General features: G+C 38.2%; 3 protein-coding genes and 1 pseudogene across 6 annotated transcripts; 1 reads left to right on the forward strand and 3 right to left on the reverse strand.

Moving 5' to 3' along the window:
• Positions 1-18142: 18142 nt before the first annotated feature.
• On the reverse strand, positions 18143-27230 carry mtfr2 (mitochondrial fission regulator 2). 3 transcript variants are annotated; one of them, XM_066671909.1, is made up of 8 exons: positions 27178-27230; positions 26620-26840; positions 25431-25535; positions 24819-24940; positions 22119-22315; positions 21041-21344; positions 20447-20630; positions 18143-19795 (listed from the first exon to the last, which is right to left on the reverse strand). In XM_066671909.1, the coding sequence occupies exons 2-8, from the start codon at positions 26689-26691 to the stop codon at positions 19751-19753; spliced, it is 1029 nt and encodes a 342-aa protein (XP_066528006.1). In that variant the 5' UTR covers positions 26692-26840; positions 27178-27230; the 3' UTR covers positions 18143-19750. The 3 variants fall into 3 exon arrangements, with proteins under 3 accessions (XP_066528006.1, XP_066528005.1, XP_066528007.1); XM_066671908.1 differs by having other exon boundaries at positions 27160-27214; XM_066671910.1 differs by lacking the exon at positions 27178-27230 and adding an exon at positions 27071-27131.
• Positions 27231-27707: 477 nt separating this feature from the next.
• armc1l (armadillo repeat containing 1, like) lies at positions 27708-32921 on the forward strand. Of its 2 annotated transcripts, none has more exons than XM_066672496.1 (7): positions 27708-27789; positions 29272-29436; positions 30386-30477; positions 30568-30745; positions 31652-31768; positions 31943-32017; positions 32269-32921. In XM_066672496.1, the coding sequence occupies exons 2-7, from the start codon at positions 29284-29286 to the stop codon at positions 32458-32460; spliced, it is 807 nt and encodes a 268-aa protein (XP_066528593.1). In that variant the 5' UTR covers positions 27708-27789; positions 29272-29283; the 3' UTR covers positions 32461-32921. The 2 variants fall into 2 exon arrangements, with proteins under 2 accessions (XP_066528593.1, XP_066528594.1); XM_066672497.1 differs by lacking the exon at positions 27708-27789 and adding an exon at positions 27796-27885.
• Positions 32922-33392: 471 nt separating this feature from the next.
• LOC136696777 (ribonuclease inhibitor-like) lies at positions 33393-48942 on the reverse strand (annotated as a pseudogene).
• A 2435-nt stretch (positions 48943-51377) lies between these two features.
• Positions 51378-59639, reverse strand: LOC136697335 (NLR family CARD domain-containing protein 3-like). The gene is made up of 12 exons (XM_066672371.1): positions 59635-59639; positions 58403-58495; positions 56531-58321; positions 56159-56329; positions 55711-55884; positions 54609-54782; positions 54281-54454; positions 53121-53294; positions 52480-52653; positions 52226-52399; positions 51781-51954; positions 51378-51705 (listed from the first exon to the last, which is right to left on the reverse strand). Exons 1-12 carry the CDS (start codon positions 59637-59639, stop codon positions 51696-51698), a joined length of 3288 nt encoding a protein of 1095 aa, XP_066528468.1. The 3' UTR covers positions 51378-51695.
• Between the last annotated feature and the right edge of the window lie 1309 nt (positions 59640-60948).

Below are 60948 nucleotides of genomic sequence, written 5' to 3' on the forward strand. Positions count from 1 at the left end.
CCTGTCCACAGGTGTGTGTGTGTGAGTGACAGGGTGAGTGTGTAAACCCGTCCACAGGTGTGTGTGTGTGAGTGACAGGGTGAATGTGTGAAACTGTCCACAGGTGTGTGAGTGTGTGAACCTGTCCACAGGTGTGTGAGTGTGTGAACCTGTCCACAGGTGTGTGTGTGTGAGTGACAGGCTGAGTGCCTGAAACTGTCCAGAAGTGTGTGAGTGACATGGGGAGTGTGTGAAAATGTCCACAGGTGTGTGTGTGTGACAGGGTGAGTGTGTGAAATTGCCCACAGGTGTGTGTGAGAGTGACAGGGTAAATGTGTGAACCTGTCCACGGGTGTGTGTGTGTGTGAGTGACAGGGTGAATGTGTGAAACTGTCTACTGTCACACTGGTGTGTGTGTGTGTGTGTGAAATTGTCCACTGGTGTGTGTGTGTGTGAAATTGTCCACTGGTGTGTGTGTGTGTGTGAGTGACTGAGTGAGTGTGTGAAACTGTCCACAGGTTTGTGTGTGAGTGACAGGGTGAGTGTATGAAACTGCCTACAGGTGTGTGTGAGTGACAGGGTGAGTGTGTAAATATGTCCACTGGTGTGAGTGTGTGTGTGACTGAGTGAGTGTGTGAAATTGTCCACTGGTGTGTGTGAATGACAGGGTGAGTGTGTGAAACTGTCCACATGTGTGTGTGTGAGTGACTGAGTGAGTGTGTGATTTTTTTTCTGGCTATGTTCTATAATAAATGCAAACAGAAATTATGTACATTTTAAGAAATGTAATATGCAGTATTTTCAAATGAGTGTCTGTTTTAATAAAATCCCTGCAAAAATACAGAACACAGCTTGGTCAAGTTTCTTGTCAAAATTCAGGAAAAGAAGACCTTTTTAAGCAAAGACACCTGCTGTGGGCTTTCTAGGGCTGTGCATCCTAGCGATAAAAGTTTGGCCTCAAGGTGGAGAAAAAAATGCTAAGTCCTGTCCTAGCCGGCTCCTGGAGACCCCCTGTCTGAGCCGAGAGGTCAGGAGGAGTGTGTTCTCATGGGAAAGTGCGAGGCCGATACTGCCAGAGCCGGGACATAGAGGAGGAATCCTGTTCGGCCTGTTCCTGCTCTCTCCCGGTGCTCCGAGTCCTCATCCGAACATGTCCACACTCGCCTGTGGGAGACGAGCAGAAGAGCAGGAATATGAGCAGACGACTGACTCTAATCAGGTCATGTTCAAGCTGTGTCCTACACATTATCACATTCAAAGACGACACGTCATTCTGCTCTGCCTTTGTTTATTCAATTAATCTCACACTGGGGCTCCGGGTCTACTTTACACTTAGCTGCTGTAATAATGAAATATAGATAAAAGGCAATAACTGCATTCACTTGTTATAAATATGTTGGATGCCGCATATAAACATTCTTGAGGTTTCAAAACACCAATCCATATAGTCACTGTATACTAAATGTTATAGATAGGGGTTTTTAAATAATTTTTGATTCAGACACAATACGGAGAGCTGCTAATCAGAACAAAACCCATTTGCATTCATGGAACTCTCGGTTTAGTTCCCAAGGTAAAAAAAGAAAAGGTGTTAAAAGGTAATGAATTATACAGGTGTATGGTCCACAAACACACACAAATGTGTAAAACATAATGGACTTTAAGTGTTTTAGAGATCAACATTTTTTTAAAAATCCACAAATAAATCATTTCATTATTTATCAGCAACATAACTTTTATTTTATGACATTTATCCTTATATTGTCTTGACCTCTCAGAACATTAGACCTGCTTGGCAAGATCCTGAGAGTCAGATTGAGCCACCCATCCTTTTATGTCCCTCTCTTCCTCTTTTCTTGCAGGTCTCTTCCTCTCTCCTCTTCTCCTTTCCTCTAAATTCCAGAATGTGACAGGAAAGCGGGGGCAAACAGGATGGACTGGATTTCATACCTGGAGCAGTGCCAGATGACTGCAAGAAGGTTCCTTTATGACAACCCTGGGTTAAAGCCAGGAACCCTCTGGAACACGCTGTTGCGTGAGTTTCACCTTAAAAAAAGAGAGAGAGACGAAAAGAAAAGAAAAAGTAAAATGAAACTAGCTTTTCTCCTGCTGTAAAAGAGTGTATGGTCTAGCATGGTTTGGAACTAGTTTTTTATAAAAGCATGAGATTTGGCCTGTGTGTATGAGACTAAGGTTGCTTCCCATTTCTGTACCACACACTAATACTCTACAGTATACACAGTGTATGAACTTAAAATACTAACATAGTAAACAAGGAACGTCCCTGGACGTTCAAAATAGGTCTAAAAGTAGTCTGTCCGTCAAGGACATATTTTAAACGTCAATGGACGTCCAAAATCCATCTTAATAAGTTAGTTAAGTGGTGACCAATCGATAACGTCAGTGGATGTCCAAAGCACGTCTTATACAAGTAATTTATTTCAGGACCAATTAATAACGTCAATGGACGTCCAAAATACGTCAAATAGTCGTCTTTTCAATGTCTGTGTTTGTGTCTTTTCAACTTTCATTTTCAACTTTAAGAGAATGTTGATTAAACGGCAGTCATTACGTTATTTCAACTTTGAATCAACAGCTAAATGTTTACTGGGAACATAGTACGGTTGCGACAACACGTATCATACCAAGCTGCACCTGCAACCCAGTAAACATTTAGCCGTTGATTCAACGTTGAAATAACGTAATGATTGCCGTCTAATCAACGTTCTCTTAAGGTTGAAAATGAAAGTTGAAAAGACGTCCAAACACAGACATTGAAAAGACGACTATTAGACGTATTTTGGACGTCCACTGACGTTATCGATTGGTCACCACTTAACTAACTTATTAAGATGGATTTTGGACGTCCATTGCCGTTTAAAATATGTCCTTGACGGACAGACTACTTTTAGGCCTATTTTGAACGTCCAGGGACGTTTCTTGTTTACTGGGAACACACTCTGCCATTTTTTCAAAGCCTTAAACTCCAATATCTCCCTCCATACTTTGTAGTGCACAGTTTAGGTCTTAAAATGGTTTCTACTCTAAATTAATATTCCTTTAGTTTCCATATAACTTTCACGTCCCTCTGCTGCTAAACGCTAGTTAGAATTAATATTAATTGTGCAGTGGGGATGCAGCTGTTCCAAATTACAAAATATTTGCCCCAAAACCCTTAACATTCAGCTATTTTAACATGCACCATTTGTAGACTCAGATATTCAGTTGTGCTCAGTTTTTATAATCTCCATAAAAAAAAGCACAAAATGAAATGGGAAAGCCACAGATAAGCCTAAGATCACCACACCCAGCATCAAGCATCTGCTAGGGGGTTATAAACCACTACTGTGACTCTGTTCTCTGCAGTGATGGAGCTTCATCCAATACTTTGAGATGAATTTGAGTTGTGTTTCTGATCCAGAACTAATCATCGTACATCAGTACCTGACATAACTAATGTTTATGTGGCTGGATGCTATTAAATTTTCACAGCAAAGTTACAGCAAGTTTCCCAAAAGTGTAGAGGCTGTTACAAACTCCCTATTTATAAAGTCAGACAACATATTGTATATAAACTATATTCTGCAACCATACAAACAAATTATTGTGCTTACAGTTAACTGAAGTTTTCATCTGAACTGGGAAAACCTTGTTAATACTTTTACAGAAATTGTTTTTACGGTAACAGTTCACACCTGATGCTGTCAGATAATTGGTTTTCTTTTATAGGATGCAACCCCTCCATTTGATTACGTCAATAATCATGCACAGTTTCTATCAAATAATTTGATCAAACCTGAATCGAAAATTAAAAACATGGCTGGTTTTACAGTAGGATGTTTTTTTTATATATAATAACCACCAGGGCCTGAGTCACATAAATTGGTTGGCTTCCAGTTGACTGTAGACTGTGTTTCAAATCGTTTGACTTGTGTTTTTAACTTTGAATCTTGCTTTCCTGGTTCCATCAAACTTGAATGATCACACTGCATATATTTCTCAGTACTATCCCAGCCTTGAGGGGTGATGATATTGGAAGTTCTCCAAAGCAAAACCTACAGTAATTGAGCCTCACAGCAATACTCCCCTAAGGCCCTTTGCTGGAACTACTGCCATGATAAATGAACAACTTTGTTATTAAAATTGAATAATGAAAGCAGTAGTAGTTAATACCTCTTAAATCCCATTGAGGGCTGGGTAGTCAGTAAAAAATCGAATTTCTGCCTTCCCCAGATATTTGTTTTAAACTGCTGCTACAAGGCTAACACCACTAATAAACAGTAACAAAAACAGTCATAAATCACCAAATATTCTCTCAGCTCACTCAAAGCACATGCAGATCCTACAGTAATAAGGGACACACCTCACAGTGCACACTTATGTGATGGTGGTGTGTTAGTGTGTGTTGTGCTGGTGCGAGTGGATCAGACACAGCAGTGCTGCTGGAGTTTTTAAACCCCTCAGTGTCGCTGCTGTACTGAGAATAGCCCACCAACCAAAAATATCCAGTCGACAGTGCCCTGTGTCACTGATGAAGGACTAGAGGACGACGACACACACTGTTCAGCAACCGACGAGCTACTGTCTGTGACTTTACATCTACAAGGTGGAGGGAGAGTGGACAGAGAGCACAACACACACTAACACATCACCACCATGTCTACGTGCAACCCTGAAAATGACCTACCACCAAATCATAAATGCTCTGTGAGTGTCCTGACCACTGAAGAACAAGGTGAAATGAGGATAAGAAAGTATGCAGAGAAACAGATGGACTACAGCCTGTAAATGTAGAACTACAAAGTGCGCCTGTATGGTCAGTGGAGCTGATCAAATGAACAATGAGTGTATATACAAGGCAGGTTTTCCCAACGCAGTGTGAATCATTATTCATTCATTCATTATCTGTAACCCTTATCCAATTCAGGGTCGTGGTGGGTCCAGAGCCTACCTGGAATCATTGGGCGCAAGGCGGGAATACACCCTGGAGGGGGCGCCAGTCCTTCACAGGGCAACACAGACACACACACACATCTGTTGCTGCTCAGTGTGTGTTGTCGTCCTCTAGTCCTTCATCAGTGACACAGGACGCTGTCAACTGGACATTTTTAGTTGGTGGGCTATTCTCAGTCCAGACACTGAGGGGTTTAAAAACTCCAGCAGCACTGCTGTGTCTGATCCACTCGCACCAGCACAACACACACTAACACACCACCATTCACGGACACTTTTGAGTCACCAATCCACCTACCAACATGTGTTTTTGGACTGTGGGAGGAAACTGGAGCACCCGGAGGAAACCCACGCAGACACAGGGAGAACACACCACACTCCTCACAGACAGTCACCCGAGTGGAAACCCACACAGACACAGGGAGAACACACCAAACTCCTCACAGACAGTCACCCGGAGGAAACCCACACAGACACAGGGAGAACACACCAACTCCTCACAGACAGTCACCCGGAGCGGGAATCGAACCCACAACCTCCAGGTCCCTGGAGCTGTGTGACTGCGACACCTACCTGCTGCACCACCGTGCCGCCCTAGTGTGTGAATCATTATGAAAAACAGATATCGCCATTTTTATCTATTTTTAGTTTACTGCACCGTTTGAACTCAGCAGCTGCCCTTCATATTTTGTAAACACTTCATAATGAATGGACTTGGAATTACTTGGAATAAATGTGTCTTTTATAGTATTCAGAAGTTTTGAAAAGATATTGTATATACATAAATATTAGACATTGTATTTAGCAGAAAAGAGAGTCACTTTCCAAAAATTACAGTAAGATCTGAAACAGTAGATTACTTAAAGCAGTAGGTACACTCAATATTGGATGAGAAAGAGAGCTGTGAGGTATTTTTACCTGATATGACATATTCAGCACAGTATAGTCATATGTCAAAGAGGAAAAGCAGCACTGTTATTCACCAAATATCTCAGATAATGTGTCTGCTCACTTTTGTATAATAAACCCAGAAAAATCCCTGTGCTGTGTTTGAGCTGACCTCATCTCAGAACTTAGTACTTACAATGCAACTTGCTCAGGTTGTGCTAGGTTAATAATAACAGAGGTGACCAGTGAAGAGTTTAGGTAGACGGTACAGTGCAGCACTAAGTGATACAGACCATGTTGTGGGCCTGAAGGCCAAATTGGTGAGGGCTATTAATACCACTGGTAGATCATGTTTGCCAGGGAAGCTGAAGCTCTGGTGTCTGTAGTTTAGCTTACTGCTTTGTATTAGATGGCTGTGAATGTGATTTTCCAATCACAGAGTCATGAACAAGGCCATAAGGAAGTGGCTAGGGGTGCCGCGGTGTTTAAGTAGTGTGGCATGGTATGGGACAGAGGTGCTGGAGCTACCACTCATCAAGTTTAATGGAGGAAATTAACTATGCAAAGAGTCGTGAGATGATTTTGCGGCAGAAATCACAAAATCAAGAATTTAAGTGGAATCTGCAGGTGGCAGTGTGGGTAGCCAGGAGCTCAGGGATTAGAGCTAAGGGGATGTGAGCATGTGATATTTTGGTATTTGGGAACAGGGATTTTATTTTACTTTTCCCAGGTAAAACCACACACATAAAATAAAAACGCACAAAAAATAAAATAAAATTTAAAAAAAACACGTCAGATAAGCAGGTCCTGGCCTTGGGTTAGAGTTTGTGACTGAGATCACAAAATGCACCACAAAACACGAAAGAAAAATCTAGTCCAAGATCAGAACTCTCACTTTCAGAAACCTAAAGAAGTGTAACCTGAAAAAATCCAACTGCTTCAAAACAGGACTGAAATATTGCAGATATACAGATGCTGAAGGTTTGCACTTTGATCTGACTTTGCTAAATGCATACATTATACGTGATCATGAATCATTGTACATGTCGTGTCACTTCTCTTATTACTATCATTTACTTACTTCTGTTATTAGTTTGGTTTTTTTTATTATTATTTGTTTTATTGGCTTTGTTCTGTGTTTTTTGTTCTAATTTTTGTTATTCTCATTTTTTAGGAAATACAGGTTGCTTTTTGGAGATGTTCCAGACTTATTTGTAGACCGAACTGTGAAGACAAACATAGTGATGATAAGTCAATGGCACAAATTCAAATGCAAGAAATTCGCAAGCAAAGTTCATATTCCACATGACTAAAACTGAAATTAATTTTACCTCTCTCTCTTTCTTTGTTTAACCTCCCTTCTTCTCTCTCTTTGTTTTCAGATATTCTCTCTCTCTCTCTGTCTCTTTCACTCGCTCTCTCTCTCTCTCTCTCTCTCTCTCTTTCTATCTCTCTATCTCTCTCTCTCTCTTTCTCTCTCATTCACTCACTCATTTTCAGAGTGTAATTAGTGAGTGCATGATTTCTGAGACCTCTGCTATGCAAAGTTATGCAAATACATACATTTTTCAGAGTCATGTTCTTTTTTTTTCTTTTTTGTGAGTGCTTCTCAGCGTTTTCTGCAAGTGAGACAGAATTAGCCTTGACCTTTTGCTTAATAGTAAATGTTCAGGAAGAAATAAAATAAGGAAAATGAGCTACTGAGCAGCCAGTAGATTCAGTCCTCTGTTTGGACCGGGATTGGTTCCAATTCTAAAGACACTGTTCTGTTGAAAATTAAAATATGGACTTTTCCCCCTTTATCCTTATGATACCGTTACTGATTAATGTAGAGTCCTTTAAATGTTTAACAGAACAAGTTACAGAACATTAAGCAAATCCTCTTTAAGATTAAAGAGTTCATACCACGGCCTGTAATCTTCAAGGATGTTGATAGAAAGCCCGTTTCTCTCTCTCTCTCTCTCTCTCTCTCTCTCTCTCTCTCTCTCTCTCTCTCTCTCTCTCTCTCTCTTCTCTCTCTCAAACATACACACACATATCTGATACTCTTGCCTTTCTCTCCCTGACAAACACTCTTAGATCACTTATTTGCATAAAAATTTGCAAGTCAAAATAGGCTCTTACTATGTTGTTGTGGAGTAGTCCACTCTACAGGTCCCAACACAGCCTCATTCTCACTCTGACAGCAGGAACTTTACACAAAAACCCCAAAGCCTACTGTAACAATGCTCAATAAGACCCACACACACACTGAAAGCTAAACCATGACTCACCAAAAATAAGTAAATAGACATAAAACACACAATCATTTCCAACACTAATTGAACGTGAAATACCCTCAAATTCCACGGCTTGTATCATTACTGCCTGAGGCAAAGGTGAGGCTGGTCTTTACTCTGCTTGAAATGTTTTACAATAACTACACCATTCAGAATGACATGGGAAACTATTTTTCATTCCATCTCTAAAAAATGCTATGCCGTATGTAAGTTACAGTTGTGGTTATTTATGAAAATGATGCACTGTTTTTAAGCTAAATGTCCACGTATGGTCTTTATGGGCTGTGGAGGGAATGGTGCATTTTGAAATTGATTTTATCACTATTTCAAGAGTAATTCTACCTCTGGATGGATATTAAGAATGCATTCACTAATCTTTGTTTCCAAGTCATAGGAATATAAAGTTGAACAACAAAAACAAGTGAGATGGACTTTGAAGCTGGAGCCCATCCACTGGAGCAGCAGTAGCTCAGTCCCAAATGGTGTCCTAAACCCTGCAGTCCTCCTCAAAGGCTAAAGTATTTTGACATTAACAACAGAACAAAAGACCTGACAAACACATTTGAGACTTACATAATATGCAGGTTCTACAGGTACCTGGGTGTACTTGTGTTTTAAAATGAGCTCATTTGGGAATCTACCGTAGCACTTTTCTGATTACGAATATAAAGCATATCAGGAACAAGTTTCATTAATAAACAAATGCATTCATATTCTCATTTTAATACCTTTCTCTCTGCCACGTTGGTCAAAGAGTCATAAAAAATGGGCATTTTGATTGGTCCTTATATGTATGTCAAAGATTTGTCAGGTAATAGGCCACTGTTGAGCCCGTACCTTGCGTGTGCTGTTGTGGGCTGCTGGACTGTGAATCCACCATTTGGAACATGATTAACCTTCTGGGATTGAAACAGGTAATGGGAATATATTTAATTGAAATGTGTCCTAAGCTGTACTTAGTGTACAAAAAAAGCAAATGTTCAATTCTGTATTGAGGTAAATTATTGGTTACATTACTAGCATCTCTGCTTCTGTAGTTTCAAAATTTGGCTTCAAAAATGCTGCTGTTAGCTACAGTTGTAGTAATGCTAAACACATTTTTATAGAAAACAATATGCAGACATGAACCAGCTAATCTAAATTACTTGTGATCTCTAAACAGTGTTATACAGTTTAATTCATATATGTGATGTTTTAAGAGTGTGGTGTGCATTATGGGATATTAGCTTCCACTATTGTTAGCAATATTAGCCACATAGCTCCAGTGCCTGAAGCAACTGGAGAAGCTAAACATACAGACCTTTAAAATATATTTTGAAGAGCACAAGTTTAATTTGCTGTACTCAAATTATTCTTGAATAATGAGAAAATTATACTAGTGCTATCCTATCATTTTTTCCAGTTGTAATCTTTTTTTTTTTTTTTTTTTGGATATAGCACTGGAACATGTTCATATTCACTAGAAGAGCTGTCGGTTTATCTATTCCATGTAATTATGTGCAGTCACAAAACTATCCAGACTATCCCCTCCATGTGGCAAAGAATGGAATGAGGAAAAACAGCCCTATTCTCTGAGTGACAAGCTCCTGTGTTTTTTTTTTTTATCATGGCACGTTATGTGTGGAGGGGACTGAAGCAAACATGACTAAACATGTAAGAAGTGCCTTTTAATTCCAGAACACACACACACACACACACACACTTGCTTATCCTTTCACTTTTGTACACCTGGCTGGCACACGACCACCTTCTGACATGCCTTTTCCCAGAGCGCTTTGCATAAAAATTTGCAAGTCAAATGAGATGCCAAGACAGCAGAGGGGTCGCGAATTGCAAGATCACTCCACACCCCCTGCTCAGCTCTGTAACTAACACATAAACAGACACACACTATGTACCCAAAAGTTTTTAAACACCTCTTCTAATAAGAGAATTATTTTGGGTGCAAACATTGCCAACAACCTTTATGCAAAAGCATTGCCAATTGAATGAGCTGCTCTGAAGCAGCTGAGTATGAACTTGAGGTCACTGACTCAATGCCAAGTGTTGAACAGAATCATCCATCTGTATTCTGCCAGAGCCTTTAGCAACCTACATCTAGCCTTTTTCAGAAGACCTTGTATATGGAACTGTGACACCCAACTTGAGAACTTGTAACAGTCAGAACTCCTTCAAAAGACTAGCTAGAGTCCATTTTTTGTCACACCCAACTGTTTTTATTAATTATTGTTTTTCTAATCAGCACTACACCAACCATATCTTTGGTATTCCCTCTCATTCAATCCTTCTACTCTTTTTTTCTGTATATCTTTTTCTGCTTGTTCTCTACCTAAACACATTCAGTTTAGACTAAAGTGGAAAGTGCTTAGTACATGCCCTTTTTGGATTTCTGTACTTTCCCTGCACTATTTGGTTCATTATTTCACGTTTTCTTTCATTTTTTCATAATCCAATGTTCTGATCTATTGTGCAGAGTAAAAGAGGAAATACAAAAAACAGAGGGATATGGTTAAGATAACCCAATGCTGGATTAGTGAGCCGTAAACCTGCACCCACCGCAGTAATGGGCTGCCGTCCAATACTTTTAGTACAAGTAAAAACATTGTTTGTGTATCACCCATCACCACCTCTCTTTACATGACCTCATTAATGTTGGCTGAATAAAGTCATCCTCAAGCCATGTTCCAACATCTAGTCTGAAGCCACCCAGAAAGCCAGTGGAGACTAGTACATCTGAAAAAGGAGCAAACTACTTCAAATATATTAATACCAATGATTTCAGAAGAAACATTGTGGGCAAGCAGATGACCACAAACAAAATTATACTATGTAGTATATAACAGCACGAGTTAATGTCATACCCCTTTAAATAAAGGTGTTCTGTGTCTTGAATCTCCAGTTTAGACTAAAGTAGATACAGCTGAGAAGTGGCTAGACTTGCAGAACTGATCCTACAGGATACACCATAAAACCTTCAGCATAATACATCACACACACACACAATGCCATGTTTATTAACTATGTTTAATGTATAATTAATCACTATATCATTATATGTCTTCATCTGCCTATTAATATTAAGCAAACAGGCTCCCTCTGTGTGTATATGACAACTGTCCAAACATTTGTGGACACCCCTTATAATTAGTGAATTCATCAACTATAAGGTGCACCTATTGTTCACACTGACGTTCAGTTGCACACATATAAGAAGCTTGAATCAAAATGCATTACTCTAGAGCAGCTGCAAATGGGCCTAAGGTCTCAACGGTCAATGCAAAGACTTAAGATTAGAAATTCCGAATCATTGGGCTGTGTGGCAGTGGAACTCTATAATCCTGTGATCCAATAATCACATTGCGGCATTAATACATATGGCTGAGTCAGTTTAAATCCACACCGCACTGTTCCTGCATCTAGTCTTACACCCTCCCCGTAGAGCAGAATCTGCAACTGCAGCAAAGAAGGGACACAACCTATTAATACCATTGATTTCTGAGAAATGCTGGGCAGGTGTCTACATATTTGGGGCAAGTAAAATGGTGTATATAACCAACACGAGAAGAGAGAAAAACCAAAAAGACAAGACAGGAGGCGCGCACGGTGGAAGTGAGAGATTAACCCTTGCTTTCCCAGAATCAGATACTTACTCATTTATGAAGTATTGTGACTCGAAGTGGGAAAGTCCCCTCTGAGCCAAAAATGAAGGGTTAAAAAAAACACACACACATACACATGCATGCAAACACACACACACACACACAAAGTAGCTGAAGTGAGTGAAAAAGACAAAACATTTGCAGATAAAGAGCCATTTATTACAATTTATCTATGAGAACTCTACAGTTGTATGTTGTATGTGTGCAGCGTATAATGATTAGAGGACATATTAAAGTTCTATTACTGTAATGAAGCATGAATAAATGGTGAGGGAGAGGTGTATGACTCATGGCAGATGTGGTGATATCAGTGTACACTTTCTCATCCTGTCACACACACACACAGCTCATGTTAGGAGAGCTCTGTGTTAGGTGTAAATATTTGGAGTGTAACATAGACACATAAAGGTAGATTAAATCATTTCAAAGCATTAAAACCTGTATGTGGTAGGAGAGATCAGATCTGCTCTAATGCATTACTGAGGAAACGTCTTGAAGCAAATCAGATGCATACAAGTGGTGGTACTACATTAGTGACTCTACGTTGTTACAGGCACGATTTTAATCAGAAAACACTTTTTATAAAAATCCAAGGATGTTTCCTCACCATTTGCTGCTCTCCAGTTGGTTTGCATGTTCCAAAACAGTCAAATGTGTTTATAAATCTACAGTATAGGGCTCGATCCAGTATGTCAGGCCCTCTCTCTTTTCCCACTGCAGAAAAATTGCATTTTGGAGGATTTAGAACAAAAAAGAGACTCCCAAATGTTGAAAAGCATGAACCGACATGAGGATATTGCTCTATTCCTGGTCCAGACATTAGAGTGTTAGTGAGGTCTGGTGCAAGGGTTAGACGAGAGGTACTGACACACCAACTGATCCCAAAGGTTCTGGATGGTGCTCAATCACTCCAAAACATGCAGAGCCACTGCTTCATATTCGAATATTAGGTAGCTTTTTTACTCATTTGGTCAAAGCTTGCAACTGAGAATGGTGAATTTCAGCTCCTCTGCTGCAACTCATTTCATTCCATGCGTTCCTGTGGATAATGGTATGATAGTTACACTTGTATAGTGCTTTTCTAAAAATCCAGTGAGCTTTACATTGGTGGAACATTACAGAGTCACCTCAGCTATGACTAGATAATGCGATTCATGTAATTCACATTAGTACGCTCACCACACATCAGCTATTAAGTACAAAGGATGCTAGATTGAGCCAACTGTTTGAAGATGGAGATGATAAGGAGGCCAAATTTGACCACAGTGAAAGATAAAGCAGGACATGGCAGGACTTTTATGACCTCACAGAGTCAGGACTTGTTTTATATCTCATTTAAAGGACAGCATCCTTGTGACTGCACTTGGGCTACCATGTGTCCACACTGGTTATATTTTAATGTAGTGGAAATCAGATTATAAGTGGTATCTGCAAACTTTTGGACACATTGTGTACTAATGTTTTAAACATCCACTCAAATATCAAAACTCCAAATGCAAAATTAAACTCTTTTAAGTCAAGGCCACATTAATCATCATATTACATTTAAGGCCAGAAGATGATGGAGGCAGAATGATTCATAACACTGGAGTAGGATAAACAATAGCCAGTCTTATATTAGTCTCTTTCTGTATGCCACCTAGTGGCCATTTTGTTACCGCAGTGGAAATCAATTTGGATATTTAATATATAATATATATATATATTTATTAATCTAATCAAATAAAATATTTACCAGTGACTGTTAAAACTCATTAGGACACCATTGACTCTGTGTGTGAAATGTTGTGTAATCTGTGTTGAGCTGCTAGTGAGCAATGAAGGTAAAAGGGGAAGGGTGAAAAAGCTTTGCACACTGCCATGCTGAGGTGGCAATATACAGCACAAAAGTGCTTTATTTGATAGAAAAATGAAAACCTTTAGCATTTTTGCTAATTTGTTAGGTTAATTAAGGAAACTGACTAAAAAATGACTGAAATTATTCTTTTTGTCAAAGTATTCTGTTAAATATTGGATTTTTACATGAATATATGCAATCCGAATTCTTATATAAGAAAACAATTTCTGATTCAATTTACAGTAACTTTAGTGCGGTCTGGTTGTTCTGGGAGTTCTTCTTCACACACTCTAACATCAGTCTGACGTACTGCTCCATGGGACTTTCCCTGAATCATCATTCAGTGAAACATTTTAGGAGATAACCTAGAGACTGAAATGGTTAAAGTGTCTAAATATTTTAAAGCCTCTGGAAAAACTGGATTATTCACATATATACTCATCAGAAGTAGAAATGTATTGTTGACTTCTGTTTACTATTTACTCTGAAAATGCTAAATTTATTAAAAAGCATTTTTAAACCTTAATGTGGTAAAGTTATACAAGTGGATATGAGCTGAGTGTGTTACGCAGCTCCACACTGATCAGGAACAAAAGATTGCATGAACAAACAAACTAACTAATAAACAAACAAACGAATGAATGAACTGTGTACGAATTAAGTTTTTAATGCTTCTGTTAATCCTTTGATGTTGTCATAAAAGTGTGTACTTCAAAAAGTGCATTAGGGCTAAAGACAAAATTTGAGACAGGGCCTTAGACACTGAATGTTGACCTTTGGCCTCATTTTGTATAGCTTTATGCATTTTTTTTTTTTTGGGCTGGTCACAGAAAGCTAATGGTAAGCACACACACACACACACACACACAGTGGCAGTGTGACATGTAGTAACCCCCTGCAGGGAATTCTAATTCAAAGTAAATGTTCACTTGAACAAAGACGGTGTCATGTGACTTTGTGATTACCCAATCAGGTCGCCGAACACTCCAAATCTCTATGTTTCATTTGCATTGCAAATATGTGCATATAGTTATGCAAATGCAGTCACGACTAACTCTGGCACACTGAAGCTTCCCGGTTCATGGGAATGTGTGTGTCCCCTTAAATTTCCCTAAAAGTACACGTCCCCCACTGCTCAGGTTGAATCATTACTGCAGGGCCTTGGCGCCACCTGCTGGTCACAGATTGCCAGATCTCAGAGTGGTCTCCATAAAGCAGCCCCCTAACTGACAGGATGAAGCTTGCTTTAGATTTTTTTTATCTGTCAGAAGCTACACAGGTCCAGAGAAGCCATGGCTTTATTATATTTTACAGAAATGTGTGTTTGCTGTATTTATCTTGAGATCAGGACATTGTATTTTTTCATGATCTCAAGATAAATACAGCAAACACATATTTCTTGAGAATATAACTTATTTACCTTGGGATCTCACAATACCAACATGTTCTTCTGGAGGGAACAAACATTATTTGCTCAGTATAACAAAACCAAGGAACCAAAAACCAAACAACCATTCTATTAAGACCAAGAGAAAAGCTTATGATCTCAAGAACAGAGTACAGGACAATTTCCTTAAAGGCACACTAGGTAAGAATTAGCATTTATGCTCCTTTGCCCCCCTACATTTGCATAGTTTAATTCAGTTTATTTCAATTGAAATCTACTCAAATCAGTTTTACAACACTCACCTAAATCCAAGATGGAGGGGGGGGGGCTGTTTCCTACCCTCCCCCAAAAGATACATAGCGCAATTTCTGCAGTGCTGAGCCTAGATTAGCAATGACAGAAGCGCTAATCTCCCTATTACAGGTCAATGAAGTATCACAAAGATTTTTAAGCTATAATTTTAAGGTAAGTATACTACCTATTGTTCCTTTAATTTAAGGCCTCCCTCTGGAATTTCATATAAGGGGTTCACAATAACATGAAAAACACATAATTGTGTCAGATTTCAGCAACAGATATGTTTATGGCATTTGGCAGATGCTCCAGAACAACATGAAATTATGTAACATGTGTGGGTGATTGCAGTTTGAGGACTCTTGCTCAAGGACTCTTTGGTAAAACATGGTGTTCCTCCCACTAACCTGCCTTAAGGGGCTCAGCACTTCTACTCACTATACCAGCAGTGCTGTATACGTTAGCACGTTTTGTAGTGACTGCTATTCATGGTTACATTATACATACTGAATTTAGCAAATGAGAGATAGATAAGACAAAGGGACAGAGACGAATGTATTGTCACCGTCCAATGACAAACATGTAGTTCCCCCAAAATAGTCATTTTAAAGGAGAAGAAAAAAAAAAACTATGTAAAACGATTCAATTCCAAGTCATTTTTGGAGCAGAGAGACAGACAGACAGCATTGGGTGCACAGGTGCATCACTATAATTAACCCAAGCCTCTAATCAGGCAAACAGAAATGCATGGTGTGGAATAAAAGGCAAAGGTCTGATGGGAAAGTTCCATCTCACAGTCGACTGAACCGATCACTCAGAGACGGAATTGAGGATTAATCAGATTTCAGCGTGTAACCATTTCCTGCCTCGGTAGACCAGTACATCCTCCTCATGCTAACCTTTCGTGATTGAAAGGATGTGGTTTACAGAAACAAACAACAGATGCCACACAATACATTTATTCCATTACACCCCAACCACACAAACACACACATACACGCACACACAAACAAACAAACAGTGTCTTGCATAGCACAAACACTGTGTGCTGAAGTTGATCTGCTCAGGGTAGCACTGCTATGTGCATATGCGGCAAATGTGACTCAACAAATGTCGTTCCTGGCCATTTTGGTTACATTTAGGACAAGGAAAAATGATTTTCCAAATAGTGATTGATCAAATACATCATACAGCTTTCAGTCTTTCCCTAGAAGTGCTACAACATCATTTAAAAGAAGTGGCAAAATATCACCTTCAGTCTCATTAACAGCTGAGAGGTTAGTACCACATCGAAGTAAGATATTATTCAGTTACGGCTGCTAAACATGAACATGTCTTAGAGGTTCTAAAGTTTGCTAACACTGAGTATCCCAAGAAATTATTAACAGCTTAGTGGTGCTCTTCATTACTTAGGGTTCAGGAAAACACCAGACTTGAATGTAATCTTTATTTGAATATTGAGCTTTAATTGAAACTATCCACGTAAGATCCTGTCTGAGGTCTGATGTCAGAAATCTTCAAATGTATTTGACGGTTCCTTTTATCTCTATAAACCACTTTATATTGCCATTGTGTATGAGAGGTGCTCTATAAATAAACTAGGCCCTGCTTTACGTTCAGAGTCTCAGGGTCACGGGGTCAACCTTCACTACTGTTTGTGAGGAGTTCAGTGTGTTCTTCCCGTGTCTGTGTCCACTTTCCTTCCACAATCCAAAAACCCGTTGGTAGCTGGATTGGTTGTGTGAAACTGTCCTCAGGTGTGTGTGAGTGTGAAACTGTTCTCAGGTGTCTCTGTGGGTGACTGGATGAATGTAACTCCATTTACCCCCCTCTGTCATATCTGCAGAACTTTCCTAGGAGTGGGTAGCAATGTGCGTTATGAAATCTAGAGCAATCTGAAATAGACATCGGTTCAATTACAGGACCTGACCTTCTGTGTAATTCTGTTGCAATGCTTACTCATGCTTAAGCATGTTGCCAGCAGGGCACACTTGTAAAACCATCGTCCCAACACCGATTTCTTCTGAACCAATCAAACCTAAAAACTCATCTCTGTTCCTCGGAATTTTAGAGGTTATTTCCAGAAAAAAAATCCCCTAATGCCTTTAAACTGTCTTAGACATAACAGTATACCTTTGCCTTTATGCAGTATGTGCCTACATCCACAGCTATGACTATGCAATTAATGTGCAACTTTATTTCCACCAACAGCTCCAGCTTGAAAGCCCCACCGCAAACGCAGACAGGATTGGTTCCTTACATTTATGACATACGAAACCCTGGCTGTCTAAATTCACCTGAAACATAAGTCCAAAGATCTGAGATCGAGGAACACTCTGCTGTGCTTCCTGCCTTTGCCATCTTTTAATAAAAAAAATGTCATTTAAAAATACACACACCATTTCCAGGACACTTTCTTAAAACACATCTCAGATGACTTTACTGTTTAACAATTCTCATAAACCTTTGCTACAAAAATGTGCTAATTTATGCTACAAAGACTGAACCTTTGGCGAATGCTACTTTTTTATCTTTTAGTTTCACTTAGTGTAATGCTTCAAAACACTGACATGAACTTTCTATGAACTTTTCACCCTTTTTTGAGTACTTTCCCAAATTCTTTGAATTCTAAATTTGTTTACATTTATAAAAAAATATATACAATCAAATTGGTGACTGAAAATATTTTAAATATTTTCATTTTCTACATTCACTCATTAAATAAAAGTTAAATCGGATTCAACTTTTCTGGAAAAATGGGTTTATACATGGGTTTCTTCACTCTAATTTTTATAAAAATAATGCTTGAAAATCACTCATAGAATGGTTAACTCATAAATGTTAAAAACAATTTTATTCATTGTCTTGCGGGTGTGGTCATTCAGTTGCATGTAACATTGTTAATTACAGTGTAGGTCATCATTCAAAAGACACAAGCTAGTTACTTTGAAATGAACCCCCAGTATTTTCAGCGCTCTAGAAAAAAGAATTTAATTAAAGGATTAAATCAGTCTGGATTTTTTGATGTGAAATGTACATTTATAGAGAAGCTTACCGAGTTCCTGTTGTTCTCAGTGGTGGTGATAAAACTAGGCTAAAGTCTCCGAAGGCTAAACCACACAAAATTTATAAGAGAAATATTTGCAATCACTTTGAGGGAAGGCTACAGTCCAAAATTTAATTAAAAATGCTGTCCATGTGAGGTGAATAAGTTCCCATTAAATATAAAACTTCAGAAGGCATGGGTAGGTTTAGTTTTAGTTTGTAATTAATTTGGCTACGCTTACATTTTAGACTTTACAAACTCTAGCTTCTATAACCACCACTGTTTAAAAAAAAAACTTTAAAAAGTACATTTCCCTGCAATAAGCAATTTAAGACATGCAGAGAAAGAGCTGGACGCCAGCTTTAACCTACTCCCATTTTAAAAATATCACAAAGCTACAGCAGAGCACCAGAAAAGGCAGATGGACAGAAGTGATTAATGGAGCAGAACGTTTCCCTGATTGGTTTGAAACATACTTTCAAAACCTTACCTCCACATTTACATATAAACACACACATACATGCATCAAATTAAGATCACAAAGCTTATGAACAAAACTATACATTAAAGCAAATGTTCAGGCCAAAAACCATATTTACAAAACTGCCCCTTTATCCAAATGTATGGTGCTTTACAGGTCTTTATCAACCAATAAAGCCTGGATTGTGTCTGAGAGGCTAATGTAGCTAAGGCTAATGCAGCTAAGAGGCTAATGTAGCTAAGAAGAAATAGAGGCTTATTTATAGCATGGTGCACACTGCATGCCAAAATCCTAACTCATTTGTGTTAATACAAAGCTGCATGATTAATTAATTGTTAGCTACGTTAGCCTTGTAGCTCCAGTGCAAAAAACAAAAATGCAAACTTCAGACAACAAATAGGTTGATCTACTGAACTTGGAGTAGAGGAGAAATTGTGTAAGCTTGAGTTTTCGTGACACAATTGCTCATAATGTGCTTGTGAAACACCTTACCTGACAGACACACTTACAAATAATTTATATAACCCACACCAGTCCTGTACCAAGTGGAGGTTTTCAATGACTGGCTTTACAGGTTTCATTAAAAGGGGCAGGCTGAGCAGTGCAAATGCATTTATACACAAATAACAATAACAAAAAAAAAAAAAAAGGCAAAAGGGCCCAAGCCAGAGGTCCATTTGAATGTATTGCTTTACCTTAGACTTAGCATTTGTTCATAAACCTGGTCATTTACATTGAACATTCTCTCATGGGAGACCCCAGTAAAAATCCCAGTGTAAGAACTGCATTACTGCACAAAACCGTCCAGAGCTCAAAAGAACAGATTCTTTTTGTTCTTCCACAGCAGAGGAGTACTGCAAGTCAGAGGATGCTGAAAGAAAGTGAGAAAACCTTTAAAGCCATACTGAAGACAATTCTCCAGCATACTTCCTGTTAGACCTCTGGAGTCACAGGTGAATTCTCCCCTGAACTCGTCTCAGTGGATGTGAAACCTGCAAATAAACACAGCATTGAGGAAAGGTTAAAAAAACCAGATTATAAATACAATAAGTCTGCTTCAGCAAATAACTGTAAAACAGCACCCCCAATGGGACAACACTGAAAAATAATTCACTGAAACAATGTCTAACTGATGTCCAGCGGTGTACACAAACGTTCACAGAAAAGCAGGAATTGAATGGGATGCTCTGGAGCAGCTGCAGATGAAGCTCAAAGGCAGTGTCTAAGATTTAGGGGAACTGCTGTTTCCCCTGGTTTGTTTACATTCAGAAGCTACGCATCCTTTAAAGGTGGAATGGTATGTTTGAAGAGAAAAACATCTATTGTACGTGGCTGTGGGAATTTTCACAGAAACTTATTTGTAACTCGAATTAAATTGTGTTTCACTTTTGGTCTGCGTTTACTTTCATGCAGTTAGCTGTCTCCCAAATTTAAAGTGGGTCCCTACAGGAATGATCTGAAACAACAACATTTAAGTCAATAAACAGTTATTTAAAGTAAACTGACGTAAAAATATTTTTCATTTTTAGATTTAAAACAATGTTTCTGTACTGTGGGAATTGTCTCTAAAGGGCATACATTGGTAAAACGCAACTTCCAAAAATATGAATATAAAATGTGACTGAAAGTGACGGACAACTCACTCTGGGTGTGTCTGGGCTGCTGAAAGGAGAAAACTCTGCTGAACAGTTCTCTTTATCAAACGAGTCATCTTTCTTCTTGCTCGCAAACTTCCTCTTCAGAGCTTCAGCAATGAGTGCCGCAGGGTCTGATACACACGCTGCCCCCTTACTCCTCCTCTTCCTCACAGGGGTCCCACCTGGAGACCTGAAAACACACGTAGCACACATCAGAGGATGATTCAGGTGAGTACACCGGGTGTTTTTGCTGATTGATTGTACATATAGAAACAACAGACAGCCAGCACACATGACTGATATTCACTACTTATGGCAGATGGTATTGTAGTTTACCAACATTTCAAAATGCACCGTTATCCCCAAGAAAAAAGACCGGGACTTGCACTTGCATTATTTATTGAACAAGAACGTTTTCATGTATCAGTGTGCTCCTCTGTGAGCAGTAGCTTCACATAAAACCAGCATTTAGTTGTACATTTATTTTTTGTCATTTATTGTGCATATTCTCTGCCTGTGATCAGTGAAATAATAATTCATTAACCTTTGTCGATATGCAAATATCATAATTCCTTGGATCGCATATCCCTAAAGCCATACCTCTCCACAGCACGGAGTTTAACTTGGTTCATATCCTTCAGGACATCCAGCATGGAGGGGACAGAGGTTGGTGTGGTGCACTCCGAAGGTCCAGTCTTGTCTTTCCTGGCCGCCTGCCTCTGCCTGATCACCTGAGTCACTGAGACCTGAGAAGAGTTTGCTACAGCAGGAGGAGGAGGTGGAAGAGGTGGAGGAGGAGGTGGTGGCGGAGGTGGAGGTGCACACAGAGGAGTGGAAGTAAGAACAGGAGCAGGTAAGAAAGCAGCACGTGGTGTAGCAGGAGCACCCAGGAGGGGACTGTCGGCTGGAAAACAAAAGAAATGAACTGTCAGTACACAAAAGTATCTGTAGATAACACTCTCATAAACAGGAAGTTAGTTAGTTTGTCTTGTGGCTGCAAACCATTCAAACCCATAGCAATGTTCCGATATCTACTGTAAAGCCTTTGCATAAGTGTAGAAGCAGTTACTGCACAAATTCTTCATTCCATATAACAATATTAAATGAACAGGCATCCACAAACCTGAAAAATAATGGCTAATGGCATCTGCCAAAAACGATCACATCAATGCTTCCCTACTTCCTGCTTTACATCTAGGGTTTTAGGTCCTTTTATTCCGCTTTTCAGCCTCTTATTGGTTTGATTTGGTTGGATTGATTTGCTTTTCTCATCAGTGACTTTATGTTCCCCTTCAAACAAATATTAACATTCATACAAACAACTGCCCAAACACACCTCAGCTGCCTTGCACATTTCTTATATAGATCTAAAATGCCTGAAGAAAACATTTGTGCGGCACTTCTGACTAAATAACAGGAGTTTCCACAGACAAAGTAACTCAAACCCCATTTGGATTGGATTTGTTTTTCTGGGGGATGTCTGTAATAAAAATATTATGACACAGTGGTTTATGTCTCTTCTTCTGGATAAAACTCCATCATGGAGTGATGAAAAACTAGATAAGGAGTGAGTTTCTTGTTCGGGAATTCCATCATGATGTCACATGACACGAGTGAGGTTCTAATTCTTAAATTATATTCACTGAATATAAATATGGTGCACGAAAAATGCTATTACCTTTTGGAGCTGTGACTATCATAGCAATCTGAGCTCGTAGTTTCATCAGCTCAGCTTCCAGAGCAGAGATCTTTTGCAGAGCTTCAGGCTGTGTGCTCTGGCTCAGAGCTCTGTGTCCATTCTGGGCAGAAGGAGCCACAGGCGCTGGCCTTTCCACCCTCAGAGGCCATTCACATTTACTCAGTGGGACAGCACTCCTATGACATAAAAAACAATAAGCTGTTAGGTCTTTTTTTGCTTGTTTGTTTTAATATGTTAAATTTTGTATTATTATTTTAAAATCTATGTTATTATTAAATGTTCTCAAACATAAAACCAACTATGAAAGTGATAATCCAAAGAATCAAAGGTATGGCTTGTGTTATTTCACAACAAGCAATAGCTCAATGTTTTGACATGGGAGAATAAGGCATTTCTTATGATATTTTTCCAATATTATTATCATTATCTGTTACTCTCTGAACCAGCTCAGCAATTTGTGAGCACAACTTTGATGCTGCAAAACAGAGGTGAGTGGTTTCAAATGCTGAAGCATGAAAAACACAGCTCAGAAACTTGGATGCAAATGAAGAAACTAGGGTTCCATTTTGGGCCAATTTTATTTTCACTGTATAAGATTCCTTTACACAGCTCCAGGGACCTGGAGGTTGTGGGTTCGATTCCCACTCCGGGTGACTGTCTGTGAGGAGTGTGGTTTGTTCTCCCTGTGTCTGTGTGGGTTTCCTCCGGGTGACCGTCTGTGAGGAGTGTGGTGTGTTCTCCCTTTGTCTGTGTGGGTTTCCTCTGGGTGACTGTCTGTGAGGAGTGTGGTGTGTTCTCCCTTTGTCTGTGTGGGTTTCCTCTGGGTGACTGTCTGTGAGGAGTGTGGTGTGTTCTCCCTGTGTCTGTGTGGGTTTCCTCCAGGTGACTGTCTGTGAGGAGTGTGGTTTGTTCTCCCTGTGTCTGCATGGGTTTCCTCCAGGTGACTGTCTGTGAGGAGTGTGGTTTGTTCTCCCTGTGTCTGTGTGGGTTTCCTCCGGGTGACCGTCTGTGAGGAGTGTGGTGTGTTCTCCCTTTGTCTGTGTGGGTTTCCTCTGGGTGACTGTCTGTGAGGAGTGTGGTGTGTTCTCCCTGTGTCTGTGTGGGTTTCCTCTGGGTGACTGTCTGTGAGGAGTGTGGTGTGTTCTCCCTTTGTCTGTGTGGGTTTCCTCTGGGTGACTGTCTGTGAGGAGTGTGGTGTGTTCTCCCTGTGTCTGTGTGGGTTTCCTCTGGGTGACTGTCTGTGAGGAGTGTGGTGTGTTCTCCCTGTGTCTGTGTGGGTTTCCTCCGGGTAACTGTCTGTGAGGAGAGTGGTGTGTTCTTCCTGTGTCTGCGTGGGTTTCCTCTGGGTGACTGTCTGTGAGGAGTGTGGTGTGTTCTCCCTGTGTCTGTGTGGGTTTCCTCCGGGTGACTGTCTGTGAGGAGTGTGGTGTGTTCTTCCTGTGTCTGCGTGGGTTTCCTCCGGGTGCTCCGGTTTGCTCCCACAGTCCAAAAACATACGTTGTTAGGTGGATTGGCGACTCAAAAGTGTCCGTAGGTGTGTGTGTAAGTGAATGTGTGTGTGTGTCTGTCTGTCTTGCCCTGTGAAGGACTGGCGCCTTTCATTAGGATCCTTTCTTAGGAAATATGATATTTCCCTTCATTGACATGCAAACAATACCTACATTTATTTACCTGCCCTTGAAGCTGAGATACAATCTCTAGCCAGACTCTATTGGGACAATCTTGAGGACATCAAAACCTGGATGGCATGAAAATTTAACCTGCAACAAAGTTCTGATTTTTCGATGCAGAAATGTCTCTAGTGCCCCTCATAGGGACTTATGTTTTCATGAACCCAAGAGCTTCTGTTTAAATCTAGTTGTGATAATGAACAGTTTTTCTCAGTCATAAATTTAGCTTTTTTTTCCCAATCAAGGCTCTCATCAAACATCAAGCCCGTTTTTATCTTTTAATAATTTAAATTAAATAATTTAATTTAATTCAAAGGGATTAAACATGATTTTATTTCATCCAGACGTGACTATTATAATACACTTTATGCTGGTGCTGATCAGGCCTCCATTTCACAGTTGGTTACAGTTGGTACAAAATGCTGCAGCTCATCTCTTAACAAGAATACCCAAGCAAGAACATATTTCTCCCCTAAATGAGTCCCTTCACTGGCTTTCTGTATGTTTCAGGACTGATTTAAAAATGTTAAAGTTTGTTTATAAATCACTGAATAGGTCTCTCCCACTGAACTTTCACAACCATATGTTCAATCAGTCACTCAAATCTGCTGATCAGACCTGATCAGCGGTGATTATGCTTTTGCAGTTACAGCCCCCACACTATGCTGATCATGTTAGGCTTGCCCCCACATTGTTGACTTTTAAATCCCACCCTTAATCTTATTTTTATTCTTTGGCTGTTAATTCTGTGTGAGATTTTCTTATATTTCTGGTTTTGTTTGGCCTTTTTTTCATGTTATTAATACTAGGATTTTCTGTTTTGTGTTTCTGATTTTGTTGTATTATTTGGACATCCGCTTGGACAACATTTGTTGTTTTTAAAGTGCTTTATAATTACATTGACATAACGTAGCACTTAACAAAACATCCTAAAAATAAGTGTTCACAGTGTCACAGAACCCTTTCTTTGAAGACAATCAAATTCTGATTCTTTTTTTCCACTCAATACCTCAACTTAGTGCAGCCGTCTCCCTCGTCCTCAGCGAGGTACAACACATCAGCCAGTGAAGGTATCCCAGACTCCACTGCAACATCAATATGACCATGTCTCCTCAATGTCTGCAGAGGAATCTGCACACAAAGAAAACCACTTAAATAGGCACCAAATCAATACAATATAAAAAGAAGTAATACTAATCTCTTATTAATATTTCATTCTTAACCACTATTATGTAATTTAATATGTATAATATCACTGCTTTGAATTTCCAAATGTTTCTATTACTTTTATATATATATTTTTAATAAAACTAAATTAATCTGCCAACAAAACTGCAAATGAAAGGAGGGGGGGGGGTTTCTGTACTAATTTCTGTAAAGAACACACTGGGTTAGACACCATTTTAAAGATGTATGCACCATCAGTATGGTAGTACGACCTTTTTCCCACTTTAAATTTTTATATAAATGTGGATGATATGTTTCGATTTATGCACAGAACTTTGTTTTTATAAGTCAATTTCTAAACACTTATTTTCAGAAAAGTTTTAAAAATCAGGTCATTTTACAAATGCTAAATAGAATACACAGATATACTTCCCATATTAGTGTTTCCCATTACCTGAAAATGAACTCGAGGGCGTGGTGCGAGAGGTAGGTTTGTGCCGATCATGCGGACAATGCTGCGATACTGTCCACACAGTGTTGTCTCCCAGACTGGAACCAGCTGCAGCAGCAAAAATGGGGCATTTATTTCAGGACGAAGTTTTAGACTCACGTTACAGAACACCACATTAAAACAAACCTAACTTAGAAGCTAAAGAAGGGTGGGAAACGATGCTTTAAATAAAATATGTTTTTTTACAAGCATCCTTTGAAAAACAAAAAAAATATCAAGTCATTACTGTTCTGAGCTTTCTATGAGACTGCAGTGGAACTTCTTTGTACATCCAGCGCCTGTCAGCAGAGTGACTGAAGTTTTCTCATGAGAATAACTTTGGTCTAAGATACAACACTAAAACAAGACGGCTGCAGCGGTCCCTGGGCTCAGCCGACATAACACAGTTAACACAAAAAGCTTGATATAAAGTAGGATACAGCACTGATACAGGAATACTGTGCTGGAGCTGATGTCCAATATTTTGAAATGCATATTTTAATGAGCATACATTATATGTCCACATGAAACAATAACGAAGTCAGGTGCTGATCATAAACTCAGTCTCATTCTAAAGGTATTGGATACAGCGCAATCAATCTAGAGAACCCAGTACTGGGATGGAGAGTTTTAAACCCCTGTAATTGCTGCTTGATATTGGGAATGATATGCACCTTCTTAAGCAAGTATATTTTATGCATTTCTATGAAGATCAAACAAACCTTAATTGTGCTTAACTTAATGTCTGATGTTGATGCATTTTTGATTAGTATTAAAGAGGAACGTAATATTTACTTCTAAGGAATTCAGATGCAGGAAAAGTAAAGTAAAATGTATATGTTTAAGCACTGTACCTCACAATCACCTAAACGTTTGAAATAAAATACAATAAAATATAGAAATACATTGCTATTTTTTACTTTATAGTGACGTATATGCCAGCACTGATATGACTGACAGTATCGTGCCGGAAATAAATAATAATAATACATGAAAAAGAGGAAAAAGAGTTATTCCCTCAGAAGTAAGCTTGTGTAAAAACTTGAAAATGCAATATCTTGACAGGTAAACGTTCTGTCTAGAGCTGGGGTGTAAAATGTACGAATTAATAAGGATGACAAACACTGAACAACAAAACAACATTGTTATTTACCATGTCAGTGGGCACTCCAAAATATTCAAAGACATATCTCAGCAAATCCACAATGTCTTCCAGCAGGGACATGAGAACGTTGCCTTTTAATCCTCCAGCAAAGAGAACTGAGATGTCAGCAGGATTTCTGTAGCATTCACCGCTGAAAGGGATCCAGCTCCAGCAAAGGCACACTGCAGTAAACACGTGATGTGCTCAAATAACCCGCATTGCCTTCAACTCTGCAAAGGAACAAAAATTACAACGTTGTCTTGATGAGAGATTAGCGGCAACAAAGGTAAAACACATATTCAGTGTTTATAGTACGCACAATTTCGCATTTCCAACTTCGATTTTGAATGTCCCGTACCACCTTAAATAGTGCGATAGTTAAACTGCTGCAAGATTTAAGATGGACCGGAACAACAGAAAGAAAAGCTGGCGAATAGTGAACCAACTTTTTTGGTATTACCCTGCGCATATGTTATACACATGTCTGTTCCGTTTACAGCATTGAAATACAAAAAATATTGTAAACAAAAAAAATACAACAAGACATACCAAAAATAAATAACTCACATCAGCTTCCACTTCTCTCGCTCACTGTGGAAATCAAATAACGCTGTCCGAGCCCATCGCTTCTGATTGGACGAAACGAAAGTCACAGTTACGATGTAGCCAATCATATTTAAGTATTTGGTGTCGTCACCGCGTTTCTGGACCAATGGTGAGCTTCTTGAAAACGAGTGCGAAATTCGTATTTGTATTCGTATCTTTTCTGCAGTGAGCCTTTTTTAGCGAGTCGGTGCAGATGAGCCGACTCCTTTGGCTACCAAAGAACTCGTCATTTTAACCATTGTCGTTTTATTTGAGTTATTTCCAAAATTGGCGGCTTTATATAATGCATTGGTAATATCAACAATGCAAGATTTCACATTAAAAATGTAAAATGATTGGGTTATTCATTTACAAACTGTCAAAATAGAGGTGTGTTAAACAAACAAACAAAATCATGTAATAATGTTCTGTAGTTTTTCAGTTTTACAGTCATACTTAGTTTTCATTTTAAAATAATATAAAGAAGATGGTCAGGTAATCAACGCGAGACGGCTCCTAATGAGCCGAATCGAGCATTCGACTCATTTGCAAATGATACATCACTAGAAACCGGTGAATCTTGGCTGAGAGGCGGTAAGAGGAAATAACGCTTAAAATATTGGTTAAAAAGTAAAAATGAGGCAAAATAGAACCATATATTAATTCAGATGAGGCGTAACATTATTAAAGGTGCATTCAAAGCGTTAAAGATCAAATTTAAAAAGCGTCCGTTATTCAGACATTGTCATCTCTATCGTATTTTCATGTGTCTCGTGCTTAAGCTAAGCTAACTCCGTTTCTTTATTACTGACGAGTTTAGAAAGGCTCATCTGAATAGTCGCCAAACGGACATTATGACTTATCTTTTATACTTGTTTGTGTCTGTTACTCTGTAGGGCTTTAACATAACATGAATTTAAAAAATGTTACCAGTTAGCTAGCTAGGTTTGAGCAGTGTGTATCACAGTTCATCCCTGCCCACCCATAATGACGTTAGCTGACATAGCAATTCAGAGGGTCACAAAGCACACTTCTGCGTTATTTAAGAGTTTATTGTGTAAATATTGTCTTTTAGATCAGATTTCTATAAAATAGTTTATTGTAGAACACTGACTGTCTAATTATTCAAAAACAAGTTGCTAAATAGATATTGTTGACAGTTGTGGTGATAAGAACCAGACGTCTGATCAGTGCAATGCCCCTAAAGACTCACATATAATAGGCCATCACAGGAAATAACCTAGATGATGTGTCTGCTAATCAATGTTATACTGCAATAGTTTTTAGTAAAATTTTGTTCTATTGGCTGCGGCTGGACAATAGATGGCGCCGGTGCACCGCATTCCCTTGAAGAGTTTAAATATATATATATATATATATATATATATATATATATATATTAATTATTTCATTCACATAGGCAGCTCATAAAATTACACTGTGGTCTTTTGAAGAGGTTCAAACACTCCTTGTTTGGCGTGCAAGAACCAAATAAAAACTCTACTACTCTGTGAGAAATGGGATGCAGAGCCATGTTCAGTCAAAAAAACAAAACAAAAACATCACACAAAAACACAAGTAAACAGCGTCTAAATTTATCACTGCCGTTGTTGTGGATTTCACAGTCTGCAGTTCCCATAAGAGATAGGTTTTTGTGAAATCATCTGCTACATTTTGTGGGGGAGCTGTGGTGGTGGAAAAGCAACCAGGGAAAAACTGGCTTTACTTTGTCCCACTCCCTTCACTCATCACACCAGTTGTGCCATGCAGCACAGGTGTCTTTAAGCTGATGTATTGGATTTTGGCAGTCTTCGCTGTGCTCTGGCACAATGGACTGTCCAGTGATGTTAAAATGGCAGCCATACCACAAGAGGTGGTGGTTGACAGTACTTGATTGAATTAATGTTATTGGTATTGTGTGTGTGATCGGGGAATTCAGCTAATAGCTCACAGAGTGAAACTGGGGATGACTAGCAATTGAGTAGAAAAACGTGTGGTATTTATGTCTCTTTAATTTTATTTCAAACAGTTTAAGTATACTTTTTCTAATTCCCTGACCTTTGTTCCAACCACCAGATTAGCAGAAAGATGATGGATGCACTGTCAGTAGTGTCTCAGCTCCGGGACCTGGCGTCTGAGCCTCAGAATCGTGAAGCTATAGTCCAGGACCAGGGCTGCTTACCAGGTCTTGTACTGTTCTTAGACCACAAAGACCCTCAAGTAGTTTTTGCTACTCTGCAGGTATAGTGTCACGTTATTTCACCATATTTTTCACTTTCATGTTTTATGCTGAGTTTCAGTCCTAAATTGTTATAATATCAGTAGCTAAGATCATGTGACCTTCTTACACCGAGATGTGTTTTGTAGCCTGGAAAGTATGAGGATTGGTGCAGTGTCTAAAATACTGTGACACTGTCCCAAAAATGTTTCATTTTCCACAACTTGACAGATAGTAAAAATTACTCAATAAGGGAAATGAGTTGAATCAATAATGAAAGTGGAAAGCCATTATGTTCTTCACCTCTGAATTATAAGGTTCTGTCTGACATTTTTATTAAAATGTACTTATTTATGGGTGGAGTAGCAGACTAAGCATTGGCACTATCATCTAGATGCTGCAGGTTAGAATCCAGGTGATGCCTAAGCTGTCCCAGCCAAGGATAATTTGCCTTGCTCTCTGGCTGGATAGGAAGGTGCTGGCTAACACAGGCAACTGTCAGCTGGTGGCTCTCAGTGGAGATTCACTGAAAGGTTAGAATTGTAGTTAAGTGTTGATTGGGCAGAAAATTCCACATAAAACTGATGATAAACACAATGTTTGGAAACAAAGATTGAATTATTTACATATTCTTATAAAGTGAAAGTTTATTTTGTGATCATTTGTGAGGTGTTTTTTAAAAATAGTTTTGAACACTTTAGAAAAGTAAATTTTGAATCCCCAAAGTCAATTTTTAACAGGTTTTTGAAGCTAAATATTTAAAAATAGGTCAAAACACCTGTAGAAACATAAATCTCCAATAAAAAGGTTTGTTTAAAAAACAAGAATACCAGTAAACTCCCTAAGTTTAAACTACAGTCAAATCTTCCTTACTTCATTAGCACGTTTACTTGATTGTACAAGTGTGTTCCAGTTAGAAATGAGGGCCTGGATTTTTTTCTTGTCGCTTTAATGGTGAATATCCACATTTAGACCTTGAGGTACTTGGCAGAGTCGTCTCAAAACACGGACACCATGAAGAATGAGCTTGGCATGATGGTGACCCTTGAGTCACTCATGGAAAAGTGAGTCACACAGTGCAGATGCTTTTATTTGACAGACATTTCATTCAGTAATGCACTGATTGATAATTCCCTCTCTTTTGTTTCACGCAGTAATGCAATGAGTGGTGACATAACAGATCTTGCCAAAGAAGTGCACGAGGTATTGAGTGGTCCGAAAACTTTCAAAACTCCAGAGCCGCAGAGGAGAAATAAACATCAATTCTTTATTAACAGCTCCAATAAAAAAGCCAAATCAGTCACTCTACACATACAGGGTCTTGATGGGATGGTAAGGATGTGTGTATTAATACTGATGCAAAATACAGTGAAACCTTTACCTACGAACTTGATTCCCCCCCCCCCCATATAGTAAAAATATAAATGTAGCATTACTAAAAATAAAAGAGAAATACAGTGGTAACAGTAATAAAAAAGAAATAAAATTTATAAGTGGTTACATATTGCTACCTTGAAGACGTGACAACTGGCTGGAGGAGTAACACAGGCACTGGCTGTATGACGGGGGGTGGAATAATGGAGAGTAGGCGGGTGAATGTGGGGAGTAGAGGTGGGCGATAAAGGGAGTTTTGGTATCGATCCGATACCATGTAAATACAGGTCCAGTATTGCCGATATTGATTCGGATACCGATACCACACAGACTTTAGCGGCAGAGCGGTGGGAGAGAATAAAGGCTTGAGTATCGATCATATTCCATGAGTATTGATCAATACCAGTGTTGGTATCGATATTTGGATCGATACGCCCACCTCTAGTGGGGGAGATGAAGTGTAGATATGGCTTAACTTAACACGAATTTTGATGTCTGCTATTTACACTAATGCGAAATTGCTAACGCTACAATTTGCTAATCTTAAAAGCTCACTCCAGTCTGGGCGCGCTGGGAGACTCGTCTATTGGGGTCAGTGGCTATTTCCAGCCGCCGGCTCGGTGGAGGCTTGGGTTCATTTCTAGAGTCATGGTTCGTTGGTGGAGGCAAAAAAATATTCAAATGCCCAGTTTGTATCTTGGAAAGTTTGTTAGTAGAGGTTCCACTGTACAGCCTTTTCATGTGTGTATGGTGTGTATATAATTTGCACATTTTCAATATTTAATCATAGATTTGTGTCAATATGAGTTAGTTCAACAGTTCCAGAAACTTGTATTCCATTTTTATTATGTATGATTTTTTCAGCACCAGCGAGGAGTGTGTGAAGAGGCTCTTTTGAAAGTTAAAGGAGTGATTAGCTTCACGTTTCAGATGGCTATGAAACGATGCACAGTGCGTGTGCGTGCAGATCTGCCCACTGAGGTATAGCATATGTTCAGCTTGTCTCTTGACTTAATTGTAGCATTCGATACTTTTTTCTGATTGTATTTACTGTTAGATCACTTATTAGCTATTGAGTGAAAAGATTTATGTTTTGTTATTAGTTTGTTGTACAATCTGAGGTATGTTTAATAATCTAATGTATTTGTTTTTCAGAGTCTGGCCTCTGCCATTGCAGCCACTAAAGTTCTTTCAGCTCAGCAGGTGGTGAAAAATGACAGTGGTGAAGAGGTATGTGGAAGCAGATCTGCTTTTTGTGTTTTGTTAGTTTCTAAGTATCTAGTCCTTGTCGCAGGTAAACGTTGGGTTATACATTATAATATAACACAAAATTTCTGCTTGTAATCTGAACGGGGCAGAGCAGTTTTCTGTTCTGTGGGCTCAGTGTTTGTTAATGAGTTTAATTTAATTAATTAATGAGTAGTATAATTAGTAAAGAGTATATATCTGAACATTTATTAACCTATTTCTCATGGCTACAGGTTCTCATCCCTCTGAGCACTGCAGGCTTGAAGGTAGAGGAGAACTCTCACCTGCCGGATTATCTGCCCGAAGATGAGAGTCCTGAAAAGGAGACAGATCGTGCCATCTCCCGTACTACTGCTAAACAAGAATCTAGCGGAAGCTGGCTAAACACAGCTGCCAGCTTTCTCACTAAAACCTTCTACTGGTGAAGGCTGAGGTGCCACTGTATGTAAATATCTGAACAGCAAGAAAGGTGTAAATATGTTTAAGTCAGGCATATGGCTTAATGCCAAGTCAATCCTGTCCTATAGGAGGTGAGCTGAATAGCGATCCTATGGGAAATGGAAATACAAGTATGGGATGACCTGTAAAGTTTCATGAGCAAACAAGAAACCAGACAGCTCCAGTGTAACACAGATCTACTCCATTCAAATGAAATTTAACCAACTACATATTAAATGTGAACTGGCATTGTAATATCTGCTGTCAAAATACTTTGTTCATATTGATGGCACGGGAAATCTTTTTGCTGTCCATTTTTTCCTGTCTGTTGTGCTTCAATTTGTCTTTGTATGTGTGACTGTTTTCTGTTACTTTGATCAGCTGTATATATTGATTTAAGTGTCTGTTCTGTCTCAGGAAACACACTATTCCTAATAAAATACCTGAAAAATCCATAGTTGTTTGTCACTTGGAACTGTTTTACAGCATCGGTGCTGGGAGAACACACCACTAAATATTTGCCAATACAATTAGTTAACTCAGTGACAGATAAACATATTTAATTATATAGTCACTAAACATAAGACAAACCACTAATATAAGTGTATCAGTACATTACATCGGTATCCCTACATTGAACTTTTCCATTTCTTAATGTTTGATGTTGAATGAAGCTGTATAATAGAATGTTTTTGATACACTGTAAGAGAACAAGGTCATTAAGCAACATATCGATCTCAATATTTGTGTGCTCAAGAGTCGTAATCTAATAGAAACACAATACACAAAAGTACATTTTTTCTTCACTTATATGATACTAATATTTAATATATTTTTTAAATGCACTAAAGCATGGTCATATCTTTAACATTTTGCTGAATAAAAAAAACCCTCACACTCGAGTTCATCTACAACATGATTTATTTATTGACACCTGTGCCAGAGCACATATTAATAATTAATATATATGATATACGTACTGTTCCAGCTACTTATCTACTTCAGTTAATATCACTGTCTTCCAACCACAGTAAGATCTGTATGATTACAGTAATTCTGTAATGCTAATACATCATAGTTACTATGAAAATGGCTCTACATTTAAATAAATAATATTAAATTAATAAATAAATAAATAATAAAATGAAGAGAATGGTTGACTTTTTCTTTTTTTACCAAATCCTTGGTTTCCATTGCTGGTTTCGTAGGGCAGGGGATGTTTTTACAAGACCCAGTTTTTAATGATCGTTCAGTATAAGCTGGGAAAAGAAACAATCCATGAATATTACATAATTACCCATAGCAACTGTTACCCATTAACACTTGTAAACTTACTTGATCATCTCTAGTTTGTGGTCTGGATTTTCCATTAATGTTGATAGTTGCCTTATGTCTGTGTCTTTAAGGTTGTTTTCTCTAAGGTCCAGTTCTCTCAGGACTGTGTGTTGGCCACTTAGAGCTGATGCTAACATTCCACAGCATTCCTCTGTGATGCCACAGTTGAATAGTCTGAACGTAAAAATAGCTTAATAAATGTATGTTGGAATTAAACAATTTAGCCATGGGTTTCCCCACAAAGTCTCTGCTGAATCCACAGTGTATGGTCAGTTACTTAGAAAACAAGGTAAAGACTTGAATCATATTAAATAGAAGCTTCTAATATTTTCTAGTTTCAAGCAAAGCACTTGATTCAAAGGTTAATAAAAGAAATGCCTGAATTTAGCCAATGTCTCCAAAAGATAATCCATAATACTACCACAAAATGTTTTACCTTATATTCTCCAGTTTGCAGTTTGAATTTTCTAATCCAGCGCATAGTGCTTTCACTCCTGAATCCTGCAGATTATTTCCCCCCAGGTTTAGTTCCCGCAGGCATGAAGTGTTTTTACAGAGAGCTGTGGCCAGTGCATCACAGCATTCCTTAGTTAAGTGACACTGGTTCAGCCTGGTGGGAAGAAATGTGTTATAATACATTTGCAGTAATTTTGCTGTAAAATTAAATGAAAAGGTGTTATGAGACTCACTCCAGTTTTACAATTCCATTTTTTTCATCCTTGAGCACAGCAGAAAGTGGTGTGATTCCAGCATCATTTAGATTATTGTTACCCATATTCAGCTCCCTCAAATGGGTGGGATTTGATTTCAGAGCAGATGCAAGAGCTGCACATCCTTTATCTGTAATTCCACAGTCTCTAAGCCTGTAGAGAAAGAACATTTTTAGGGACTTTTCACTTGCACATTTTGTTGAAATAAATATTTTTATTAAATGACAATTTTATTACAAACAACTACCTTTTGCAGATGTAGACAGAAAATGTAGCCTTTTAATATACAATGTTATTGACCACAGAATTGCTGCTGACTGGGTGCTTTTCATTGACTACCATTCCTACTATTGTGTCCAAGACACTGCTGAGAATAGTCCACTAGCCATAAGTGGTCTAATTGGTAGTAGTCCAATGGTAGCCTTATTCCCTCATGGGTAAAATAGAAGGAGGGCTCATAAACTGCAGCCTTAGATGGGCTACTCAGTAATTATAAACCTACAAAGTTCACTTATAGGAAGTGTTTCTGATCAAATGGCCAGGAAATTAGAGAAAGATAAAACAAAAAGGTGTACACAGAGAACAGTTGTACGGATACTCTGGAACCCACCTTAATATCTGCAGTCTGCAGTTCAAATACTCCACCACCTGTGAGAGCGCTTTCAGTCCTGAGTCTCCAATGGGATTCTGACTCAGATCCAGCTCTTTCAGAGCTGTAGGGTTCGCAGTGAGTGCAGAAGCCAAAGCAGTAGCCCCCTTCTCTGTGAGTTCGCAAAATGCCAATCTGCAGAAATAAATATTTGTCTGTTTCTATCACTATTACATTTAATGGAATATGTCAGAGAATAATTACGTTTGCATAATATTTCCCCAGATTCTCAAGGGTTAGGACACCGTATGACATACTATCAACTATAAAAATATACAAAACACTTCACTGTTTAGCTGAATGAAGCAGGCAGCAAACTTTGGACCATTTAGGTGTGGAACTAAAATCAAATTCCCATTCATGGGTATGCACTTCATGCAGAACAATCATGCAATAAACTGTGTGTTATCGAATCTTCCTGTTAATGGCACATTAGTATATGGGAGGGGGGAAACTTTTCAAGATGGGTGGTGACCATTTTGAAGTCATTTTGGATCCAACATTTGTTTTTTTTTTTTCAATGGGAAAAAATGACAGGGTCATATGACACCTCAAACTTAGTGGGAATTTCACAAGAAAAACAAGGGGGTGCTTGGTTTTACCGTAACTTTATTCTTTCATGAGTTATTTACAAGTTTCTGACCACTTATAAAATATGTTCAAAGTGCTGCCCATTGTGTTGGATTGTCAATGCAACCCTCATCTCCCATTCTTCACACACTGATAGCAACACCGCAGGAGAAATGCTAGCACAGGCTTCCAGTATCCGTAGTTTCAGGTGCTGTACATCTTGATGGTATGGTGTGGTATATGGGGTACAAAGATAGTGGAGCCATTCTTCATCACTGGAAACCCCAAGGCCACTGGATATGCGAAATTGCTACATCATGATGTGTTTTCCTATTTATGCACTGAAGCTGGCACATTCCTTGAGATTTTTCCAGCAAGATGGTGCAACACCACATTATGGGTGTCAGGTCTGAGCATTCCTAGATGAACAGTTTCATGGAAAGTGGATTGGTCATCGTTGGCCAGTTGAATGGCCCTGAAGGTCTCCCGATCTGACCCCCTTAGACTTTTACCTTTGGGGTCATCTGAAGGCAATTGTCTATGCTGTGAAGATGTGCACCTGAAACTACAAATACCGGAAGCCTGTGCTAGCATTTCACCTGCGGTTTTGCTTTCAGTGTGTGAAGAGTGGGAGAAGAAGGTTACATTGACAATCCTACACAATGAGCAGCACTTTGAGCACATTTTTAAGTGGTCAGAAACTTGTAAATAACTCATTACTTGTGAAATTCCCAAAAAGTTTGATGTGTCACATGACCCTCTTCCCATTGAAAAAACAAACTTTGGATCCAAAATGGCTGACTTCAAAATGGCCACCATGGTCACCACCCATCTTGAAAATACTAATATACTAATGTGCAACAAACAGGAAGTTAATATCACCAACCATTCCCATTTTATTAAGGTGTATCAATATAAATGGCCCACCCTGTATAAGGCTGATTCTTATAGCTAGCTAGGAGAAATGCCTAATGTTCATTTCAAGCTTTGAAGTAACTCTGACCTCATTATTTCCAGTTTGCAGTGTGAACTTGTGAGTCCCCCTGAAAGCAGCTCCACTCCTGTGTCTCGTATAGAGTTCCCACTCAGATCCACTGCTTTCAGAGCAGCAGAGCAGCACCTGAAAGCTGAAGCCAACACCTCACAGCACTTTTCAGTAAGCAGACCATAACTTAGCCTATAAGTAGTAAAAGAAAGAGGCCAATCAGTATCGAGTCTGAACATCAACATATCACTAGTAACCTTTTTTTCAAAGTAAGGTATTTTTCTCCTTCTGATGCCAGTGTTGTATGTTAAACTATTCTAAGAGATTATTTAAGATGAAGTCTCACCATAATACATCAAGCTTACAGACTGGATTCTCCATAACCTCCACAAGCTGCTTAACCCCTTCATCTCCAGGGTTATTCCAGTGTAGATCCAGCTCTCTCAGGTGTGAGGGGTTCAACCTCAGAGCTGAGGCCAGGGCAAAACTTCCGTTAGGTGTTACTCGGCAGTCCTTCAGTCTGGGCTCCCACCGATGAGGTTCGTCAGCAGAATATCTAGAGATGCTTGCTCTGTTGGGTCTAACTTTCTCTGGTTGTTTTGAAAGTCCAAAGGAAAGCGGCATTCGTCCAGTCCATCAAAGATGAAGAGAACTTTTCGATTCTGAATGCTTCTTCCTTGAGGTGCCTGCATTTTGAAATAGTGAAGAATCTCAACTAAGCTGAGCTGCTTCTCCTTCATAAGGTTGAGTTCACGAAATGCAAGTGGATAAACAAAGTTTATGTGTTGATTTGTGATCCCTTCAGCCCAATCCAAGACAAATTTCTGGACAGATACTGTTTTTCCAATACCAGCAACACCCTTGGTCAGCACAGTTCGAATGGGTTTGCTTTGTCCATGAACGAAACTGAAGATGTCATTGCATTTTATCGGTATTTCTTCTGTTGTTTGTGTCCTGGACATTATTTCAATCTGTCTTACTTCATGCTCTTTGTTGATATTGCCACTGTCACTCTCAGTGATGTAGAGGTCTGTGTAAATATCATTGAGGATCATTGGGCTTCCTTGTCCAGACACATCACTGTAAATGCATTGAAACTTTTCTTTTAACCTACGTTTATGAACATGTTGCAGCTCTACTTCCATGTTCAAAGATGAGACTGAAGTAGTGAAGACATTAGAAGGATTCCTGAATGGAAGTTAAGACATTTGTTGTTTTATATGCATTGTCTATTTGTATATTGTGTAGATAATAACATACACTTTCAAAAGCTTAAGCTTAACAGTGAAGTCACAGATAAAGACATTGACAATACATTTTTTATATGATGAAAGCATTTTAATTCAAGCTCTTGCTTACCATTTCTATTCATGGGTATCTTTATTCAACAGAGTTTTAAAAATCAGCTTTGTTTCCAGTTTCAGTAGAAATACCTCAGTATGCTCACCTTTGGAAATCAGAAATTGGTGCCTGTTCAAACTTAGGTGACTCCAACATTGAACTGGAACTTTTCATAGAGACAGAACTGGGTCCACCCAAATGGTTCAAGCATCAAAAACATATTTTGTAAATTAGGATTTTTCTTTGAAAAAACATATGCAATATTGCACAATTTTATCGTCAGAAAAAAAAATATGGAACCCTGTTAAAAATAATAAATTTGTCAATATTACACACTCACATTATGTGACAGAATTATGTTAGCTAAGTGTTTGAGTAGCGTTTGGTAGTCTTCTCTGAGAAGCACATCCTTTTGTAGTGAAGAGATACAATTACAATGAACTGATTTAGGTAAGAAATACAAGTCCATATTTAAGGTTTCAGTATCTTTGTATTGTGGTCATCTGTAGTGCAAACCCATGCACAGTTCTCACCTCATCGTCTCAGAGTTAGGAGCTTGTTTACGACAGTTATTCATTGTTGACAGAACATCGGATTTTCTTTTGGATGTCTTGAATTTTTATCACCTGAATAACAAACATTAGTAAAAAAAAAAAAAAAAAAAAGTAAAGCATTGAATGGTACAACGGTGTCAGATTTGGAATTAGAACCTATTCTATTTTCTACATTTGATGGATGCGTTAGAAATTCAGGCCGATCAAGCAGAGTGCCGTTGTCATGTTTACAGATCAAACAAATGACGCAGGGGTGTCAAACCAGATCCACGGAGGGCCGGTGTGGGTGCAGGTTTTCTTTCCAACCCAGCAGAAGCCACACCTCATTCCACCTGTTTTTAATTAATGGATCTAATCAATAGATCTTAACTTGCAGTACTATGGGGCTTCTGCTGAGTTGAAAAGAAAACCTCTGTGAATTTGATTTGACCAATTCGACTTGTTCATAACAGAACACAAAAGTTTAAAATATAGCTAACCTGCTGAGAATTAAAATGTGGCGGTTAAAGGAAATATAATATAAATCCGTTATATATAAAATATAAAATGTCCGTTTTAATGAAGGGAGCAACACGTCAGTATATGTCGTTCTTGTTTTTACAGTATGGAATGGATTTGTGCCAAAAAAAATAAATAAAAATAATCTCAAACGTAAAACATGTAACTTGCAAGCAAAATATCCAGCTCTGATGTTTGTGCTCCATGACTTTTGTGCATGAACTCTGAGTTCTGCGCGTGCTTTCTCAGTTTTGTGCTCTAGCTGCAGTATTTTGTGCGTCTGATCCCTGAGTTTTGTAAGCAGTTTTGGCGCAAACTTCTCGTGGGTGCGTGTTTTCTCCGGGTTGCATTCCCATTGACTAATAAGTTTTTGAGTGACATCTCAGTTGTAGCTCAGCAGCAGAGACACAGGAGAGATTTTAACCTTAAAACATTAAATATTTTACCATGAAAACAAACCTGTTTGTCTCTCGTTTCCAGATACTAATCTGAGGCAAATACACAGTGGTGTCTGTGTTTTGCACAGGATGAAATAATAAAATTGTGTTTATTTCTGTTTATTTGTAAAATAATATTAATGACTGCTTGAGCTCAGGTTCAGAAACATGTACTAACGTCACAATCGCTGTTTAATGATTTGAATTCCCAAATTTTATTTTGAAGATCAGAGTTAATCTGTTTTTAACAATTGCCATATGTGCATTTTGTTACAGGAGAAAAGGTCAGAGAAAAGAGAAACATCACAGAAAAGAGTGTTCCTGCTCCTTTGATGAATACAAATTTAATAAAGTTGTATCAAACTTTTGCAAAGTCCACTGTCATTTTTGCATTTTGTGATGAAAAATCATTATCGTAATTAACAATCATTAATGATTATTACTATTGTTATTATTATTAATAAACAAGAATAGGTGAAGTAACAAAAGTCAAAATGTTCTAACAGTATACATTTCAAGCAAAAATAACTGTTTAAATATAGCCGCAAGCGGCAAAAAATGGTGTTCTCGCATAATGCTCAGTTTTGCAGGCCATAGGCCTAAGCCTTTAAACAATCATTAAATACATCCCAAAGAGTTAATGTACCCAGAACAAAGTTTACATTAGGAAAATGTGTCGATGAGGTTAAGTTAAGCAGCGCCCCCTATATGAAATGTCATGCCATCTCTGACGTGCTACTTTTAAAAGCATGTCTCTGAGTAGAATCTGAAATTTGAACCCATTTGAGTAAAGTATGTAGGAGTTACAGGCATTCAAGTGAAATATGTCATAAGCCAAAGAGGTTCATTTGCATATTGACAGCCATCTTGAATCAAAAACACAACATTATTTTGATAATTGCTGAGAGTCTGATTCATGTCAACGTTTTGGCACCAATCTCAAATGAATTGGATGGAAATTCACGGACTAGTTGACAAAAGTAGGTTTTAAAAATTGTGCAAATTAGCTCAAAATCTAAGTGGGTGGAGCTAAATGATCAAAATGGCAAATGAGTTTGGCTTATGCCAAGGAATCAGAGAAAAAAAAAAGATTTCGTCTCTAGGCCTCAGTGTAGGAGATATACACCTCAACGCATTTTACTTTGCTATAGTGCCAACATTAGGCCAAGGAGTGTCATTTTCCTTGGCTGAGTCATTTCACACCTGCTGTACCTTGCTGCCAAGTGTGGTGTTTCTGAGCCTTAGTCTTTGCTCCACATTGCATTTTGTATAATACCTCAGATCCAATGTAGTTAAACAGAACAATGTGTAGTCTTAGACTGCCATCTGCTAGGGAGAAATAACTACTTTCCCATATTTTTGCTCTGCATTGAATGATAGGAATGCATATACAAAAATTTTTGAGCGCATAGTGATATGTGGATATTTACCTAACATGGACATATGTGGTATCAGCCAAATCCTAAAGACCTGAACTATAAAAATTTCCAATAAAATGTTGAACATTCATTACTATGTGGCTTCCAGGCCCCTCTCAATAATAGAGATCCAACATTCATTCATTCATTCATTATCTGTAACCGCTTATCCAATTCAGGTTCGCAGTGGGTCCAGAGCCTACCTGGAATCATTGGGCGCAACGCAGAGATCCAACATGAATTCTACAAATCACAAATGCACCTACAACTCAAGAATGCTTTCCCCAAAAGTTTCAAAACTTCACATGCTTGATCAGTATGAGGATCATATGAAATTATTAAACTGTGGTGCCACTGCAATCCTACATGGCACTATAACACAAAAAAGTGTTAGATTTTGATCATATTGTTCATGCTGCCAAGCATGTCTGTCAAGTTTGGTCTTGATTGGGCTTAATTTGTTTAAGTTATAGCTAAAAGAATTTATAAAGCTCTGCACACTTCAGTTAATTGATATATTGTGGCAACAGCTGAACTTTTGTTGACAATTATTTACTTACAGCTTCGGCAGATACCAACAAGGTCAATTGTTTGGGCATAAAGTGAAATTCCAGGGACTAGTTCATAAAGCTTCAATTTCAAACAACTGGCCATTGAGAAAATATGATGCATTTTTTGACAACACTTGCAAAACAAAGTTGTGAGGCCCTCTGCAGAGTATACAGAGAAGCAAACTGCATGTCAATATGCTTAATTTTCGCTGAGATATATCTTTACAAAAAATTTTATGCACTTAGGAAGTGCCACCAGGGACATACCATTCAAATCCCATGATGATTGTACCTTGTTAAGGTTGTCAAACAGCTGTTGACAGCTGATTGGCTGATGACACTCACAATTTTGCCCGAATCGAGTTTTCCTTAATTTTCCACTTATAGCCTTGCCCACAGAAGCAGCATGCCAAACGGCTGTCCGATCCGCCTTGCAGATGCTGAGATATAAACTTGTAGTGTTTACAGTGTCCCCTATAGGAATATTGGCTCCTCCTTTGACATGTTACGTCAGAATCGTATCTGGAAGTGCATTATTAAATTTGAACACATTTAAGTAAAGTATGAAATTGTTATAGATATTTTAGTAAAACATAAAATAAGCCAAAGAAGTTAATTTGCATATGGTGGCCATCTTGAATTGAAATTTCAACTTTTTAAAATCATTTTTAAACTTCAGACTCCTGCTAACAATTTGACACAAAGCTCAAGAACTCCACGGAGGAGTACGCAAAAGTAGGTTTTTCAAATTATGCAAAATAGCAAAAAATGTGGGTGGAGCTTAGTGGTTGTATCAACCTTTTTCATTCTGCAGGACCCAAGGAATCAGGAAAAAAAAATCATTTCTACAGCACACGGGGTGGAAAATCTTTTAATGAAAGCGAAATCCTTCGCTGTAGCGCACCCCTTGAGGCCAATTGGGCTGATATTTTGCACCTGAGTATCAGGACTGACTACTACCTCTTGACCAAGTCTCTATGCCTTATGGTTTTGGCTGTGCGATTTCAATTTAAGGCAGAAAAAGAAAAAGAATAATAAATATAGCCGCAAGCAGCGATTTACAGGTTTCTTGCTGTCTATGCAAAGTATTTGCTTAATTTTGGTAATTTGAGGTCATATACAACACTGGGTCATTGGGTTTCTTTGCAAATGCCGCATTTCTGAGTTTGATTTGTCTGTGGGCCTCTCCAAATTATCAAACACTCACAGACCAGGAGAAATTAGAGATAATCCTGGGTGATGGGCTCACAGCCCCCTTCGCTGCACAGTGTGCATCAGTCTGTCACAGCCTGAGAGACAGTGGGCACCCACCTCAGCATAACCCATGCATCACTACTTATAACATATACACAATAAGTATGTATATGTACATGCTACAAAGCTTGTATATATATATATATATATATATATATATATATATATATATATATATATATATATATATATATATATATTCTTCAGTAATGGCTTTGAATGCATTGCTGAGAATAACTCACATATGTTTGACCGCGAACTAGTCTGTGATTAATGACTTAATATGGACATATGTGGTATCAGCAGAATCACAAGAACCTGCTGAACTTTAATAATTATTTAAAAAATGTCATTACTGCGTGGCATCCAGGCTCTACTTAACACTGGTGTGAAACTTGCATTCTAAACATCACACAAACAGCTGTAAGTCAAAAATGCTTTTGCCAAATGTTATGAAAAAACACAAGCTTCTTTCATATGTGTTTCAGAATAGATCAGTACATTTTGTTGGTACTGCATCCTTAGGTGATGCTATAACAAATTAAAAACCTATTTTAAGACCGTGAATGTGCATTTTTATCATATTTGACACACTTTTTTTTTTTTTTAAATAGTTGCAATTGCAATATCGTTAGACACTAGGGAGAGTATACTAGGAAGCTAATATCATGTTGATATGTTAAATTTTCACTGAGATATTCTATATTCCAAGTTTAAAAAATAAATTTCGCCCCCTATATCGACACAATATTTTTTCTGCACTTACAAAGCGTTTCCATGAACATACCATTCAAATGTCATGATGATTGGGCAATGTTAAGCCTGTCAAAAAATCTATGAAAAAAAAAAAAAGAACTTTGATTGGCCGTTGACATTGTTAAATGTGCCGGTATCGAGTCGTATTTAATTTCCCATATGTAGGCTTGCTCACAAAACCAGCATGCCAATTGTCAACTTAATTGGCCATGTAGATGCTGAGATATTGGCAAAAAGACATTATTAGCTATAATAGCGCCCTCTATAATATTTCATGCAACAGCAATTGCACGCTACCTCAGAATCATGTCTTGAAGCAATGTATGAAAGGTCGTCTGAGTTAATCAGGAAGAAGTTACAGAGTAAAACTTGCCATTCACGGTACAGGTTCATTTGCATATGTCGACCATCTTGTTTCCAAATGTCAGGATGTTTTCAATAATTATTGACCGGCTCACTCCTGCGAACGTTTTGACACCAAGATCATGGGGATCAGATGAAGATCCAGGGACTAGTTCTCGAAAATAGGTTTATATATAATATGTTATTTTTACTTACCAAAAAAAGGCCTTTATCTGAACATGAAGCACACTACAGTTAACATGCCAGTCAAATAAACATAAGAATTTCATGTAAAAATAAATACTGTATGATAAAATTAGCATATTCCAGCAAACACACAACGTTGCTTGTCACAACTTTGTCTACTTTCTTACAACGTTGCTACAGCGTTGTCAAAAGGTGGAACTGATTACATTGTCTGAACAAAATTGTCACAACGCTGTCACAAGGTTATTATTAAATAACGTTGCCGTATGGTAAAATGATGACCTATTGGAAACTTTGAAAAAATCCAGAGTACCATACCGACATAATTTTATTATTTATTATTTAACTATTACTATTAGGGTGGGACTTGATTAAAAAAATTAATTGAATTAATTTGAAGCTTTGTAATTAATTATTCGAAATTAATCACATTTTAATCACATTTCAATATTTAGCATGAGAAATATTGATTTAATTTTGGTTGATGAATGAATCAACGAACATAAGCTTAAATTCAAAATCTTGTTTATTTTCCCACCAGTCCACTACCAGTGAATTGGTCGATGTGTCTGACATGGATGTGAACCCAGACATGTGGTCGAGTGTTGACTGGCGACACCGTTTGCATTACCGTAATCCCTCTCTACTTCGCCTTTTTTCCCAAGGGGGCTTTTTTATTTACATGTTTTAGACTAGGCCTGTAGGTGACAAAATATATCGTTTACAAGTGTTTCTTACGTACAGTACATGTATTGTTCATGTCCACATCCGAGAGAAATTTACTTACGATAAATCACAGCTTAGGAATTAATCTATTAAAGAAACTGGTAGGATATCATATGTAGTTCCAGCTGAAAAACATTATAGAATGACTGTTTAATGCAAAGGGTGGGTTGTTAACAGTAACAGGGAGGGTTTTAAAAATCCAAATACTCGTTAAATACATAAAAATATCTTTCCTCTACTTCGCGGAAATTCGTTTTTCGCGGGTGGTCTTGGAACGCATCCCCCCCGAAAAATGAGGGATCACCGTACTGTTAACATTACTGACCTGGGCTAGCCCCAACACGTTTTGCGCTGAGTTGGTAACGAACGGTGGATGTGCTCCTGTGATAAGTAAACTCCTTCCTGCATAAAGTGCAAATAACAACATTTTTGTTTGTACTTCGATCTGGAAGTTTCAGGTATTTAAATTTCCCATCCACCAGCGTAGTCTCTTCTGCCATCTCCATGATGTTCATCACATTGTGCGTCGTTATAATTTCTATGCCTGGAACTCATGCACTGAGAAACTTTCCATGGTGCAAAGTGCGATTAAAATGCGTTAAATTTTTTATTTTGTTAATTTCCCCGTAATTAATTAATCGAAATTGACGCGTTAAAGCCCCACCCCTTATTATTACTATTATTTCAGACAGAAGTTGACTTGGGTTGAAATAAAATTTAGATGCGGCGTATATAATTGCTGGGTGCACTTGCACATGCGTTTGGTTAAACCCGTGCTCGTCAGGGCGTTGTGGTTTGACGCGTTTTGTAATGGATTCTTCAGCGGAGCCGTAGATCTATACACGGACCCTCGCAAAATCTGTAAGTACAAAAATAATTTCTTTCAAAAAACATTTGACCTTGAATACAATTAATTTAATGTATTTAATTAATACTTTGATTATTAAATGTGAGTTTTAATCATGGTTAAGCCTAGTTGCTCTTTCAGTAACATGCTAGAAAATTAGTGTTAGCTAACCAGTAAATTTACTTCAGAATTTAAATGTCGTCCATATCCCATGAAAAGTGATGTTTATTGTACTATGATCATTTGTTTATTGCCAGTATTACAAAATATACAAAAATGCAAACCATGAAGACTGATATGACCAAAAATAATTTAGTAATGTTATTTATTACGTTGGATATTACATAAACAAACTATATTTTGTGACTTTTCTACCACAAGCAACCACTCTTTTCTCAGTCACAAAACTTAACTTATGCTATGTGCTCTTTATTTCAGATTGCTATATTTTTTACCTGTTTGCATATTAACACAGTAAGGTAGGTTTTGATGAAACTTTATTACATGAGCATACAGCTCTTTTTTATTGGTTATTCTATATAGTATATAATATTATATATTATTTTTATATTTTTTATCTTATTTTATTTCACTGATTCTGTAAATGTGTTCTTTTTGTCTCTATCTTGCTCTCTCTCTCTCTCTGTCTTTTCTCTAACCCCTCTTCAGGTTTTAGCTGAGTTCCAAAAGGATACCCTGTATGAACCTCAAAACTTCCTTTACAACACCTCATGATACACATACAGCCACACTAATCGAAATGTACAGTGTAAAGACCAGAGACAAGATGAGAAGATGAGATTGTAAATGTATTTATCATATATGGTCCATAACAGGGATATTTATTTCCTGTCCTAGAGGGCTGGTGTCCAGCACAGTTTGATGATTTTCATGTTCTATTTCTCTATTAATTGCTGGCTTTAAAAGGGTCTTCCTAAGTGGGGAAATTATCCAACAATGCTGGACACAGGCTCTTCAGGATCTGAGGTGAACATCCCTGGTTTACAGTAAACTGAGTTGTACTGTTATTCTGTAATTCTGCACTTTAGATGTGATTCTCTTCCATCTTGTAAACAACAGACACAGAAGGATTACATCTCTAGAGATACTGCCACAGGGAGTGTGAACCAGTATTAAAGACCTGTCTGGTGAGTTTTCAGACATTTGATAGTTCTTTTTAGACATACTGAACAAAAATATAAACACAACACTTTTGTTTTTGCTCTCATTTTTCATGAGCTGACCTCAAATATCTAAGACTTTTTATGCACACAACAGGCCTTTTGCTCTCAAATATTGTTCACAAATTTGTCTAAATCTGTGTTAGTGAGCACTTCTCCTTTGCCGAGATAACCCATCCACCTCACAGGTGTGGCATATCAAGATGCTGATTAGACAGCATGATTATTGCACAGGTTTTGGAGCACAGCAAGTTTTCCAAATTAATAATAATAAAAGGTTGTCTCTGATTTTTAAAAGATTTGCTTGAATTTTTCTGTAAATACATTTGATATCAAAATCAAATGTAAATGAGCCAGAAAATTTTGTTTCTGAAAATATATTTATTTTTATTGTAAAAGGTTTCAGGAAGCGTGTAATTAAAATTGAGTGAGCATGCAAGGACACTATAATTTTGCATATATTTTTTGTTTTTATTTAGGATACCCATCCTTAGGAGTCTTAGAATGAGGACTTAGGAAGTGGAGAATAAAACAATTGTTGAAGTGATGGAGTATGATGACCTTGCTCAGGAAATACCACAGACACTTGTGAACATGGCCATTGTCATTGAGGGAGCAGTGGTGATGTAATGTTTTTTCATTTGACCACATTCTTCATTATGCTTTTTGGACTGTTTTATGCACTGAAATTGAAATATCCAGACGGACTAAAACAAAAAGTTGAGGCAAAGCATTTTTTGTTGGACTATGAAACAGATGCACCAACAGAATTCAGTCCCCATAGAGCAAACTCATCAAGCCCTAGATGGTATGTCACATGTTTGAAAGTGTTCCTGTTAAGGTTTTGGCCATTTTACACAGATTTATGACTATAACTTCCCTCTTCAAGAATTCAGTCTCTATTTTAGAGAACTGGCATTTTGCTGGTTTGATAGTTTCACAAATTTGGAATCTTGCTTAAATTCAGCACTTTCAAAAACAACGCAGATATTGTCTGCTTTGGTTGCCTGCACCACTCTAAAGCATGGAATTGGTGGTAAATTTCAACTGATTGAAATATGTTCAGATGTGGACTAAATTCTGCAAAATCCACCAGTTTGGAATTAGAAAATTCAGCAATTTAAAATGTAAGTAAATTGTCTGGTTTTGTTTACAGTGGTGCAGCCAAAAAAATCTGATTTGTATTGGCTGTAAATTCAAAAATAATTTATTATTTGTTCATTTTCTTTTCAAGCTGTTGGATGTTGGTTATAACAAGTTTTCAGATGTGGACTAAACTTACAGTAAACATATATAATATTTTGTATTTATGTTCTACTAGTCTAAATTAAACACAGTCACACTAATAATTTGCAGTCTCCTCTTGATAGTGGAATTAAAGGATTGTTGACAGAAAGAGGTTTTGGCAGGGTTTATCTTAAAATTATACCATTTTTATTTATTTATTTTGTGAGGGGGTTTTTGCATTTGCTAAGGCTGTGAGATTAATAAAACCAAGCTTCTTCCTTCAAAACCAATGTCTCTTATTTCTTTATACTTAACACCAGTTGTACAGCAAACACGATTATGTTTTGACAACGTTGAAATGTAATTCCTCAGAAGGTTGTGACAACGTTGGCACAAACTTCTGAGGAATTTGATTTCAACGTTGTGACAAAGAAAAAGACAACGTTGTGGCCACCAAAAAAATACGCTGTCACAATGTAACTGTGTTTGTTGGGGTATTGAATTAAGTCATGCTTACCAACTCTGTCCTCTGATAAAATTCTCCGAGACAAGCTTTGGGTTATTTTAACACACCCAATAAATGTAGCCCATTTTTCTTTAGTATAAATTTCCTCTTGGCTTCAAGTGCCGAAATTAATGCCCTTTAAAATGAAAAAAATAATTAACCTAAAAAAAACACTGACTGCTTTGCTCACTGAGAAAACCAAAGAAAATAGTCAATACCTGGATTAGTCGATCTCACTCCTCTCAAACTGAAAGTTAAGTTAGACACTTAACCACAAATGCCTAGTTGAAGCCCGGAGAAGACTTCAGTCCATGAAGTCCACTGCTGCACCTCCGCCCAGAACACTCGACGGTCCTTGTGTCCTGCTTCGTAATACTCTTCTTTACACTGTAGAGTTAAAAGTTCAGCTGAGCGAAATATCCACTTAGTTAGAGGGTGAAGCGACGGTCCGAATTTAACATCAGGAGCTATAGCTGATATGTTACTTGGAGGGCCCTTTTCTCACGTCACACCGGAAGTATGTAACAGCGGTTCGTGTACAGGTGTTCACACAAGCAGCACAGTGGCACCTACCACGTAGGAATTCTCTCGAGCTTCAGGGAAGAAAACCCAACCTAGCGAGCGTGTAATGCCTGGCTAACACTAAATAATTTAAAAGCATTTTAACACTTGCTGAACCGATGTTGAAAACGCGCGACACCCCACACAAAGCCACTTCACAGTGCTTTATCGTTTTATGTCCTCAAAGTCCCCACACTACACACTTTCCCATCACACACCGACAGATAGCTCCCCTGCTCAAAACCTCGCGGGGGACGTTTCACTTAACTAAAAGAGAAGAGTACGGGATTTACTGTAGTGACTGAGGATTTGTTGCAGAAAAGTTCTACTGTTTCCATGACAATGGCAGTAACACAGCAAACAAGCGGAAAGCCACAATTCTGCGCGAGCGCAGATATTTTGAGCGAACATGAAGGTTCCTTGAATGCACACAAGGTACACAACAAGAAGAAAAAATTCTGAGAAATTGTGATATGGAATCAGATTTGTGCCAAAAAGAATCGCACAAAAAATAATCTAAAACGTAAAACTTATAATTTGCAGAGTTTTGTGCGTTTTGTTTCTCAGGGTTGCGTTCCCATTGGCTAATGAGATTTTGAGTGGGATCTTAGTGCATCGCAGGCATTTTGGACTGCGCATGCGTGCACCTTGCTGCAGCTCAGAAGCAGAGAGTCAGGACAGGACGTTAAAAAGTGAGTAACTTTACACAAACACGAATTCTCGCTGTACTTTACTGTTTTAAAACGTTGAAATACCTAGATATATAGTCCGACAATCAATGTAGATATTGAGGTAATGTTCGGTCTAAAACAAAACATTAAATGTTTTACTGTGTAATGAAGGTTGCTTGCTGAATGCGCTGATACGTTAAGATTTTAGCAGCAAACACTCCTGTGTGTCGGTCAAGACATCAAAGACACAGAGACATAGGTTATATTCTGGATTGATGTAGTGGATTGGGTTGACATTGAAGTTGAGTCATGGAATATTGAGCAGTATAACTGAAGGACAGGGTTACAACCAGGATGGATGATGAATAGTATTTGAGTCAGGAATAAACAATAGACATGTTCAGTATTAACTAGTATGTGTACTATGTTGTCGCTACGTTGTCAAAACCTTACCTTACCGGATGATGGATAATGTTGACAGATTTAATTATTTCATAGTGCAAGGCTGCAGGGCGCATTAAGTAAATATATAAATAGTTCAACAATTTAAAAAATTATTTAAATAATACAATTAATAAAATGTTTAATCATGATTAAATAAACAACAAAGAAGTTAAGGTTTTATTTCAAAATGTAATAATTACGTTTAACAACATTTAATTAATTAGGTCACATTTTAATTAATTATTTATTTATTCTTTTAATTATATAATGTTGTCACAATAACCCTCTATAGATAATTCCATGTTTTTGTTTCATGCAGTAAGGCAATGAATGGCGATCAAATCTCGCCAAAGAAGTGCACGAGGTATGGGATGACAAGTATGGGATGACCTGTAAAGTTTCATGAGCAAACAAGAAACCAGACAGCTCCAGTGTAACATAGATCTACTCCATTCAAATGAAATTTAACCAACTACATATTAAATGTGAACTGGCATTGTAATATCTGCTGCCAAAATATTTTGTTCATATTGATGGCACAGGAAATATTTTTGCTGTCCATTTTTTCCTGTCTGTTGTGCTTCAATTTGTCTTTGTATGTGTGACTGTTTTCTGTTACTTTGATCAGCTGTGTATATTGATTTAAGTGTCACACTATTCCTAATAAAATACCTGAAAAATCCATAGTTGTTTGTCACTTGGAACTGTTTTACAGCGTCGGTGCTGAGAGAGGACACCACTAAATGTTTGCCAATACAATTAATTTACTCAGTGACAAAGATATTTAATTACATAGTAAATATAAGTGTATCAGTACATTACATCGGTATCCCTACATTGAACATTTCCATTTCTTAATGTTTGATGTTGAATGAAGCTGTGTAATAGAATGTTTTTGATACACTGTAAGAGAACAAGGTCATTAAGTAACATATCGATCTCAATATTTGTGTGCTCAAGAGTCGTAATCTAAAAGAAACACAATACACAAAAGTACATTTTTTCTTCACTTATATGATACTAATATTTAATATATTTTTTAAATGCACTAAAGCATGGTCATATCTTTAACATTTTGCTGAATAAAAAAAACCCTCACACTCGAGTTCATCTACAACATGATTTATTTATTGACACCTGTGCCAGAGCACATATTAATAATTAATATATATGATATACGTACTGTTCCAGCTACTTATCTACTTCAGTTAATATCACTGTCTTCCAACCACAGTAAGATCTGTATGATTACAGTAATTCTGTAATGCTAATACATCATAGTTACTATGAAAATGGCTCTACATTTAAATAAATAATATTAAATTAATAAATAAATAAATAATAAAATGAAGAGAATGGTTGACTTTTTCTTTTTTTTACCAAATCCTTGGTTTCCATTGCTGGTTTCGTAGGGCAGGGGATGTTTTTACAAGACCCAGTTTTTAATGATCGTTCAGTATAAGCTGGGAAAAGAAACAACCATGAATATTACATAATTACCCATAGCAACTGTTACCCATTAACACTTGTAAACTTACTTGATCATCTCTAGTTTGTGGTCTGGATTTTCCATTAAAGTTGATAGTTGCCTTATGTCTGTGTCTTTAAGGTTGTTTTCTCTAAGGTCCAGTTCTCTCAGGACTGTGTGTTGGCCACTTAGAGCTGATGCTAACATTCCACAGCATTCCTCTGTGATGCCGCAGTTGAATAGTCTGAACGTAAAAATAGCTTAATAAATGTATGTTGGAATTAAAGAATTAAAGTCTCTGGTGAATCCACAGTGTATGGTCAATTACTGCATGCAATAACTGGAACTGCATGTACTTAGAAAACAAGGTAAAGACTTGAATCATATTAAATAGAAGCTTCTAATATTTTCTAGTTTCAAGCAAAGCACTTGATTCAAAAGTTAATAAAAGAAATGCCTGAATTTAGCCAATGTCTCCAAAAGATAATCCATAATACTACCACAAAATGTTTTACCTTATATTCTCCAGTTTGCAGTTTGAATTTTCTAATCCAGTGCATAGTGCTTTCACTCCTGAATCCTGCAGATTATTTCCCCCCAGGTTTAGTTCCCGCAGGCATGAAGTGTTTTTACAGAGAGCTGTGGCCAGTGCATCACAGCATTCCTTAGTTAAGTGACACTGGTTCAGCCTGGTGGGAAGAAATTTGTTATATTACTAATGCAGTTCAGTTTGCTGTAAAATTAAATGAAAAGATGTTATGAGACTCACTCCAGTTTTACAATTCCATTCTTTTCATCCTTGAGCACAGCAGAAAGTGGTGTGATTCCAGCATCATTTAGATTATTGTTACCCATATTCAGCTCCCTCAAATGGGTGGGATTTGATTTCAGAGCAGATGCAAGAGCTGCACATCCTTTATCTGTAATTCCACAGTCTCTAAGCCTGTAGATTAAGAACATTTTTAGGGACTTTCCACTTGCACTTTTTGTTGAAATAAATATTTTTATTAAATGACAATTTTATTACAAACAACTACCTTTTGCAGGTGTAGACAGAAAATGTAGCCTTTTAATATATAATGTTATTGACCACAGAATTGCTGCTAACTTGGTGCTTTTCATTGGCAGAATACCATTCCTACTATTGTGTCCAAGACACTGCTGAGAATAGTGCACTAGCCATAAGTGGTCTAATTAGCAGTAGTCCAATGGTAGCCTTATTCCCTCATGGGTATATTAGAGGGAGGGCTCCTGAACTGTGCAGCATTAGATGGGCTACTCTCAGTAATCATAAACCCACAAAATTCACTTACAGGAAATGTTTCTGATCAAATGGCCAGTAAATGTAGATTTAAAAAAAGGTGTACACAATTATCTGGAGAACAGTTGTATGGATACTCTGGAACCCACCTTAATATCTGCAGTCTGCAGTTCAAATACTCCACCACCTGTGAGAGCGCTTTCAGTCCTGAGTCTCCAATGGGATTCTGACTCAGGTCCAGCTCTTTCAGAGCTGTAGGGTTCGCAGTGAGTGCAGAAGCCAAAGCAGTAGCCCCCTTCTCTGTGAGTTCGCAAAATGCCAATCTGCAGAAATAAATATTTGTCTGTTTCTATCACTTTTACATTTAATGGAATATGTCAGAGAATAATTACATTTGCACAATATTTTCCCAGATTCCCAAGGGTACGGACACTGTATGACATACTATCAACTATAAAAATATACAAAACACTTCACTGTTTAGCTGAATGCAGCAGGCAGCAAACTTTGGACCATTTAGGTGTGGAACCAAAATCAGATTGCTATTCATGGGTATGCTTTTCATGCAGAACAATCATGCAATAAACTGTGTGTTATCGAATGTTTCTTTATATAACTGTTAATGATGTTAATTTTTGAATTTATGATACAATTTTGTAGAAACAAGATCAATTAAAATAGAAATACAGGGTGGGCCATTTATATGGATACACCTTAAAAAAATGGGAATGGTTGGTGATATTAACTTCCTGTTTTTGGCACATTAGTATATGGGAGGGGGGAAACATTTCAAGATGGGTGGTGACCATGGCGGTCATTTTGAAGTCGGCCATTTTGAATCCAACGTTTGTTTTTTCAATGGGAAGAGGGTCATGTGACACATCAAACTTATTGGGAATTTGACAAGAAAAGCAATGGTGTAACTTTATTCTTTCATGAGTTATTTACAAGTTTCTGACCACTTATGAAAAGTGTTCAAAGTGCTGCCCATTGTGTTGGATTGTAAATGCAACCTTCTTCTCCCACACTTCACACACTGATAGCAACACCGCAGGAGAAATGCTAGCACAGGCTTCCAGTATCCGTAGTTTCCGACTTAAAAAAGGCCACCATGGTCACCACCCATCTTGAAAAGTTTCCCACCTCCCATATACTAATGTGCCACAAACAGGAAGTTAATATCACCAACCATTCCCATTTTATTAAGGTGTATTCATATAAATGGCCCACGCTGTGTAATAAGGCTGATTCTTATAGCTAGCTAGGAGAAATGCCTAATGTTAATTTCAAGCTTTGAAGTAACTCTGACCTCATTATTTCCAGTTTGCAGTGTGAACTTGTGAGTCCCTCTGAGAGCAGCTCCACTCCTGTGTCTCGTATAGAGTTCCCACTCAGATCCACTGCTTTCAGAGCAGCAGAGCAGCACCTGAAAGCTGAAGCCAGCACCTCACAGCATTTCTCAGTAAGCATACCATAACTTAGCCTATAAGTAGTCAAAGAAAGAGGCCAATCAGTATTGAGTCTGAACATCAACATATCACTAGTAACCTTTTTTTCAAAGTAAGGTATCTTTCTCTTTCTGATGCCAGTGTTGTATGTCAAACTATTCTACGTGATTATTTAAAAAGAAGTCTCACCATAATACATCAAGCTTACAGACTGGATTCTCCATAACCTTCACAAGCTGCTTTACCCCTTCATCTCCAGGGTTATTCCAGTGTAGATCCAGCTCTCTCAGGTGTGAGGGGTTCAACCTTAGAGCTGAGGCCAGGGCAAAACTTCCATTAGGTGTTACTCGGCAGTCCTTCAGTCTGTCAACAGGTGAGGAACGTATACTTACTTTGTGTTAACACTGGAGAATTGTGTAGTCATAGATTATTAGTAGGCAATTCAATTAGCTTTTGATGAAACACTTAACCTCAGGTGTTGACACCACAAAAAAACCCACAAAACCACAAATCAGAGCAGTTCAAAATTCAGTAGTAGTTCAAAGCTAAAAAAAATGCAGCTTCTCTATCTCAAGGCTGTGTGTTGCCATGATAATGTATAACTTTGTTCACCAGTGATAGAGGGCATTGTTTCCCTGGTTTGTGACACAGAGACACCCAGCCATACACATGTTTTCAAAGAAATGTGATTCATCAGACTAGGCCGCATTATTCCATTCCACATCAACAATCCCTGCCTCGAGTCCTTATGCTCACACCCTGGCGGTGGACAGGGGCCTGCATGGGCACAATGAGTAACTTGTGGCTACACAGACCCATATGCAACAAATTCTGATGCACTGTGGTGCACTGAAACTTTTCTAGCAGCCAGCATTTCATTTTTCAGCTAGTTTGGCTACAGTAGCTTTTCTGTGCAATGGGAAAAATGTGCTTGCCTTCACTCTCCATATGCATCAGTGAACCTTGGACACCTATGATTCTGTTACTTATTCAATAGTTGTCCTTCCTTGGGCTATTTTTGGAAGATGTTAACCATTGCACACATGTAGTCCAGTTTCAAGGACTTTGTTCTTGTTGTTTTTAACATATCCCACCCCTTGACAGGTAACACAAGGGGTAACAAGATAATCAGTTTTATTTACTTCAGACGTCAGTGGTTTTAGTGTTTTGGTTGATTGGTGTATATTCACTTCCAACTATGGCACAGTTCTATAGAGTATAGCTGTAATTTAGATTCAGAAACAGACCTGACTGATTTTCCATTTACAAAGATACCAGTAGATGTAGTCACCTTAGTATCTCTAGTTTGCACTGTGGGTTCCTCAGCTGGGAAGCTAGTAACTGAATTCCTGCCTCTCTGAGGCTGTTCTCACTCAGGTCCAGTTCCTTTAAGTGTAGAAGTTTTGGAATAAGCTCTGAGGCCAGAATGGAGCAACCCTGTGGTGTGATTCTACAGTAGGAAAGCCTGCAGATACAAAAGAGAGAAAAAAACTAAAATTATATTTATAAACACTCAAAGTATATTTATCCATCTTCATTTTCTCTTCCTGGCATAGGTTTAAATGCCACAACTAAATATTTCAAGTAGAGATATACCAGCCTTGCCCTTTAGCCCCTAACTCTAGGTTTATTATAATACATTATATGTTCTGTTATATTAGGGGAAGGAAGGGAATTGAGGCTTCCTTGTCATCATCTGTAATTAATCCAGTAATCTGCTGGAAAGACAGAAGCCCTACCTGAGTTTCTCTAATTTATTTGAATTTCCCAGTCCATCTGTAAAACGCCTCAGTCCTGTGTCTCCTATGGAGTTACCACTCAGGACCAGCTCTCGCAGCCTTGAGGATGTGGAGCTGATTGCTGAACCCAGTGCTTTACAGCATCTCTCAGTGAGGCCACAGTTATCTAGCCTGAAGAAAATTTAAAAAAGCATCATTTGGCAAAAACAAAAAGGAAGTTCAACTAAAAAAACATAAAATCAAAGCATGTTCTGCTGTAGGTGCAGGAATTAATTGGAGTTTAATATTAATGAGGCAACACTTGAAAAACAAAATGCAATAATTTAACTTATAAACAACTCTCACTGCATCAACTGTATAAGGCCTACTTACAGAGCGATTTCAGAAGCTTTGACCACCAACATCAGTCTCAGGACGCCTTCATCTGATTTGCTGTACTTCTTAAGATCAAATACATCCAGTTTCTCCTGTGATGTCAAGAGCATGAACACCAGAGCTGACCACTGAGTCAGACAGAGTTTGGAGTAACGTTCTGAGCTCAGGTAATGTTGGATATTCTTTACTAATGAGAGCTCATTCAGTTCATTCAGACAGTAGAACAGATTGATGGATTTCTCCGTTGATGAGTTCTCCTCTATCTTCTTCTTGATGTAATTCACTGTCGCTGCAGTGCTTTGAAAGTTGCATTTGAAGTTGCATTCTAGCAAGCTTTGGAGCAGGGTCTGATTGGATTCTAGAGAAAGGCCCAAAAGGAAACGGAGGAAGAGGTCCAGATGGCCATTTTCACTCTGTAAGGCCCTATCTGTTGCATTCTTGTGCAAGTCATAAAGTGGATCAGATCCACTGCAGCTTTTCTCATCAAGAACATTCCAGTTCTGGATTTTGCACATGATAAACACGTATACGGCTGCAAGAAACTCTTGGATGCTCAGGTGTACAAAGCAGTAAACTTTACTCTGTGTCAGTGCACATTCCTCCTTGAAGATTTGAGAACATACTCCGGAATAGATCACTGCCTCTTTAATGTCAATGCCGCAAGCTCTTAGATCTTCCTCATAGAATATCAGATTGCCCTTTTGCAGCTGCTGGAAAGCTAGTTTACCCAATTTCAGAATCATGTCTTCACCGTCAGCCCCGTGATTCCTAGAGTATCTGACATTTTTAGCTTTGGTTTGGCTCAACAGGAAGTGTGTATACATCTGAGTCAGTGTCTTGGGAATTTCTTGACCATCTGAATCACCTAACATTATTTCTAGGACAGAGGCTGAAAGCCAGCAGAAGACTGGGATGTGGCACATGATGAAGAGGCTTCTTGAGGACTTGATATGTGTGATGACCCTCTCAGCTAGGCTCTGCTCACTTATCCTTTTCTTGAGATACTCCACTTTCTGTTGGTCATTAAAACCACGCACCTCAGTCACCAAGTCAACACACGAAGGTGGAATCTGACTAGCTGCTGCTGGACGAGTGGTTATCCACAGAAGGGCATCTGGAAGAAGGGTCCCACTGATGAGGTTCGTCAGCAGAACGTCTAGAGATGCTTGCTCTGTTGGGTCAAACTTTCTCTCATTGTTTTGAAAGTCCAAAGGAAAGCGGCATTCATCCAGTCCATCAAAGATGAAGAGAACTTTTTGATTCTGAATGCTTCTTTCTTGAGGTGTCTCCATTTTGAAATAGTGAAGAAGCTCAACTAAGCTGAGCTGCTTCTCCTTCATCAGGTTGAGTTCACGAAATGCAAGTGGATAAACAAAGTTTATGTCTTGATTTGTGATCCCTTCAGCCCAATCCAAGACAAATTTCTGGACAGATACTGTTTTTCCAATACCGGCAACACCCTTGGTCAGCACAGTTCGAATGGGTTTGCTATGTCCATGAAAGGAACTGAAGATGTCATTGCATTTTATCTGTATTTCTTCTGTTGTTTGTGTCCTGGACAATATTTCAATCTGTCTTACTTCATGCTCTTTGTTGATATTGCCACTATCACCCTCAGTGATGTAGAGCTCTGTGTAAATATCACTGAGGATCATTGGGCTTCCTTGTCCAGACACATCACTGTAAATGCATTGAAACTTTTCTTTTAACCTACGTTTATGAAAATGTTGCAGCTCTACTTCCATGTTCAAAGATGAGACTGAAGTAGTGAAGACATTAGAATGATTCCTGAATGGAAGATATTTTCATTAATATGGGTAACTAATAACATACACTTTCAAAAATTTTTAAATGATGAAGTTAGCTTACCAATTAGAGGTGGAAATGTCTTCTGTTGCTATGACAGCTTCAAGCGGTGATGCTCTTCTGCCTGACTCGCAGTCAGCCTCCAGGGAGAAAAGCCTGGGCCGTTTTAAAGAGCTTTAAAAATGTAAACACATTGACATTGCAATTCTTCTAAAATAGTGAAATGTTTTTCATCCACACTTTTACTCACATTTCTATTCATGGTTATCTTTATTCAACAGAGTTGGGAATTTATTCAGAAGTCAATTGAGATTTTAAAAACGGTGTTGGATCTAGTTTCAGAAGAAACATCCCCAATATGCTTACCTTTGGAAGTGAGAAACTGGTGCATGTACAAACTCAAGTGACTCCAAATTCGAATTGGAACTTTTCATAGAAACATAACTGGGTCCGTCCAAATGGTCCAAGCTTTAAAAACATAACATATTTTATAAATTAGGATTTTTCTTTAACAATATATGATACTGTAATATAGCACAATTCTATTGTCAGAAGAAAATGATGGAATCCTATTGAGAAAAAAAATCTGTCCTCAAATAGCACACATTCACATTGTGATGTAATGATTTTAGCTGAGTTTTTAAGTGGTGTAGGGCCATCTTTGAGAAGCACAATTGTAGTGCACTGTGGTGCAGCAGGTAGTGTCGCAGTCACACAGCTCCAGGGACCTGGAGGTTGTGGGTTCGATTCCCGCTCCGGGTGACTGTCTGTGAGTGTGTTCACCCCGTGTCTGCGTGGGTTTCCTCCAGGTGATTGTCTGTGAGGAGTGTGGTGTGTTCTCCCTGTGTCTGCGTGGGCTTCCTCCGGGTGACTGTCTGTTAGGAGTGTGTTGTGTTCTCCCTGTGTCTGCGTGTATTTCCTCCAGGTGACTGTGAGGAGTGTGGTGTGTTCTCCCTTTGTCTGCATGGGTTTCCTCCGGGTGCTCCGGTTTCCTCCCACAGTCCAAATACACAAGTTGGTAGGTGGATTGGCGACTCAAAAGTGTCCGTATGTGTGAGTGAGTGAATGTGTGAGTGTGTGTGTTGCCCTGTGAAGGACTGGCGCCCCCTCCAGGGTGTATTCCTGCCTTGCGCTCAATGATTCCAGGTAGGCTCTGGACCCACCGTGACCCTGAACTGGATAAGGGTTACAGATAATGAATGAATGAATGAATATAAGTATTAGCCCATATATGAGGTTTCAGCATTTTTGTATTGTGCTCTTGTGTCCAGTGCAAACCCATGCACTGTTCTCACCTCATTGTTTCAAAGTTACGAGCTTGTTTGCAACAGCGATTCATTGTCGACTGAACACTGGATTTTCTTTTGGATGTCAAACGTCTTGCATTTTTATCACCTGAATAACAAACACAAATAGATCACAGTAAAGTATTGATCTCTCACAAGTGTAATAGCCTTAAATCAGAGTTAAATAAAATATTGTCATAATACGGGCCGTTGCAAAAGCCTCTAATCCACTAATCCATCACTGACTAGTTTGTGTTGTCTATTTGGAACAGCTAAGGATGTGTTTTTTTTTTTTGCGTTTTTAGGTTTGGTTAAAATTTTTTTTTAAATAAAACATAAAAAAAAAAAAAATATTGAGCCAAAGACCAGGCTTTCACGCTTATCAAACTGTTGCGTGGGTATTTCATCAGAAAGTGAATGGTGAAATCAGTGAAACTGCATTAAATAACATGACAGTACAACAAATGGCAGTACAAAGAATTCCCCGTCTATTAATGGTCAGTCGTGCACACACTATGTTGAAATACAAAAAAAAAAGGAACTGGACTGCACAGTGGTCACAGAGTGGGTCATGTTTGTTTGAGAGGTCAAGGAATTTCCATAAACTCAAACTTTTGGGTTGTAAACGTCTAGCTCCTTTGGCACATTAAAACACATTTATGTCGTTTGTATCATTTGACTTCTAGGTTTACATCTTCTGTGTGGATACATCAGTTTAATCAGTTAAAATTCTGGGGGGAGTTTGACGTTTGTGACTTGTGTGTACAAACAAATACATGTTGTTTATAAAACATGCAACATATCAATGTTTTTTTATACTTAATATTACTATACTTAACTTACAGTAACGTAATTAAATTACATTTCTTTTTACCCTAAATAGGCAGTAGGGAGCTATTTAAGATTCTGCCTTGTTTTATAAAGTTTACTCCCTTAGTTTTTCAAAGGTGTGGCGAGGCTAATGCAACTGAATTCCAATTTTTTTCATCATATTTTAAACAATTTAGCGTGGTTTTATTTTCAACACAATTCAAACATTTCCTCTAGACCATCAGTAGAAGTGTTGAGAAAGAATAATTACATTCCAGTCAAATAAACATAAACAAAAATCTAATGTAAAAATAAATACTGTATGATACAAGTCCTGTAGTAAATTAAATTATACTTACAAAGTCTTACAGAGGCAGCTGGTGTTCACAGATGCTAATGAGTTCATTCCACAGTCAAAACTGTTCTTTATTTCCCTTTCGCTTCTGCTTTATTGTTTGTGGCAAAGGGGCGGAGTTTGGTCTTTAACCTTTTATGGTAGAAGCTTCCTTCATG

This window comes from Hoplias malabaricus, chromosome 5 (genome assembly GCF_029633855.1).
Source record: "Hoplias malabaricus isolate fHopMal1 chromosome 5, fHopMal1.hap1, whole genome shotgun sequence".
In the NCBI taxonomy this organism is placed as follows: domain Eukaryota; kingdom Metazoa; phylum Chordata; class Actinopteri; order Characiformes; family Erythrinidae; genus Hoplias; species Hoplias malabaricus.

Coding starts and splice junctions, on each gene's coding strand:
- mtfr2 (XM_066671909.1), bottom strand. CDS start 26,691: ATGTCCCTGCTGGAAGACATTGTGGATTTGCTGAGATATGTCTTTGAA. Junction 20,631..21,040: donor AAACTCCGTGCTGTGGAGAG/GTATGGCTTTAG, acceptor GTGTGTTTTCAG/GTCTCCAGGTGGGACCCCTG. Junction 19,796..20,446: donor GCAGCCCAGACACACCCAGA/GTGAGTTGTCCG, acceptor GTTTATTTGCAG/GTTTCACATCCACTGAGACG.
- armc1l (XM_066672496.1), top strand. CDS start 29,284: ATGATGGATGCACTGTCAGTAGTGTCTCAGCTCCGGGACCTGGCGTCT. Junction 29,437..30,385: donor TAGTTTTTGCTACTCTGCAG/GTATAGTGTCAC, acceptor ATCCACATTTAG/ACCTTGAGGTACTTGGCAGA. Junction 30,478..30,567: donor CTTGAGTCACTCATGGAAAA/GTGAGTCACACA, acceptor TGTTTCACGCAG/TAATGCAATGAGTGGTGACA.
- LOC136697335 (XM_066672371.1), bottom strand. Junction 58,322..58,402: donor GACATTTCCACCTCTAATTG/GTAAGCTAACTT, acceptor TCTTCCATTCAG/GAATCATTCTAATGTCTTCA. Junction 55,885..56,158: donor AATAAATTAGAGAAACTCAG/GTAGGGCTTCTG, acceptor TTGTATCTGCAG/GCTTTCCTACTGTAGAATCA.